The sequence below is a fragment of the Pan troglodytes genome, chromosome 4, assembly GCF_028858775.2.
Source record: "Pan troglodytes isolate AG18354 chromosome 4, NHGRI_mPanTro3-v2.0_pri, whole genome shotgun sequence".
Taxonomy (NCBI): Eukaryota; Metazoa; Chordata; class Mammalia; order Primates; family Hominidae; genus Pan; species Pan troglodytes.
This window is the reverse complement of record NC_072402.2, coordinates 167,892,001-167,952,948: the sequence shown is the minus strand read 5'-3', so window position 1 is coordinate 167,952,948 and position 60,948 is coordinate 167,892,001. Positions and strand designations below refer to the sequence as shown.

The window sequence follows — 60,948 nt, the reverse complement described above, 5'->3', positions numbered from 1 at the left end:
GTGAGGCAGGTGCATTACCGTGACGGCGGGGCTCCTCAGAGTGTGTATAAGAAGAAAACTGTGCATGGCCAAAGCTACGCTTGAAAACCCTCAGGAAGGCACCACCTCAAGGACCAACATAGCATCACTTAGTAAAGGCAACAGCCTTGGAACAGATGACTCTGTGTGTGTGTGTGTGTGTGTGTGTGTGTGTAGCATTAGATGAAGTAGTAACTTGTGTTTAGAGGTTGCCTTATTGCACAAATATAGTTGCTTTTATACACTGGACTCACCGTCTGCCAATAAGTTGTTCAGTTATGAGAAATGAACAATGTCTGAAACTAAGAAAACAGCAGATTCTCACCTCCTATCTCCAGGGAATGTGCTCTTTGGCTAGAATATATGGCAGAATCAATAGTGAATAAAATATATTGTGGAAACAATAGTGAATGGAATATATGACACTACCAATAGCAATTGTTAAGTTTTTTTTCTTTTTAATTTTTCTTTTTAGGTTTGTCTAGTTGAATGCATCTAAGTTTTATGTGCATATGAAGAATCACTGTTTTCCTATTATACAGATTTGGAAACTGAGATTCCCAGCTTTTAACTCCTTGCCTAAGGTTGCATAGCACAGAAATAGTCACATCAGAAACTGAGCCCTGTCTGCACAGTGTAGCACCTTGTTCAGCCCTGGGTGCCTGACTCACTCACTCCTTGAGGACCCTCTCATGACAACTGTAAAGAGGCAGCTGAAAGAATCCCAGTCTTTGATGGTGGGAGGGGAAGGTGGTTGGAAAGCATTAAAAAAACATGCTCCAGCAGTTCACTGATGTTGGAAATTGTCTGTATTTCAGGTCAACCGTCAGGATAGATTTTGGTCTGCAAAGCCCCAGCTGAGCAAGAATGCAGTGTAGACATATGGGTGCCCAGAGTTTAAAGGAAAAATACTCTGACTCACATTGGAGTTTAAGACCCCTTCATTGCCTCTCCTACTGGGTTGGGGTGACTGGAGCCAGTGGGGAATTACCAACCCTGTGGCTCTCTCTGCATCTCAAGCCCCCAGAGCTGGGCTTCCTTGTTTACTTATTTAGAGCCCAGCAGAGGAAGTGGTAAAGGAAACTAGCTGAGTCGTTTTCTGAGAAGAGACCATATTTGTTCGCAGAGGAAGCCGTTGCTTTCTGGGATCTGGCTACGGCAGAAAAGACATCGGCTCCAACAAGGGTGTTCCACAGGGTAGCTGGGAGTTGGAAGAGCCAAGAACGCCTCCGAGCTCTGGATTTGAGCCTCTCTGCCCATGGGTGCAGCATCCATGCTCAGCTTGTGAGCTTCTTCCCGGGAGAGCAGCCATGGCACTGAGGAATGTGCCCTTTCGCTCAGAGGTCCTGGGCTGGGACCCCGACAGCCTTGCTGACTATTTCAAGAAGGTGAGCCTTGCTCTTTTGTGAATGGTCATGATGCTAGTGCCCTTGGTGGGCTGAGCTGAGGCTTGACGATGGAATTGGGGCAGAATGTTGGAGGTGTATAAGATAGCAATGGAACCCTATGGCAACTTTACTGGTTGAGTGAGCGCCATATAGACCGCTGAGTTTTCCTGGCCATGAGTTCCGGAGAGAAGGATGGGAGCAGGAGCCCTCAAATGAGTATATGCCTATTATGTGCTAGGGTTTGAATTCGGTGTCTCACAGGCACTGTCCCATTTAGCGCTCCCTACTATGTTGTGAGGTCAGCATTGTTATCCCCTTGACTCAGCTGCAAAATCAGCTCAGGGAAGTGAAATGGTCCGAAGCCCTAGGGACTACATGTGATAGAGGCAAGACTCAAGCCACACCTATCTGGTTTTAAAGTCCATGCTCTGAGATGCAGAGAACTGTTGTAACTGCTAATGAGATCAACGCTACTTACTAGAAAGGGGAGACGTGGCGTCCTGGAGGCAGGAGAAAGAATAGGCAGGGTGGGAGGGCTGGATAGAGGACTATGATGAGCAGTGCCAGACACAGCATTTGGGCTTTCACTGCTCACGACCCTGAGGGGGGTCCTCAAGCTCCCGCCTGGGGCAGTCCCCTTGGAGCTTTATGAGAGTCTTGTGAAGCAGGACAGAAAACTGATGTGAGCCCCAATTTATAGCTATGAAAACTGAGGCCCCTAGAGGAAAAGAGGCTTGTGGCAGTGCTGGGACCAGAGCGTTGCTGTCTTATCTTCTGGACTTAGAGGAAAGGTTGAAGGATCCCTGTGCTTGGTCATTGGCAGAAGGGGACAACGCATCTGCTTGGGCAGATCTCAAGCCACATGACTTAGTTATAGTCCCTCTACCCTGACCATGTGGTAAGATGACTTGTGCGAGACGGTTAAGCTTCTAACACCCTCATCCCTGCAGGCTGGCATCGGATTCTGTTGATATTCCAGACTGTCATAAAGATGAGATTGTAAAGCTAAGATGGTAGAAGTCATCTAATTCAGCTTCGTGTTTTTCCTGGGGAAATTGAGATTCAAGAGGGTAGACGAGGTTCCCTAGGACGTATAGCCAAACCTGGGGTCTATGCATTTCCGAGGCATTTATAGTCACAGGTGTTCTCCCCCAACCTGACGAAGAAAATGAGAACATGTTGAACTAGGTGTGGTATGGTAGGGGTACAGTTCACAGATCCTGTTTTTTGCCATATTTTGTGCTTTCATTTCTGTTATTTTCCTTCTGCAAGGTCACAATAAACTTAGATTTCAGCAAATATTGTTGCACAACTGGTTTTTTGAAGGATGTTTCTAAATATCTTGCTCAAATATAGACCAAATAAGATAGGGCAACAAGGTAAAATTTGCCAAGAGGGAATAAAGTGGCATGTTACCTTGATAAAGGAAAAAGAAAGGAATTGAGAATTATGAAGAGAAAGACTTGGGACGGGCTGAGAGGCACAGATAGGCCTAACATTCAGGTGTGACCAGGAGAATTATACAATCCAATTGAGAAACAGAGAATTGATCCCTAAAACTCCCATCAGTACAGGGAGATGGACCACGGGTCAGGGATGGTACAGGAAGACCTCACTGCCTGAGCTGGGGGAAGGGAGAGTTTTCTTCCTGGAGATCTCAGACCCCAGGACAAATCTACAGCACCCAGGCAGGTTCCTTCTTCTGCCATAAATGGACTGAGGGAAGAAACTAGGAGACTGAGGCAAATCTGTGATCCTGAAAGTTCTAGTCCCTCCACAGACTTGGATAGAAACCCTTCAGATTCTGAGTACCTCAGCCCCCTGAAAGAAACTACCAAATGAATGGACCGCAGAGTCATTTGGGAATGGATCTTAGCTGTCAAACATGACATGTAAAGAATTGATCTGCAGATGCAAACTCTACCCAAGTAGTGGGGTCAGGCCTCCCTTGGAGACACCTCCCGACTCAGCTCTGAGGTTGGACACACTTTGCCCTGGCTCTGCCACCTGCTAGCTTGGCGACTTTCCTGTAGTTGCTTTGCCTCTCTGTGCCTCAACTTCCTCATCAGTGAAATAGAGATATGAACAGTAACTAACCCAATAGGTTGGTTGTGAGGATTAAAGCAAATGATGTGTGCAAGGCACTCAGCAGACAAATGGATCCTAATGCGTGTTCCATCTGCCCTTTTTCCTTCTCTATTAACTGGCTCCTAGCTGTGGACACCCATGCAGACCGGTGGGACTTTGTGTCTTCTTGTCTCTGACATGGGTACCTCGTCCTGTGTCTGGAATATAAGCTCCTGAGGACAGAGACCATGTTACATATTTGTTCAATCTCTCCAATTCCTTTTGACTTGCAGGAGAACATCCTTGGGTCGTGCAGTGGAGAGGCACTGGCTCAGAGCTGTGTGTCCTAATCCCAGGTGGGGTCCCAGCTGGTATCCCAGCTCACTGTGTGACCTTAGACCAGCCTCTTTCCCTCTAGAGGCCTGTCTTCCTTACTACAAATCCAGGTAACTTTTCTGGACCAGTGCCTACCAAAGCTGGATGCCATAGGAATCGTCTAGGGTGCTCCTTAAAAATACAGATTTGAGGTCCACAAGCCCAGATCTTGCTGGAGCAGAATCAAATGCCTGGGTCCCAGTCTGCAGGACTCTCTGCTGATCTAGACACAAAGTTAGCACTCTTCAAAATCATCTGGTTTATCTCATAATGATAACAGTGAGAATGATGAATTAAAGGCAGTTGACTCTTCCAAGAACCACTTACCCCCCACTGCCTGTAGATAAAGGGGATACCAGGGCTCCATAGATGGGACGTGCTTTCAATATCAACTTCTAAGTCAGCTTTCTGAGTGTGATAATCATCCCACCCTTCCAAGCTAAGATTTCATAACAATTGTATTTATTCTTTGGATTTGCTAGCTATAAGATAAAAATATGGCTTAAAATGTGCTCCAAAAGAAGGCTGCCACAAACCATGAGGCCCACCCTTGTGAGAAGAACCTAGGATCCTCAAGGAGAAACATTTAACCTTAAATGCTCCACCCCAAAGCAGCAAGCTGAGAGATACTTCAAATGTGAACGTTTATGCTGTTGAGGACAAGTTGAAACTAGCACCTCATATGATTGCTGATTGGTCTAGGAAAATAACCAAGATCTTAAAAATGCTCGTTCCTATGGATCCTATATAACTCGGTTCTGAGATTCTGACTTAAACAATTTATCTCAAACAGGGAGAAAAAAGTTCGCAAAATAGTATCCATGATGGTCTCTATTTTGATTGGGATGAGGTACTGCAAACAAATGAAGCTGCATTTTCATTTGCTCATTTTACTTACTGTATATAAGTTATGCTGTTATTAAAAGGGGAATATTTCTGAAAGAGACATTAAAGCCTGTTCTGAAACTTGTCACCTAAAACCCATGGAACCTCATGCAAGTTACTTGCTGTCTGTGCCTCTCATTCCCCATCTGCAAAATGTGAGGGTTAAATGATTGAAGACTAGTTTAACTACTTGGTACACTGCCTGCCACACAGAAAGCTTTCGATAATTGTTCGCCGTTTTTATTATCATTATTGAAACAGCAGCTTGGTAAATAATCTAAATGTTCAGCAATAAGGGCATGATTAAATAATGTTGTGGTCATTAAAATAATGTTTAAATTGAGTTTGCATAACACTAGGCAGTGTTTATATTATCCCTTTAGGTAATTTAAGAGAAAAAAGTCAGGATAATGAGATTGAATATAAATCATAACCTCAATTATGTTTAGAAACATGCTAGGAAGAAAGCATGGAAAGAAACACCGAGGTCGTCTCTGGGCATCGAGACAATGGATGGTATTTCTTTTCTTCTTTTAGCTCTCCTTCCTGAGGAGCATAGGGCAGAGCTCTGCATGCCTTGAAGGCAGTCTTTCTGTAAGGGTTGGCCCCGAAGCCTTAGAGCAAGGCAATTTCTCCATTTCAGGCAGTCCCAAGGGGGTAGTGAAAGCGAGGCTGAGGTGGGGACTGGGCCCTCTGTTAGCCAAGGGAGGGCAGTGGGGAGCCTGGCTAGCCACAAGTACCGCAAAGTGCTAAGTTTCTGGGGCAGGCAAGGGAGAGGAACCAATGGTAAGAGACTGCCCGTCACTAACAACACCTTCCCCTTCTCTTTGCAGCTCAACTATAAGGACTGTGAGAAGGCAGTGAAGAAGTACCACATCGATGGGGCTCGCTTCTTGGTAAGCTCTGGCTAGTCCAACACACTGAAACCAAGACTGTTCGGCACTTTTCCCCATGGCTGCAGGGCCAGCTGGCCTACCCTTTCCCTGGGGACACCCGAGGACCCCTTTGCTTTTTCCAGAAATTTGGTAGGGCCCCCTCTCTCACTACCTTTCAGGAGCCTATCATCCAGAACCCCTCTCTGATCTTCCACTTACACCTTAAGGAGGAATCCAAGTATAGTAAAAAAATAATCTGGAAAATCTATTTAAATGCCATCCATCCTTTGAGAAGCCCAAGGGGAAGAAGGACCATATGGGTGAACAGAAGCTTCTCACCTCCAATCTCTCACTCTGGAGCACATACTCATGAGTGGAATAAAGGATGGCATCACCCTCATTGTTTCAATTACTTCCTTCTTTCTCACTACCAAATTCATAAAGCTGATTTTGTATCAAGCACACATGTGATATGGCTGTCTCCACTGTATTATACTTCAAAAAGCTTGAAGTCTAAGACCAAGGTGCAGGTATGTATTAAAGACTAAGCCATTAAAGGGAAAAGGATGCAGCTCTAATGGTGGAGACAGAGGTGCTAGGTTGTGGTCGGGGAGGTGGTTTGAGCATTTTCCCTGAAATGACACCTTTGCCCATGGGTTAAGAAAGACCCTGACTGCACCAATCCATCCTTTCTGGGAACTTTGCTTTACTCTTTGAAAATAAGACTTCAAGGGTCTCATGGGGGTAGATGTTCCTAATTTAAATTCAGAGTGAATAGAGTAAGCTAAGTTGTGTCTCCCTGTAAGACATTGTCAGTAAGGGAACTTGACCATGAGACTTCAGGCCAGTTGGATGAGACCAGAGAGATCACAAGCTCCAGCTTGCCCCCAGAGAACACCAATCCATTTCTTATATTACATCTCTGCTACCAACATCTTCTTGAATTCCTTCAGTGATGGTGAGCTCACCACCACCCACAGTCATCTGCCCCTTTCTAGGCAGCTCTCAAGTCTTGTGCTGAAACTAACCTGTGCTCCTATTGGTCTGAGTTTTGTTTCCAGGTGCCATGTAAGACATGTTTATTCACTGTCCACCTAAATCATTCATTCATTCGCCTATTCGTTCACTTGACAAGCAGTTTCCCGAACTGCTTTTACATACTGGAGAGCATTATAGGTGGTGGGGATAGAGAAATGGCTAAGATGTGATTTCTGCCTTCTAGAAACTTGTTTTATAGCAGAAAGGTATGTTCAGAAAGGCTTCCAACTACCTCATTTGCAGATGAGGAAACACATGCAGAGCTGTGATGTGATTTGTTCTATGTCACATACCTACTAATCGAACTAAGGCATACACTTAATTTAGTCTGATACCATTTGACTTTTTAACAGTATTATTTATTTGTATTGAGATTTGAGTCAGTAGAATTCCTGGAGTTTTAGTGCCATTCTTGCAAATTACTGCTAAACCCAAATATTTCATTCTGGTGCTATTAGCACTGAGAACAGAGACTTATCACAGTTGAATGGAGAGGGAGGAAGACATCTTTGAGGATGGTGCCTACGACGCCCTGTTGCCTGGGTCACCCTGGGCAAGTACTTGCCCTCTCTGAGCCTGCCTTGCTTCCTACCCTGTTGACTGAGCACATTGGACTGGGTCATAGTGGGTGATGGCCCCTCCAGGCTCTGTAATTCCCCACAACAGTCCTGGTGCGAGTGTCAGGCCTGGTAGAACAGGGTTGTTTGAGAGATGGTATCTAGGCAGCTATGTTTCCTCTGCTCCAATCAGTCCTCTATCAGTCCTTCAGACAATGTGGCTCATTCTGTTCATTGTATGAAGAGGAGGAAGTGCAAAGTAGGGTGATAGGAACCAGAAGAAAAGAAGAAGAATCCAGTGCCTGTCCCTGCAACTGGGGGATGTAAAGGCAGCTTCTGCTGAAACCCACCCTCCACCCCTAGTGCACTGGGTACAATTTGGGACGCTTGATCTAAGCTCTAATTACTAATCTATCACCCTTTCCAGCTCTGTAATATCCAGGGCCACTCTGCTATTGAAGGCAAAAGTGAAAGGCCCTAGTTATTTTTCCTTCCTTCCTTCCTTTCTTCCTTCCTTCCTTCCTTCCTGCCTTCTTTCCTTCCTTTCTTCCTTCCTCTCTTCCCTTGTCCTCCCCTCTCCCCTTCCCTCTTTTCCCTTCCCTTTCCTTCCCTGTCTTCTTACTTCTCCCTCTCTTTCTTTTCTTCCTTCCTTCCCTCTCTCCATCTTTCTTTCTTTCTTTCTTTCTTTCTTTCTTTCTTTCTTTCTTTCTTTCTTTCTTATTTCTCTCTCTTCTTTCTTTACTTCTTTGCCATTTTTGTTTTCCACTGAAAAGGTTAGATCCTTATCTGGTAGAAGCTATGCTTCTAGAAGTTATAAAAAGAAGAGAAAAGGAGTTTGAGACTTGTGTCAGTTGGGAAGGCATGTGACCCCATGTTGCAGAAACCTGACCACAGTGGCCTAACCAAATAAAGGTCAGTCTGTTTCAAGTAATAAATGTATAGGCGGGTGCCAGGGGATGGTGAAAGAAGACATCAAGAACCCAGGCTTCATCTAACCGATGGAAAAAGCCTGTGGCTTCTGTCCTAACAGTTGTCAGTTGGCTACTTCACCTTTAGGCATCATATCTCCATGGCAGGCAGGGAGACGGGGAGAAAGGCAAAGAGGAGAAGGTGTATGGTGAATGGTAAATGCATGCTCCCTTTTTTCCAGGAAAGTAGTAACTTTTCCAGAAGCTCCATCCAGCAGACTTTGGTTATATCTTACTGTCCACAGCAGAGTCATGTGACCTCCACCATCTGCAAGGGAGCCTGGAGAGTTAAATATTTTGAACAAGCACATTTACTGCCCTGAATGAAACCCAGGACCTGTCAGTAGGAAAACAAAGAGAGAGTGGGTATTGGGTAGGCAAGCAGCCATGTCTGCCACATTGCCTCTCCCACCAGGACCCAGTTTGTGGCTTTCCTCTTTCTGTACCTCTCTTCTCAACACCCACAGCATATAATCATACTCCCACAAAGCCATAAATCTTAACTCCAAAATCATCATGCAAATAACCCAGAGTTTACTGGAGGCTTTTGGAAAAGGTGGAGGAGGGGGTTACATCACATAGCAAAACTCTCCAAAAATTCTGTTTCAACATCTCTCATCTTTCCTCACAGTTCTTGTCTTCCTCTTTCCTAACACCCTGCTCCTCTATGTCTCCAGCCAGGCTCATGTCCACCTCCTCCTCCACAATCTTCCTGAAATTCCCTCGGCTTATGCCCTCCTCTCAGCAGAGCAGAAGCTGGTGGCCAGCTGCTCAGTGCTCAGCCGCCACCCCGCTGGCAGCCCTTAGGAAGGCTTCAACTCCTCACACCACACTCAAAACATGAGTCTTGGTACCTCCCTGAGTGGGAGTAGTTCAGAAGCAGGGAGATGCTGCTCAGTGATGAAAAAAAAAAAAGAGAGAAAGAAAAGAAAAGAAAAGACAGGAAAGGAAAGGAAAGAAAGAAAGAAGGAAGGAAAGAAAGAAAGAAAGAAAAAAAGAAAGAAAGAAAAAAAAAAAAAAGGAGTAGTTAAGAAGCTTAACCAAAAGCCCGATGCCCTCAGGACTTCTGGCTGACTCCCTTCACCAGCCCCAACCCTGCCGCAGGTGGTCTGATCAGCGTCCAGATCAGAAACCATGCCTATGAGCTGGATCAGATGGATCCAGTGAACACATTGCTAAGATGCCCTAGCCCCAGCCTCTGTGCCAGCTGATCTCAAAGAAGAGTGCCCAGATCTTTCCAGTGGTCAGAAAACCTGACAGGCAGCTCCCAGAACGGAAAAGAAGCAAAAACACTAAACTCTAAGACTCACCCAGACCCCTGCTGCTTCCCCACCAGGGGTAGTAATTCCTCATCTTACTCCTCCATTTCTCAGTCACACACTGCGCCAGGCACTGTGCCAAAACACATTACATACATCATCCCACTCAGTCCTCACAATCCTGATAGGTGGGTATCATTATTATTATTATGGTCCCCATTTTACAGATAAGGAAACTGAGGCTCAGAGAGGCAAAGTGCATGCCCTAAATGACACAGCTGCTAAGTGAATGAACCAAAATTCAAACCCAGCCCATCTGATTCCAGAGCTCCCACCCTAACTACCCAGCCCTCTGGCCTTAACTAGAATGGTGGTGGAGCCCTTTGTTGGCTCATCATTGGTTCTATGGAAAGCATGCCCAGTCTCTTTTCTGTTCCCAATTCTGACATGCTCTCCTCTCCTCCTCCCTTCCAGATGCCTCCTTTCACCTTTCCCCCCATAATCCTCTCCAACATAGGCCACAGGGGCCGTCAAAAGGATCAGACATGGTAGGATGGAGGTTTGCAGGAAGAAAATAGACTGTGGATGTCACAGAGTGGAATTCCAGCCCCAGCTCATCCCCCACAAGTGGAAATCCCCTTGATATCCCTGATCCTCGGCTTTCTCTCTTTCAAAATGGGAATGCTGGTAACTCCTGCATCACAGAGTTGATGTGAGGATTCACTAAAGCATTAAGAGGCGGAGGCCCAGAGTTAGTTCTTGACAAATGTGAGTTTCTTTCTCCCCTCCCTTCTCAGTTCCCTCAAGAAAGCCTTTTCATGGCATCCCCATATCTTGAGAATTCTACCAACAACCCTGGTGAAAGAGGTTCTCCGGGGTGTGATGTTGGTGAAAGAGGCACAGACTCCTCCAGGCTGGCTTCTCTGCAGCTGACCTTGTGGAGACTGAGAGGGCCTGAGGTCTGGGGTGTAGGGAAGAGGTCACAACATGGCCAAATGCAGCCCACACAACGAGTCGTTTGGTTTCACAGATTTAGCTCTCACAGTGTTTAAGTCAAAATTATTTGCCAACATTTGGAACTCAGAGCATTTCACATAAAACCCAGACTTAAGGATTCCCTTTGTAAAAGCAGATCCAGCAACAGCAGGCCCGCAGGCTTTTAGACAAAACATCTAGAGGCTGCCTACTTGGGGAGGGTGGGTGGGCAGGGCGGTTTCTCCTCTGTTTGCCACAGTCCCCACCACTCCCTATATTGTTTCACATATCACTCTTCCCCTCCTGCTCAGAGCCCTTTCTGTGGGTTGTAACCTGCCTGCCATATGTGTCTTCATTTCAGAACCTGACAGAAAATGACATCCAGAAGTTCCCCAAGCTCCGGGTGCCGTAAGTACTCCTCCAACTCTATGGGTGATCTGGGAGCAGAGGTGGGAATGGGGAGTAGTGTGAGTGGGGGCTGGGTCAGTTCTATGTCATTGTCGGCTTGAAATAAGAAAGCAAGCAGGAAGGATGAGGGCAAGGGCAGGATGTGGGGAACAGAAGTTACATGAAGAGCTGGAAAACAGAAGTCACAGATCCAGCCCAGCTGGTGACCTGGATGCTCTTGCCAAAAACAAGCCCAACTCTGGCCAATGTTTTCATTTCCTCTCTTCTCATGGGGTGCTTGGGCCTGTGAAAATAGCATCAGTGTCAAGGTTTCATCATGGCATCACCACTGACTCAGTGATGGCTTAAGTTTTCTTGACCTCCATTTCTCACACAGTAAAATGAGAGCCAAATCAGATGACAGCAATGGATATAATTATGTGTTGATACTGAGTGCTTGGGAATGTCTGACAGGGGTGTTATGTTGAGAAGAATCCCGAGGAAAGGGAGCTGTGATTGATTATTCATGTCTGCCATAGGTGCTGAAAGGGGAAGTTGCAGTATGCATGTCATGCCATGTATTTTTCATCCCTCTAGTAAAGGTCTCACACACTCAAATACCTACAGGAGCCAGGCAGGTGCTATAAATGTGTAAAATTGGTCAGGTTGAAAACACAAAGCCCCGTTGTTTTGTTTTGTTTTGTTTTATCATCATTGGACAAAACAGTAGTAAATATTCTGTATGAAGAAATAGTTCTCCATTATAAGAAAAATAATAGCAAGGTTATCATATGACGAAAAAAGTAGCCATCGCAAAGCCTCATTGTTGGTGAAACAATAGAGAATGGTGGGGATTGTGGCAAATCAGATATCATATGTTCCATTCAAAGAGTGCAGCAGCTCCTCAGCTCCAGCTAATGTGGACCCAACAATGCCCTATCTTCAAATTTATCAAGAATAACTAGAAATATGGGTTTCATGTGCTATATCTCCATTTTTAAACATTGGCTCAAATGTTTTAAATATTGTGAATGCCACAGTAAACACACCTAAGGGCTACATATAGTCTGTGTGTTACCAGTTTGAGTTCTCTTCTCTGGACATTCTATAAGGACCCTTCTCTTACTCTAAGGGTCTCAGAGCTCATCATAATCAAAGGGAAGTAGGCCAAAGGAGTAGGAGGTGGGGAGATCTCATGAATAGGTAGGAATGCTGGCAGCTCAATTAAGGAGAATATTTTTAGCATGACTATAGGGTTTCCCTTGTCCGGAAGGGGTAGGGAAAAGAGAGGAATAAGGATTTGCCTTTGGTGCTGTCTATCTCCAGGGACACGTGTTGTTGAAGATGGCTTGATCTTTCTAAGGATATCCTCTAACCACATGTGGCTACTTCAATTTGAATTAAATTTAAAATTCATTCCCCTGAGACACTAGCCACATTTTAATAGCTACGTATAGCTGGTGACTACTATGCTGGAGAGTGCAGATATAGAACATTTCTATGATTGCAGAAATGTGATGTTGTAGAGATAAACCATAGTTCTTTGCAAAAGAGGGAACTTTACACACAGGTGTCAGAATTGGTGGCTGGTGGGCCAGTCTCAGACTGCAGGTATGTTAAATTTGGTGACCACTGTGCTTTGAAATCAGGAAAACTTCCACAAAATCCAGCCTCTTTAGAAACAAGTGAAAGATGTGGCAATTGAGGGCTTATATTCTACTGTGGCAATAGTCAGCCGGATCTGATGTCTGCTGCCCTGTTTAGTTGGGATTTGTGCTCCCCAGTTCACCAGGGTCCCACCATTCCCTGAGGGATCGTCCTAAGGTACGTCAACCATTTATATCATATCATGGGAACTTTGGCTTTCGAACAAGATGAAGTAATAGGGATCAGATTTACTTTCCCAACTGAAATAACCAAATAACCAGGCAAAATATATGAAAGAGCAATTATCAAGACATTGAGCATCAGACACCGAGGGATGGAAAACAAAGGCAGTGAAGCCTATGGTTGCTTGCTGCTTTGAGAATCTCCAGGCCTTGGCACAGGGAGCAGGGAGCACAGTGCTGGGTCTGGTGGACGACTTGAGTTGAGGAGGCAGCGGAGAGTCCAGGAGCCTAGAGTTCACTCAACGCGTGTCAGAGAGGAGAGAGCTGCATAGAGAGAGCATTCTGGAGAGCTTCAGAGGGGCCCCTCTTTAGCAAAGCACAGATCAGTCCATGCATGAAAGGAGAGACTACCTGTAGGTGGCAAAAGAACTACCCAACAGTATTGGAGGAAAGAGTAGCCACTCACAGGGCTGGAAATGGTGTCTGTTTCTACCAGCCTGGCTGGAAAACATAGTCATTGGGTAGAGTGCCTAGAAGAATCTTGCCTTAGTGGTGGGGAATAATTAGCCCTAATCTAAAAATTGTTCAGGTCCTGGCTAGAAACCTTAAAAGAAAGACCCAAAAGAAACAAACTGCTTCTAAGTAACTTAACTGCATCTCAGAACAAAACTTAAACCTATTTATAGGAATGCAAAAATATTCACTACCCAACAAAATAAAATTTATGATATTAGGCATCTAATCAGAGACTAACAGGCACACAAATGAGCAGGAAAATATAACCCACAACAAAGAGAAAAACTAAAACATCAAAACTGACCCATAACTGACACAGAGATTAGAATTAGCAGACAAGGAGAATGTTGAGTGTATTTCATGTGTTCTAAAAGTTAAATTTGGGCATAAGAAATTAAAAAAAAGACCCAAACAGAACTTCTAGAAATGTAAACTATAAAATCTGAGATTAGAAATACACTGCTTGGGATTAACAGCAGATTAGATATTGCAAAAGAAAATAGTAGTAGACATGAAGATACAGTGATAGAAATTGTCCAAATTGAAACACACAGAGAAAAAAAACTAAAACAAAACACTGAAAAGAGCATCAAGGGGCCGGGCACGGTGGCTCACGCCTGTAATCCCAGCACTTTGGGAGGCTGAGGTGGGCGGATCACCTGAGTTCAGGATTTTGAGACCAGCCTGGCCAATATGACAAAACCCCATCTCTACTAAAAATACAAAAATTTGCCAGGCTTGGTGGCGGGCGACTGTAGTTCCAGCTACTGAAGAGGCTGAGGCAGGAGAATCACTTGAACCCGGGAGGTGGAGGCTGCAGTGAGCTGAGATGGCACCACTGTACTCCAGCCTGGGTGACAGAGCAAGACTCCATCTCAAAAAAAAAAAAAAAGCATCACGGAACTTTGGGACAATTTCAAAGAACCAAATATATATCTAAAGTCCCCAAAGGAGAGGAAAGAATGTGTATGTGAGTGAGGAAGGAGAGACAGAAATAAAACACTTGAAGACATAATGGCTAAAAATTTTTCAAACTGGATGAAAATTATAAACCCACAGATCCAAGAGGCTCAACAAAACCCAAATCTAAGAAACAGGAAGAAAACTAGCTCTGAGACACATCACAATCAAATTGCTCAAAACCAATGATAAAAAGAAAATCTTAAAAGCAGTCAGAAAAAAAAAAGACATATTACATACAGAGGAACAAATGCAAGGATCACAGCAGCTTTCTCGAAAGTAAAATAGCAAAAGAAAAATATTGTCAACCTAGAGTTCAATACTAGGCAAAAATATCTTTCAAAAATGAAGACGAAATAAAGACTTTTTCAGACACACAAAATCTGAACTGTACTGCCACAGGTGCTTTTTAAAAGTCCTTCAAGTGGAAAGGGATGTGTACATAGGAATGAAGGGTGCCAGAAATGGTAACTACTTAGGTCTGTGTATGTACGTGGCCCTTGAGGGCATTTGAGTTTGCATCTTGTGGTCCCTATACAAGATTAATATTTCAATAATACTTTATTCATTTAATGAACTGCTGTTAGATAACTACAATGTGTCAGGCCTTTGTTAAAATTATTCAGGCTGCAAAGACATGGGACAGAATCCTCATCCTCAGGACACTCACATTCTAAAGGGAGGTCAGACAGACAAGCAAAGCAATTACACTACAATTACAACAGTGCAATGGTACATGCATGCACAAGTTCAAGCGCTCGTAGGAAGGCAGGAGTAATTTTCCCCACGGTATTCAGGGCAGACAAGGGAGGAAAGGACCCTAAGTTAAATCTTGAAATAGGAAGGATGGATTGTAGGACATTCTAGAAATGGGAACATATTACAGAGGCACCACCCAGTGTGCCTGGTGGAGCGGCAGCGGGGCAGAGCAGCTGGGGCATATACCTGGGGGAGTGGAAAGCAAAGAGGCTGAAGTGAGTGGTTGTGGGGTGTGTCCCTCAATTTATAAAGGTCCCGTGAGCCATTCTCAGGAGCCAGAGAGTGTTAGTGAAGTGAGCATCAAGGTAAATTTGTGTCTTATCTCTGTCCAGGGCATGTAAGTGATGATTTGGAGGACAGCCCAGCTGGGGACATGGGACTGAGTTAGTTGGTGGTGACCAAGATCCTGCCAGTGAGCTAGGAGCCTCCCCTAGGGCTGTAGCTATGAAGATGGGGGGATGGAAGAGATTTAATCAGAACAGTGGAAGGACAGAGATAAAGAAGGCACTTTCAGCTTGGAAGATCCTTTTTCATCTTAAGGCTAAGCTCAACTGATGTCTTCTGGCTTTTTTGAGAGCCTGGAGAAAGTGGTAGGGGTGGGAAATGGTTTCTGGTTAGTGTGAACGGGAGAATTATCAACACATTGCAAATGGGCTGGGGTGGGATCTTTCTTTAGCTCTCTGGAAACTAAAACAAAAGCTTGGCCTGCGATGTAATCCCCTCCTCCAATGTGTTTGAATGTGCACCCTAGAAAGACTGTGAAGCCTGCCCATAGAACATGAAGGGTTAATATGGAGAATGATGGAGAAAATATCAAGGGAAGGTCCAGGCTGCCCTGATGAGGTGACTTAGAGACTCACTGTCCCTCTTGGCAGAAATATATAACAAGGACCAATTCCAGCTCTACTTCCAATGAGATGTGTGACCTGGGACACAGCCCTAGACCACCCTCAGCTTCCTAAACTATAAAAGGAAGGAATGGGTTAGAGAGACTCTACAAGCTCACCAATTTTAAGTGCTACTATTTGGGGTATAAATAGGCAGACAGGAGAGCTTAGTGAGAAAAAGCGCAGGCTCTGAGGTCAGATGCTTGAGACCCAATCCTTCCATTCACAGGCTGTGAGACTTGAGGGCAAGCTAGCTCAGCTCTCCGAGCCTCAGCTTCCTTATCTGTATAATGCTAATAATGATAGACCCTACCTCAGAGGGTTAATGGGAAAATTAGGGGAAATAATGGGAAAATAACAATATGCACTGAATAAGTGTTGGCTATTCTTGCTTTATGTAAAATCCCAATTAGAACAATTTTAGCTTTTTAACTATTCTATCTTTCTGGAGAGGAGGAATTAAAGAATAGAGAGGACGTAGGGTTTTGGAGTGAGGGAGATCCAGGCTCTAAAGCTGACTTTGCCTCCCACCAGCTGTAGGACCTTGGGGAAGTCATTTAGGCAATCAGAGCCTCAGCTTCCTTGTCTGTAGAAGGGAAAAGAGCTAACTTTTCAGGAGTGGGGAATATTAAAGGAGGCAGCACACAGAAATTGCCTGGTGCTGTCCTGGATACTTACAGGTGTTCAATACTTTATTCATTCCATCTCTTGTACATAAGTTTATTTGTCTTGATCATTACCCCAAAGGCCTTTGGAAAAGAAATTGTGTTCATGTACAGAAAACCAAAACAATATTACATTCTTCTGAATGTCTCTATTTCCTTCCCTGAAGTTTACGATATAAGTATTAAATAGATTTTTAAGAAGGTAAGTTGTGGTAAGGAAGGCTCTCTCAGCCTGAAAATACAGTCACTCTCTCAGGACATGGTTGATCCCAAGACACCTGCAACATTGTAAAGGTGGAGGATTTTTAAAGAAAAAAAATGAAGGCTCCCTTTATAGGGCCTAGGTTGGCCCTCATGGTACAGCTGACAATGGTCTGGTTAAATCGACAGAATACACGAATACACGTTCAAATCTGCTGGTGCCTATTTGAAGTTCATTAAAGGATGGGATGTTATAAGTTTTATATTTAAATCCACAGTGTAACTTTACGGAGAAGAGAGTGACGGGGTGGGTGGTGCAGGCAGCAATTAGGTATTGGATGATGCTCTTTCTGCTGGTTCTCCCTGTAGCCATTACCAGTGGTGCAATTAGGCTGGGAAAACCTAAGACTCAAGCTGAGAAGTAATGCAGAAATATTTGTCTGTCTTCCTGTAAGGCTGTGAGTCTAATGGCAGAAACAACGTACTGAGGCATCTCCTTTGTACCTATTTCTCCACCTGAGACAGAGAAGACAGGAAAGGTGTGGAGGAAGGGACGCAGAGGCGAAAGGAACATTCTCATGCCTGTTAAAGAATGTGGCCACTCAAACGCCTGTAATCCCAGCACTTTGGGAGGCCAAGGCGGGCGGATCACAAGGTCAGGAGATCGAGACCGTCCTGGCTAACACAGTGAAACGCTGTTTCTACTAAAAATACAAAACAATTAGCCGAGTGTGGTGGCAGGCACCTGTAGTCCCAGCTACTCGGGAGGCTGAGGCAGGAGAATGGCGTGAACCCGGGAGGCAGAACTTGCAGTGAGCCAAGATCGTGGCACTGCACTCCAGCCTGGGGGACAGAGCAAGACTCCGTCTCAAAAAAAAAAAAAAAGAAGTATGGCCAGACCTCAGCAAAACCAAAACAGGGCCTCTCTCCAACATGGTCCTCCCCTGTCCCATTCAGTGGCTAATTGCCGTCCAGGGACCCAGCTCTCGTCAGTCCTCAAGGGACCTGCCACAGGAAAGGTGACTCCCTTGGCTGTTCCTTCTTCTCTTCCAGTGCAAGCCCACAGCACTCGACGTGAAGCCTCCTCTCCCCATAAATGCTGGTCACGTGCCTTTAGACAGATGCCTCCCTCAGAACCTTGCCTATTATTATTATTATTATTTTTTGAGATGGAGTTTCACTCTTGTTGCCCAGACTGGAGTGCAGTGGCGCAATCTTGGCTCACTGCAACCTCCGCCTCCTGGGTTCAAGCGATTCTCCTGCCTCGGCCTCCCGAGTAGCTGGGATTACAGGCATCACCATGCCTGGCTAATTTTTGTATTGTTAGCAGAGATGGGGTTTTGCCATGTTGGCCAGGCTGGTCTCGAACTCCTGACCTCAAGTGAACCACCTGCCTCAGCCTCCCAAAGTGCTGGGATTACAGGCATGAGCCACCACACCTGGCCAGCCCTGCCTTTTTTATTTGTAAAAATGAGAATAATTATACTTGTCTACCAGGAAAATGGTCGTGAGGCACCAGGAAAAACACTCCATGTAAAACTACAGGGGTAGGGGACATGGGTGACAAGTAAGGAGAACACTGTGTCCTCAAATTATTATGTCCTACTCTTACACTCTCGACCGAGGCCTCAGGTGATGGTGAAAGGCTCCTTCCTGAGTCTTAAAACATCTGGCTGACCCCGGCTTCTCAGGTGACAAGGATAGAATTTAGAAGGTTTGGCTCTTGGTTCAAGGGGGCTGGTCTTTAAAGACGGAAAGAACACTTTGTTCCTTGGAAGGAGGATTGGAATGCAGAGCGAGAGCAGGGCTGGGAGTGGGAATGTGTGCAGGGAGGAGGGGTGGGGAGGAGAAGGAGAGTTCCAGGGTCCCACTGAGAGAACAGGGCAGGGGGAGAGGCATCTGCCCTACCCAGGACCGGGGAGCCTTGTCCCAGGAGGGACCAGCAGGCAGTCTGAAATCTGAGCCCAGGGAATAAGGCTCCCACTGTGGGAGGGCTTTGGTCAGAAGTTGGCCAAAGCTCTTACTATGTGAGCTGTGGCAAGAATGCGCTCTACATCATAAGCCAGTATACAGCTACACGTGCCACAGTAGAGGAAACAAAGATGGAATTTTCACAGGACAATGCCTATTCTTACTGCATGCTTTGTGCACTGATATTTTCTATTCTATACCCCTTCCCTTCCCCACTCTCTCTCTCCCTCCTTTTCCACCTGCCTGGCAGCCTTCTTTTCTTGTATAGTTTCTTTCCTCTTGTGTCATCAGCAAAGTTGATTTCTAGACCCACTAGTGGGGCTTCCTTCACTGTTGTTCAAGTGTGGGGGAGAATTAAAGGGCTATATCAGAGGCCAGCTAAGGCCCCGCACACCCCAACTCTCCTGTTTCACTCCCTTCATAATCACAAATTTCCTTCTCCTGCCTTTCCTTCTCCTCCTTTTTTAAAACAAGCAAACAAACAAACAATTTCATTAGTGTCAAGAATAACAGGATTTATTTCACAAGCTTTTTGGATCATAATAAAAATCACCTGGGGGCCGGTTGATGTCACTGAGCCTCAGGCTTCTCCTCGGAGAGTCTGTTCAGGTAGGTCTAGGCTGGGCCTGGTGATCAGTGTTTGCAACAGGTACAACTAAGTAATCATGATGATCAGGCCCATCAGGGATTCCCTAATCAGGTTTAACCCCTGTATTGTGCTGATAAGGAATCTGGGGCCAAGTGAGGGCAGCTGCCTTGTCTGAGATCACACAGTGGGCGCCACCCTTGGGGCCAGACATTGTAGTTAGACTGTCTGTGCCTGCAGGCCCTGTACCTTGTACATTACCAGGAGAGACCTTAGACTGAGAAGATGAAGACTGGCCCCCACCATGCTGTAAGTTAGGGATGCAGCTGGGCTGGAACCTAGGTCATTGTAGAATGCTGCCTTCCTACAAGGGGCTGGCTTCCTGGGGGGAGGTTCAGCCCATTTCCAGGGCCAGCTAGTTCCTTAAACAAAGGCAAGCAGAGAGGACTGCTGTCTGTGGCTGCCCAGCCCCCATCACTTCTTGCTCTGGTCCTGAGCGAGGCCTGGGGTTTATGGGGTGAAGGGAGAATGAGTCACCTCCCTCCACTCACTGTCACTTGGTCCTCTGGGGTAGGGTGTAATTTGAAGGTTTGCACCTAGCAATAGCCATAGCAACCACCTCCCTGCTATGCCCACCATCACTGTTGCACCGTCCACCAGACCCTGGCAGTGGTCCCACAGGCTTGGAAGGTGCTTTCTCTAGCCCATTAAAGCAGGAGGACCCTGGGAGCCCACACTTTGCTGCAAGCCAACTGCCAGGACCTGTTCTGCCCCCACTCAGCTCTTTGCTGCTCCTCTGCTGAGGCCTGCGGTTTGACATTTCCTTCCTCACCCAATTCGAGCCCCGGCAGCCTCCAGCCTGGCTGCTAGAGATACTGGTGAGAGGCAACACCGCAGAGAGCAGGAGGTTCTTTCAAGATCCAAAGCAGCCTTGTGAGCTGGTCAGAGCCCTGTCAAACTCTGTAGGAGGAGGGCGTTGAGGTGAGCCTCAGTCCCACCTCGCTCAAGTCATTACTGAAATGTCACCTCCTCAGTGAGTCCTGATCATTTTAAATGGCAACCGCATCCCACCCCTGCACTCCCATCCCCCTCCCCAGCCTCCCACCCCTGCACTCCCATCCCCCCAGCCCCCCACCCCTGCACTCCCATCCCCCCCAGCCCCCCACCCCTGCACTCCCATCCCCCTCCCCAGCCCCCCACCCCTGCACTCCCATCCCCCTCGCCAGCACCCCACCCCTGCACTCCCACCCCCCCCAGCCCCCCACCCCTGCACTCCCATCCCCCTCCCCAGCCCCCCACCCCTGCACTCCCATCCCCCCAGCCCCCCACCCCTGCACTCCCATCCCCCTCGCCAGCACCCCACCCCTGCACTCCCATCCCCCCAGCCCCCCACCCCTGCACTCCCATCCCCCTCACCAGCCCCCCACCCCTGCACTCCCATCCCCCTCCCCAGCCCCCAACTCTGCATGTGCATGGTGCATATGCAACACATTTCACCTCCTTAAAGTTTCCTCTCCACTAGCAGGGATCTTTGTCTGTTTTGCTCATTGAGGCACCTTGAGCACTTCTAAGTTCCCAGCACTTAGAAGGCCCTCAGTGCACATTGTTGAATAAACAGGTGACAGAATGGGAGTGGCTGCTGTAGCCAGCACCACCTGACACGGCCAGGACACAGGACACTAACGGGGCTCCCTTGCCAGCTCTGTAGGAGTCCTTTTATCCCACATGCCCATCGTCTTCTTGAAACAACCACTTAAGGGAACCAAAAAGAACCATGTCACAAGCATTCTGACGGCATGGTCAGGAGGCAACTAGGAAGCCCCCGCTGCTGCCCTTAAAGCCTCTCTCTCTCTGCCCAGTCACAAAAGCCTGGAGTTGTCAACAATATTATTACAGAGAGTAAACCTTTCCCTCCCCTTTCTCCTTCTCTTTCCTCTTAAGTACCAGTGTGTTTATCAAAATTTGTTTATCCTATTGCTCTAATGAGGTAGGAGGTTGGATACCATTTCTTTCTTTCTTTCTTTTTTTTTTTTGAGACGAAGTTTTGCTCCTGTCCCCAGGCTGGAGTGCAGTGGCGTGATCTCAGCTCACTGCAACCTCTGACTCCCAGGTTCAAGCGGTTCTCCTGCCTCAGCCTCCTGAGTAGCTGGGATTACAGGCGTGCACCATGCCTGACTAATTTTTGTAGTTTTAGTAGAGACGGGGTTTCGCCATGTTGGCCAGGCTGGTCTCGAACTCCTGACCTCAGTGATCTGCTCACCTCAGCCTCCTGAAGTGCTAGGATTATAGGCGTGAGCCACCGCGCCCAGCCTGGAGCCCATATCTTGGGAGAAATGAAGGAGTTGAGGGGCAGGGGAGGTGATGGAGAAATCGAGAAATGGTGGCTGCTAAGGACTTCCTTTGCTAACTTAGCAAGTTTATTTTAGGCTAAACTTGTTACTTTGAGATGGTCATTAAGCAGAAGAAATAGAGATCATGAGCCGTTCTCATAGGCAGGCCAGGGACTCAACAGTATCTGCCTCCAGAGAGCTTGCAGCAGAAAGGGAACTGACACAGGGGTGTGTGCGTTGAAAGGGCACTGGCTTGGAAATTAGAAAGGCTAGCTTGTGGTGCTGGTGTGAGTTGTGGGAAAAGGGGTGGCCTTTACCACTAACTACTATGTGGCTTCAAGCTACTCCCTTTTTTTTTTTTTTTTTTAAGATGGAGTCTCCCTCTGTCACCAGGCTGGAGTGCAGTGGTGTGATCTCGGCTCACTGCAACCTCCGCCTCCCAGGTTCAAGTGATTCTCCTGCCTCAGTCTCCCAAGTAGCTGGGACCACAGGCACGTGCCACCATGCCCAGCTTTTTTTTGTATTTTTAGTAGAGACGAGACGGGGTTTCACCATGTTGGCCAGGATGGTCTCGATCTCTTGACTTCATGATCCGCCATCTGCCATCTCCTCTGTAAAATGAAATTGGACTGATAATCTGAGGTTCCTTCCAGTTGCCCCAAATCTCGAGGAAACACTAAGCCTATTGACTACTAAGGGTCTCGCTGGTCTCATCAGTGGGTACTAAGTGGGGCTGGAGTCTCGAGTTCTGGATATCTGAGAGACTGGAATGGATGCTCGTTGCTAGGGCATGCTGGAGATATGGTTCTGTCGGCAAAGCCCTCCTGCCCCAGCTCCCCCAGCTCCATCCTGGGATTTGGGGATTTGCTAGTTCTGACATGAAGGAACCCAGGGACTAAGAGTATCTTCAAGTGTCTTGGTCAAAGCTGGCCTCAAGGGCATGAGTGATTCAGGGAGTCTGTCATTCTGCAACCCCTGCCTTTATAGAGAATACCTCCCCAAACTTTTATAAGAATCCGCATCACCAAGTGGGAGTCCGGGAGGGGAAGATGGAAGGAGAAGGCAGGCCACAGAACAGCCCACTAGAGGTTGTGATAAGAAATCTCCAAGGAGCAGCTGATTCCTGTGGGTCTAGATGATGGTCTGAAGATTCTTAGGAACAAGACAGCACTGCCAGGTCATGCAAAAGCCAGGGGACCTCAGCCCCAGGAACAGTAAGACAACAAAATACACAGCTATCATATCCAGATCCTAAGGCTCCTGATTTTTGGAGGGAAAGCCAGGTGTGAGCTGACAAGTCTTTAAGGGGGAGCTCTGAGCTGGACTTGGAAGGCTCAGCCAGACACAGATCAGCAAGGAGGAGAGAGGGCTTCCTGGGCAGGAGGAAGGTCTGGCCCGGGGAATAAGATGGCAAGTTCTGGGAGGAAGTGAAGAGCAGAGGGTCCCTGCAGAGGTGACAAAGAGGAGGCTGGCCAAAGTTGGCCCTGGTGCCCCAAGTTTCTATAGACCAGGGGATATCAAGGGTCAGGGGGAAGGTTGAGACTGAGAGATGGTTTTGTCTCTTCATCTGTCTCTTTATCTTGCAGGATTCTCAGTAAGTTAAGTCAGGAAATCAACAAGAACGAAGAGAGGAGGAGCATCTTCACACGCAAGTGAGTGGGGCTGGTGTAAGGAAACGCAAGATTTTTCAGTTCCGAGTTGAACCTTAAAAGGGAGGCACAGAACTGTTTTTGCCCTACTTTTTGATCTGCATTTGTCCCCTGAATCCCAGGGGTCTGGAAGATGGTGTCCAACGAGGGGAAGGGGTTCCCTCCCCTGCCCTGCATCCTGTCCCTGGGTCTGGGACATCAGGGGAACTTCCTCTACAGCATCAGACAGTCATGAGCTTCCAGTCATGCCACTGATGTGGCTTGGTGATTTCCAGAATTTTCAGGGTATCCTAGCCCCAGTTGCTGAGCAGCAAGGATACAAACCTCTCTTGAGCAGTGAGACATGCCCTCCACTGGGGACTCCCTCTCGCTGGACCAGGTTGAGGAAAGAGGGAGATCCCCTTAAATCGATAAGACCATTAATGCAGTGCTATTTGCCTTTGCAGACCCCAAGTCCCGCGGTTTCCTGAAGAGACAGGTAAAGCTCTCAGGGCTCAGAGGTGATTGCTTTAGGAGGTGATAGGTATTTCAGTTTTCTTGCCTTTCTGGTTCCCGGGGCTCCTTGAGTTCATTCAGGTGACCTTACTGACTTGTCTGTCAGCCAGTTCTTACCCAGAAAAGGGTTTGGGTCTAGATGGAGGGGAGGAGATCTTGCTCTGCAGGCCACCTGGCTTAGGGCCCCTGTTCTGCTGGGACCATCTTCAGAGACACACTGAGGAGCTCTGGGAGCTCTGTAGAGGAAAACAGAGGGACCCCACCTCTGAGTGAGCACCTGAGCTTAGCTAGTCCCCCTGCATCTGAGTTTTTAAAGCAGCTTTTCTTTTTTCTTTTTTCTTTTTTTTTTTTTGAGACAGAGTCTCGCTCTGTCGCCCAGGCTGGAGTGCAGTGGCGCGATCTCGGCTCACTGCAAGCTCCGCCTCCCGGGTTCACGCCATTCTCCTGCCTCAGCCTCCCGAGTAGCTGGGACTACAGGCGCCCGCCACCATGCCCAGCTACTTTTTTTTGTATTTTTAGTAGAGACGGGGTTTCACCATGTCAGCCAGGATGGTCTCGATCTCCTGACCTTGTGATCTGCCCGCCTTGGCCTCCCAAAGTGCTAGGATTACAGTAAAGCAGCTTTTCAACTGTTCAATTGCACATAGTGTTGCAATGCAGATTCCTGGGGCCCGGCCTGTCCCACTGAGTCAGAAGCAGTAGGCATAGGCCCCCAGGTATCTACAGGTCTTAAAGCACTTCCTAAGTCACTGTTACACACGAGAAAGGTTGAGAACCATCGCCACCCCCTGGTTCTCTGGTAGAATGAGCACCTTGGGCAGGGTCGCTGGAGCTGACAGTAAGTGGCTAAACCCGCAGGGGTGTGGGAGGTAGGTGGAGGCCAGGGAAGGGGCATTGGTGAGGGAAAGCATCAGATGGGGAAGCTGCTTTGACTTTCCTTCAAGTGGTGGCTTTCTTCAGTGCTGATGGTGGTGTCATTTCCTTCCACAGAAAGCCACGAAGAGGACAATGGGGGCTGGTCGTCCTTTGTGAGTATGGTGTGGGCTGTTCTTGCACCTTTACAGCAGTGTCCAGGGCAGCTTTGTGATAAGGAGCCAGGATGGAGCCAAGTGAAGCGGGGCTCTAACATGATGCCAGCACACCCACCCAGGGCCCAGAAAAGGTGCTCTGCATAGGGCCAGACAGGAAATAGTTTTGGCTTTGGGAGCCATGCACTCTCTGTCTCAGCTACTCAACTCTGCTACTGGAGCACAAAAGCAGCCACAGACAATGAGCAAACAAACAGGCTTGGCTTTGCGCCCATAAACCTTCATTTACAAACACAGAGGGTGGGCTGCACGTGGCCCTAGGCTGTACTTTGCTGACTGCACTTCACCCACTGTTACCACCCCCCACCCACTACCCCCCCGTCTCCAAAAATGGACACTCCTAGAAATCTACTCTCAAGTAGCTTTTCTCATGGACTTAAGTCCCCATCGGTGACACGGAGGGAAAAGAACTTCAGAACCGACTGTTAGCCCTGAAAAGACCTCAAAGAGGGTGCAATCCAGTTGATTTTTACATTGAAAGGTCACAGTTCCCCCTCTGAGAGTCTGACGGATTATACAACCCCTCCCCAGGAACCTGTATACACAGTCACCACCCATGAAGCAGTCTCAGGCTAAGAACTCTATTATGGACCGTAGCCCAATCTGTTCATTTTACAGATGAGGCAACTGAGTCCACAGGAGAGCAGAACGTGACGTGCGTAGAACACAAAGTTAGTTAGAGGCAGACCTAGGACCCAGGTAACCAGACCCTCAGTCACGTGGGCCTTCTGGTAAGAGGCCACCTCTAGTGCCTTCAGAAGGCAGAAACAAACTGTCCCTTGACCTATTGGGATCCTGGTAAAAGAAAGTATTTAATTTGAAAAAAAAACAAAAAAAAGATTTAGCTAAGTTTATGCTTTCTACCTGAAAATGAAGGAATTTGAAAGATTTCTTTGGTACAAAGGGGAAATAGCCCAGAGTTTCTGCTGGAATGTTTCTGTTTACTCACAGAGGCAGAATCCTTGCCATGCAGCCTCTCTTGTGCTGTGCCTGAGGCTAGTCTTTGATCCTCTCTGTAAACTGAGGGCTTCCATTCACTAGTGGCTATAGAGCTTGGCAGCTGCATTATGTGCCCAGCTCTTTGCAAGGGCATACTGGGAAATGAGTGGAGATAAAGGACCCAATCATAAGCATTTTACAGTATGGATACCCCATTTTAAAAAGGTAAACTGAGGCACAATGCAATTTTTTTTTTTTTTTAAGGAGTTTATTTGAGCAAACAGTGATTCATGAATCAGGCAGCACCAAACCAGAAGGAGGCTTTGCTGAAGAAGGATGAGGGACAAGCATTTATAAAGTGAATGTAGATGTAATACAAAGAAAATATTTGGACTGGGTGCGGTGGCTTACACTTGTAATCCCAACACTTTGGGAGGCCAAAGCGGGCGGATCACAAGATCAAGAGATCGAGACCATCCTGGTCAACATGGTGAAACCCCATCTCTACTAAAAAATACAAAAATTAGCTGGGCGTGGTGGCGCGTGCCTGTAGTCCCAGCTACTTGGGAGGCTGAGGCAGGAGAATTGCTTGAACCCGGGAGGCGGAGGTTGCAGTAAGCCGAGATTGCACCACTGCACTACTCCAGCCTGGTGACAGAGCGAGACTCCATCTCAAAAAAAAAAAAAAGAAAAAGAAAATATTTGATGGGTTACAGTTATAACCGATCTCATTTAGTCTATCTTGCTGGAAAGCTCCTAGTTATATAATTATAAGTTGGCTGGCTACTTCTGATTGGTTGGGCTTAAGTTCTGTTTTTCTTTAATACAGGCATTTACAAGAAATAGCTCAAGTTAACTTTTGCTTATGCTGCAAATCAAGTAAGGTTTAGGTCACTGATGAGGCCCAACTGGTTTTGTCTGCTCAGGGATTCTTCAGGCCTGCTCTCCATTTTAATTTACTTTAACACACATATGGCAGAATATAATTAGCAACAACACCATGCATACAAATTTAGGAGCCAAATGATTGGGAGAAAATAATTGTTCTAGAAGCAGAGAGGAAAATTCTGTCATTTGAGAAAGGTTGATGGGGTAAAGAGCTGGTGTAAAGTCAGGAATGACGGGCCTAGGGTAGACAGGGTGAGGGAAGGGTCAGCAGCCTGGAGGGAGGCCACGTGCCTGCGGACCTCCATGCTGAGGCTCTTGATCTGAAGCAGCATTACTCTGGGGCTCTGGCCACCTGCTCCTAAAGTTATAAGAACCCTGACAGGGCAGGACAAAGTCTTTTTTTGGAGTTGGGAAGGCACCCAATGCTCACTTTGCCCCTCTGTTGTTGATGTTTTTAATATTCCTCAAGTCAAAAACAAACACAGGACTCTCTCAACAGAACAACGTAAAGACAGTCTGCCTGAGGCCACCCAAAGCTGTCAGGATTTCTAGGACACTGGAACATTTCTTTCCTCAAAAAGTGGCCACTTCCCATTGCTTTTTCCCACACTGCCCTTGAGTGTTGAGGTCTGGGCTCATTGACTCACTCCCTGGACTTTGGCATGACCGTGATGAGCGCTCATCACTGCTGCTGATGGTGCCACCTTTGCTTGGGAGGTCATTCTGATGCTCGTTCACCTTCATGGACTGCTTCAAAGGCAAGCATCCAGCACCTCGGGCTTACTTTCCCTGAGACCCAGGAAGAAGCAAAAATAAAATACAATAAAAAATCTAAAATTTAGAGATTCTTTCCAAGAGAGCAGCTTCAAACTCAGTGTCAGATTTCATGAATAATGGATGTGTTGATACACTCAACTTTCAGCAAAAAGAACAGCACAGCCTCTGACGGTCCCCTCCTAGACACAACTTAATCTGCCTTCCACTTAACAGGCTTTGTTTATCTGTTTTTCCCATTAGCTGGGCCTTCAACGCTGCACCAGGTTATAATGAGAGGACATTTTTTGAGCACAGGCACCCTTGAACAGAAATGGCAATTAACTAGTATCATCACAAATGCTCCAGGCCTTTAGTCTTTCTCTTGGTGATGCCTGGAGCAAAAAATGTGTTTACTCAAGACAGAGCCTATTCCGGTACCCTCTATTCCAGCATCCTTCCCCTTTCTTCTCTGTCTGTTGTGCAGAAAGGTGTTGTGTAAAAAGGTGGTCCGAAGACCTTCACCAAGGTCTCAAGTCCATGACTTGCTGCCCCTGTGGTACGGTGCTCCCTGACCTCAGATTCCTCATCTGTAAAATGGGAGTAACCATCTTCAGGCTGCCTGGCCCCGGGTTATACTGTTGTGAGGCTTGGCCGGGAGAGAGTAGGCACAGGCACATCGAGGGCCACAGAGCCTCTACAAACTGCACTGTCCCTATCACTGTGTGGGCAGGAAGAAGACGATTATGAAAGTCCCAATGATGACCAGGATGGCGAGGATGATGGAGACTATGAGTCCCCCAATGAGGAGGAAGAGGCACCCGTGGAAGATGACGCGGATTATGAGCCGCCACCCTCCAATGACGAGGAAGCTCTGCAGAACTCCATCCTGCCTGCCAAGCCTTTCCCCAACTCCAACTCCATGTACATCGGTAAGGGCCCGTTTCCGGATTTTCTGGCCCGAGCAGCCCAAAGCCAAGCTCGCCACTGCTGCATGGAAGGCTGATGCCCCAGCTTCCCCATGTAGCAGAAAGCTCTGGGTCTCGATATCTGCTCAGCTTCTTAACAGCTATGTGGCTTTGTACAAGTAACTCTGCCTCTCTGGGCCTCAATTTCCTCATCTGTGAAATAGGATAATAAATGTACAGACCACATAGGTTTGCTGTGAGGACTACTAAGACTGCAACCAATGCTTGCCTATGGTGGCTGATATCAGCATTGAACTACCACCTAAGGCTATTTGGCAGTTTCAACTCATTCTGCAGTTTACTCAGGTACTCCAAGAGTACTTTCCTGTTCCTCCCCATCTTTTGACCAAATTATAGTTACATGGCATTATTATGCTAGAATAAACATGAAGATGTTGAGTAGGGTTTGACTATAACTTTAAAAAATATTAGATGGTGTTTACGATTTTTATTGTCTATCTGTCCTTTTAGCCCACTTCTCTCTCCATTCATTCAACAAACATTGTTGATCTGCTGGGAGCCCAGGCCCCATTCTCAGTGCTTAGAAATGATCAGGAAAGAAGACATAGCCCCTGCCTCCTGGGGCTTACATTCTAGTAGTGGTGTTGACAGAAAATAAACAAATATATTCTTAAATAATATACTTTCAGAGAGTACGCTGAAAATTGAAGGTCAGTACCACAAAAAACGAATACCATTTAATCCTTTATGCGGTATAACCCATTTCCATTTTAAAGCCCTTTCACAAAATGCTGTCTCAATATCTCATGGTGGTTTTTAAACATCTGTGTAATAAGGACAACCATGATCAAGTCTGTTTGATATACAGGGAAGTGGAGGTCCGGAAAAGCAATGGATGAGTCAGTTGTTGAGTGCCTTGTGTGTGCCAGTCATTAAGATACAGAGTGAATAAGACAGCCCTCGCCAAGGGACTGACAGTCTGGCAGGTGACGCACCCTCCAACAAATGAGCCATGAGGTTACTTGGTGAAACCGTGATACAGAGGCAGGAAGACAAGCACAGATGAGGCTGGAGCGTTTGCCTGAGGGTGTATCTTTAAGCTGTGATATTAAACCAAGGTTAAAGGATAAATACAAGTTGGCCAAGTGGAAATGGATGTGGTAAGGGAAGAACATTTGAAGCATTAGAAATGGCTGTGCAAAGGCCCTGAGGCTCAAAGGAGCATGGCCTATTAGAGAAGCTGAGAGATGGCCAGTGCGGGTGGAGCAGGGTGGAATTAGATCAGGCTGGGCCTTGCTCCTACCCTCTTCCCTGTGGAAGAGCTGCACCTCCCCAAGGCTGGGACTAGAGTCAGGCAAGAGAGGCACCCAGGGCACAAAGCGTAAGGAGGCCCTACCCACTCACCCCTCTTGCTTGATGGTCTTGTCCTAGCCTTTCCCTGTCAAAGGGGTAGGAAATTGCCAGCCTGTCAACCTGGCCTAGGGACACTTCCCTGGAGATGTGGATAATGTGAGTTTCTGCCCAGATAATGTGAGTTTCTGCTCAAGGCAAATCTAGCTTCCACTTAAGAGTCTGTGGTCTGGTAACAGAAGTTGGTGACCAGCTCCTCCCTTTATGGGAAGAGATGAGCAAAATGAGGAAGTGTCAGGGAGGAGGTAGCCCAGGACACCGGAGAGGGGAAGGAAGGGCAGACAGAACAAGATCCCTATGGCAGTGAGGGCTGACTTCACCCTGCACAGGCAGCTGGGTGTGCCTGTGAGATTTTTGGCATGTGTGTGTGTCTGTGTGCACTCGTGTCTCTGTGTATGCAGGTGTGTGCATATATATGCATGTGTGTGCATGCATGTGTGCACATGTGTATATCTGTGTGTCTGCATACAGAGGTATGCATATGTTTACTTCTTACAAAATTGTCTGAAAATCCTCCCTTCCAGTTCTGGCTGAGCTGGTTACAAAGAGGCCTTTCTTGATTGGCAAAATCTCTGATAAATACCTATTCCTGTGAAATGCAAAGAAAGCTGAGCCTGTGTATAAGGAGAGTGACACAAACTAGGACAGAAAAAATGGGCAGGGAGGGGTGGGTGAGATCCAGGCTGGGTCTCCCCGTGGCTGGGGCTCGTGTGGGCCTGGGGGTCAAGGATCATGCACCCCCGGTGCCCCGAGCTGCATATCTGTTCCTGGAGACCCCTGAGCTTGGCCGACACTCCCCTTTCACTTTAATAACCTTGTGTTTCCACAGACCGGCCCCCCTCTGGGAAAACCCCCCAGCAGCCTCCTGTGCCCCCCCAGAGACCGATGGCCGCCCTCCCGCCCCCACCAGCCGGCCGGAATCACTCGGTAGGCCTCCTCCCGTTCTTTTACAGTACTTGGTGTCCACTGCAGTTATTTCCTCCGCCAGAGAGAAAAATAAAACTATAAACATCTTTATCTCATTCTAATTTTGTAAGAAAAGATTATAATCTTTTCCCTCGGCTGGGGAAAGGCAAACCCAAGCATTCACACGTGTTTCTTTTTTGGGGTAAAATACTGGTGGTTTTTATTTACTTCCCACTATTTGAGAGAAGTGAAAACTGTAAAATAAACCCAAAGAGAACCGAATTAAGTCCGTGGCACCTACTGGTGTTGCCTGGGTACCGAGCCTTCCTCTCTCCTGCAAAAAGACTTGCGCCACCTTCTGGCCGGCACCTGAAATTCCAAGGACAGGAGCCTTCAGACCGGAGGAGACAGAGGTAGCAAACCCCGTTTTCTCCCTCTTCGAGCATACAGCCCGGTCCTTATGAATCTGATAAGTTCGCAGAGTGACCCTGAGAAGCTCAGACTAAGGACTTGATAGTTAGGAATGTGTTCCCTTCACAAGTTTATCTACAGATGTATATTGCTTTTGAGATTTGAAGACCTTCTTTTGAGATGCAGGATTCACTTATTTAATCAGCAAATATTGTCTGAGCAGCTACTATGTGCCAAGCAGAGTTCTAGGCGTTGGAGATAAAGTGTGAACAAGATAAATAAGGTCCCTGCTTTCATAAAACTCAACTAAGGCTAGTTATCAGACGGTAGACAGATGTCTGAAAGAGATCATTTGAGTAGTTATGTGTGGTTCGGGGGACGGAAGACCAGGTAACATGACGGTATGGGGGGGGGGGGAGGTGACAAGGACCTGGGACAGAATGAGCCAGTTGTGGGAAGAGCCGGGAGAAGAACGTTCTAGGCAGAGGGAAACAAGTGTAGGGATGCCAAAGAGGGCATAACCTTGAGATTTTCCAGGAACTGCAAGAAGATTCTATGGTAGGGACCCCATGAGTACTGAGAAGGGATCACAGGAAAGAGTTGAGAGGGCAGACATGGGCCAGCTCAGGCAGGGCCTCGCAGGACATTAACGAGTTTCAATTTTGTTTCTAATGTGATAGGAGCCACTGGAAGTCTTAGCAGGAAAGTGACATGCTCACTCTGCTGCCTGCAGAAAACAGCTTGCGTGGCAGAGTCTAGAACAGGGAGCTCAGATAGGAGGCTACTGCGGTAGTTCAGTGAAGAAATGGACATGGATGTTTGTAGGCAGAACATGAAGATGAGGAAAAGTGAGCAGATCCAGACAGGTTTTGGGAGTGCAGGCTCTTGCTGATGTATTGGAAGTGCTTCCTAACGTTTGGATCTTTATGCAGCCACTGCCCCCACCCCAGACCAACCACGAAGAACCCAGCAGAAGCAGAAACCACAAAACGGCAAAGCGTGAGTACAAGGGCTGCTCTCTCTTGCCCTGTTCCCACCAGGCACTCCCCTAGCCCCGCCCAACCCCCAGCCGACTGCTTTCTTCTTTTAATTGATGTCAGCCTTTTCCCCTTCCAGTCCCTGCTCCTTCAATAGACAGAAGCACGAAACCTCCCCTAGATCGTTCATTAGCTCCGTTTGATAGAGAACCCTTCACACTAGGTGGGTATGATTCACATTTAATGCATAGTAATAATGATAAGCTGTTATAAAGTGCTTCCTGCATACGTTTCACATGTACCATCTCATTTAACTATGGCCACAATACTAGGAAGTGGAGACTAGTAGAATCATCCTCATTTTACAGATAAGGAAACGGAGACACAAAGAGGTACCTTCCCAAGATCACACAGCTACCAAGTGATGGGAGTAGAGACCAAAACCCATATCAGCCTCATTAGAAAGCTCCTGCTTGCAGCTTCTGGGGGCTGTGCTGCTTCTCTATGTGATGTGGATGATCTGTGTATACAAATCCCATTGTCCTTCAGCCAAGAGGCTTTAGGGTACAGAGAGAGGACCTGAATTGAGACAAAAGGGTTGGGGGAGCTGTTGTCTGCTGCCTTGCCTGCTACTTAATAGCTCACAGACCACAGGGATGTTAGTTTTTCAGAGCTCAATCTCCTAATCTGTAAGGTGGATGTTCTGTACATAGAAAATGCTTTATAAATCCCTAAGGTGCTATTCAAATGTCAGGGATGTTTTTGTTTTAGGTATGCAATTGACCAAACATTGGGTATACCACAGTGCTTTTTCTTCACAATTTACGCAGAATATTCTTGGATTGCAGTTACCTTCACGTGGAGCTATTTTCAATTCAATTCTTAGCTACCATTTATTGAGCAACTGCTATGGGGCAAGTGCTCTACCTACCACAAATACACCTACAGTATCTCTAATCCTCACACCAACTCAACAAAGGAGGTGCATTTTTAACCTCACTTCTCAGATGATAAAATTAAGGGTCAAAGAAGTTGAATAATTTGCCTAAATTTGCTTAAATTCGAACAGTTGTCTTTCTGACTTCTAAATGGGGGCTCTTTTCCACCATATCAGGCTGCAGTTGAGGACCCTGGGTTTTAACTTGCTGTGAACTACTTGAGTCTGAGTAAGGAACTCTGCAACTGAACGGAAAGGAGCCCAGAATCCCAGCTGCCCCCACCCCTTTCTTGGCTATGCTCTGAGCAAGGCATTTAGCTTTCTGTGGCCTCAATCCCTTTTTGTCTGTCAGCAAAATGACTTTCAGTTCTTGGATATGAGGCTGCTGCTCGCTGCTCTTTCCCCGAACTACATCACAGCTCTGCTGTGTCATGCAAAGCTGTGCTGGCTGGTTTGGCTTGGAATTGTCTGCTGTAGAGAGCTGTATAATTACATGGAAATGAAGATAGATTTGACTTCAGATTCCAACCCTGCTCACTACCATGAGCTGAGACATCAGAAAAGTGGAACACTGACATCAAATCCTTCACAATCACCTCCTGACACAAAAGTTATTCTTTTAAAATATTCTTTTTTTCTATATTTAAAAGCATTTTTAAATGACACACTTTTCTGACAATTTCTGTTTTACCCTTGAATTAGTCCCTTTTCTGTGATGTTTTGGAAGGATTACTGTCTTCTTAAAATGTTTACACCCCACATGAGACTTTTAACATGCTCAGAGAATATGCAAAAATTGGCAAATTTTGCCGGGCATGGTGGCTCATGCCTGTAATCCCAGCACTTTGGGAGGCTGAGGCGGGCAGATCACAACGTCAGGAGATGGAGACCATCCTGGCTAACACGGTGAAACCCCGTCTCTATTAAAAATACAAAAAATTAACCAGGCATGGTGGTGGGCACCTGCAGTCCCAGCTACTCAGGAGGCTGAGGCAGGAGAATGGCGTGAACCTGGGAGGCAGAGCTTGCAGTGAGCCGAGATCGTGCCACTGCACTCCAGCCTGGGCGACAGAGCGAGACTCTGTCTCAAAAAAAAAAAAATTGGCAAATTTTGAAATACTTATTCAGGCCAAAGAATATAAATTTAAGTTTCCTGGGTGCCCCTCTAAAGTAGAGGTTCCACCCCAAACCAAACTTTTATAAGCATCTTTTATACCGTCAAAACTCTCCCCATTACCAGCAAGCTCCTTTTTATTTTTATTTTTTTATTTTTAGTTTTTTTTGAGTCAGGGTCTCACTCTGTTGCCTAGGCTGGAGTGCAGTGACAGCATCATAGCTCATTACGGCTTCAAACTCCTCGGGTCAAGCAATCCTTCTTCTCCAGCCTCCCAAGGGGCTGAGGTTACAGGTGCATGTCCCCATGCCTGGCTAATTTTAAATATTCTGTAGAGACTGGGGTTTCCCTGTGTTCACCAGGCTGATCTTGAACTCCTGGCCTCAAGTGATTCTCCTGTCTTGGCCTCCCAACAGGCATGAGCCACCGCACTCAGTGTCAGTAAGCTCTTCACAGTGAGGCAATATTTTTATCATGGGCCTGGCATGTACTTGGTCCTTAAAGAATAAATCACGTTGTGAAAATACAACTCCAGGGAGATAATATCACCATTCGCCATAGGGCATTAACTGTGCCTGGGTGTGGAAGGAAGGGAAAGAAAGGCGAGTTAACTAACAATTGTCAGCCCACATGGACCATATCAAAGTCAAAATAAAAACGCAGAGGCAAATCTCTAAATTTGTTTTATTTAGGAAGAAAGAATTGCGATTTGGGGCAATTGGTCTTCAGGGTCTTCAGTATGTCTGAGGAACAAGAAGAAGATTGGAGGTTTTATAAAAAAAGAGAAGTGTTACATATCGCTCATTGAGGAAGTTCATCGGTTCTGGGGGCTGGCAAGTTTTGATTGGTGAGCAATGGCAGAGGGCAAAATTAATCTTTGAGTTGCAGCTGATTATTTCAGCAACTACTAGACGAAACTGGTTTCAGGTTACAGCAGGCAGTTTCAGCAGCCAACCTCGCATAGAATCACATTTCTGGAGCAATGTTATGTGTCCTGAGTGCTTTTCCCTCTGGCTTCTCGACTCTGTTTTCCTTGGAGGTGATAAAACTCCCAATTTGTATGATCAACTTTCACAATCAAGTGCCTGATCCTGCATACAAATTGTCACCCAATTCTTATGGCAAACCTATAGAGTTTTAATCTATAATCTTCATTTTAGAGATGATAACATTGGAACTCAAAAACCTTCAATAACTTGTTCTTGGTCATGTAGGATTTGCTTCTAGACCTGGTTGAATTTTGTTGGTAATACTTTCATCACATTGAAGACAAAGGGCATATTTATTCTAGGGGACTTTAGATAGAATACAAATTAAATTACTTTGAATAACTTTGTGATGCACAATTATCAAGTACACCTGGCATTTCTTCAGGGAGCCTGAATATCATCTGTTCTAGAAGAAAAGCAAAACAAACAAACAATACTAACAAAAAACAAGCAGACAAAAAAGATTTGCAGCATACCAGGAGAATCTCCTGAAATGCTCTCCCCAAGTGAAAAGTTTTTTCAGAAGCTAAGTGGAGTGCTTCATTTAATATCAAGTATTTCACAGAATTGGATAAAAGTTACCCTCTCCGTGGCAAGTGGATTTATTTCACATATAAAAATAAAACTTAGGCTGCAGAAGAAATACTTTGGCCAATTAAAGAGGCATAAAATCCCAAGGAAACATTAATCCTTTTGATCATCAGTTATATAAAAGAAAATGTGATTTTATTTAAAAAAAGCACAGAATCCACAACACTACTTGTATGTACACAAAGCTGTGTGACCTTCAAATTAAATGGTCAAGCCATTTAATTTCTCTGAGCTTATAAAATTTGGTGGTCTCTAACGGACCCTTCCTAGTCTGAAGTTTCTGATTCTTTAATGCTTAAACCCCATCAACCCCCAAAAGGGTTCAGACTCATAGTTTCATCAAACTGTGTTTTTAAACCTCATGCTTATGAAGTTCTGAACTCATAGCCCATCTGCTCTCTGTCATTTACAGGAAAGAAACCACCATTTTCTGACAAGGTAAGCTGTGAACTTGTTTTTTGGTTGTGTTTGTTTGTTTCACATCTTGTCCTTATTCTTTGAAAAGTGCTTGGACACTCATACATTTTTCCTCCTGTCTTGCAGCCCTCGATTCCAGCGGGAAGGTAAGACTGTTGCATCTACATGAGGGTACATGGGACGTTCTGTAGAACTCTGCCTCGGCAAAGTTTGTTTCTCACACATCCTTTTCCTGAACTCCACAGGCCACTCGGGGAGCATTTACCCAAGATTCAAAAGCCTCCTTTACCACCGACCACGGAAAGACATGAAAGGAGCAGCCCCCTGCCAGGGAAAAAGCCACCTGTGCCAAAGTAATTGTCTGGTGTTGTTTGAGCTTGTCACTCAGAGTGGCCGGCGGACAGGCTGCCCTGTGCTGACTCTGCAGTGGGAACCGAGGCTCCTCGGTGCTCCCGGGCAGGGTGGGCCTTTTTTTGCTGTGGCTTGAGGGATGTTCAGGCTTCACAGGTTGGCTATGAAGGATCAGGGTCTCTTTGAAGGAAATGGACTCTACTCAGAAATGAGTAGAGTGACATCTAATCAAGAGTAAGGGGTGACTGCTGTTTTTAGAGATTCCAGTCAAATATTTCATTGAGTTTTCCAACCTCGTTATAGCAAAGCCTTCACAGTGCATAGGAACTGTACTCACCATTTTATTTTTCAATACAGGTAGCAGAGAGGAAATGGTTGGGGGAGGTTTTTCAGGTCACCACAAGTGTCTTCCTTACTGCTCAACCACATTTGATAATTGCAGAATACTGAGCTCTGCCTTAGTATTTTTAACTTTGCTGTGAAGTAGTTTTCAGCCTATTTACCAAATGGCGCGCATGTACCTGGGGTTAAGGCCAACCTTGCTACTTGCAAAGAATACAACCAAAGCTTCCATCTCATTTGTGAATCAGGGGTCATAACTATCGCCCTTGCTTGGCTGTTGTGAGGATTAAATTAGGACCAGGGCTAAAGTGTGCCAAAAAACCTCCTCAGTAATGGAGTTTTATAACATTTTAGTGTAATGTTTTTAAAAAATCAAAATAAATGCAGCAAACTCATAAGGAACAAAATTGCAAAATTTTAAATAAACACAGAATGAGATGATGATGTGTGAAGCGTCTGACACACAGGAGGTGTTCAACAAATTGTCCAGCTCTTCCCCTTCTCCCCAGAGAGGACATTATATGGCCCAGGCAGTGCAGATGCCTGTCGCAGCCCTAAGGCAGCTGTCCCCAAGTCCGTTTGACTAGCTCATTCATCTGGGCAAAGTGTACCAAGCCCCCTTTGGAATAGTCCCAAAGCAGCAACATTTTCTAATTGTCTTCTCTTTACACCAAGGTGGGCCCTGAGAGGGCTGTTTTAAAACAAGAGCAAGGGAGAATATTACCTAAAATGTTTTCATTTCTTGGGAAAAACAACAGCTCAGTAAAATTTAATAGCTACTAAAGAGTTAGTTTGCTGACTAAACCACATATATGTGTGTGTGTGTGTGTGTATATATACATATAGTGTGTGTGTACATATACATATAGAGTATATATATACACACAGTGTATATATATATGTACACACTGTATATATATATATACACACAGTGTATATATATACACAGTGTGTATATGTATATATATATACAGTGTGTATATATATATACAGAGTGTATGTATATATATATATACACACACATAATTATTTGCTTCATTAGTTACGCAGAACAAAGGTTTGCCTAGCTCAGCTTGCAATGATGGCAGAACATGGAGTAACCAGATCTCCCTTCCACCCCCTCTCCCCTGCTCTGTGGGGGTCTGTTGCTTCCCATCTTCCCTAGGCTCAGTGGGTTCGATTTCTCATTATTCAATGAAGCAAAACTGTATTCTAGGGCTGGCTCTTTGAAACTCTTCATGCTCAGTTCTTTTTATTTGCCCTAATTCATTTCAGGCATGGATGGGGACCAGACAGAAGAGAGAATGTAAGTACAAAATGTCAGTTTGTAAGTGCTGGATACAGGGAAAAGAAGCGCAGGCTCTTAGGAGGTTGGGACTCCATCCACCTTGGCCTTGGCCCAGCACCTGGAGCAGGTCCTGCACCCAGGGGTCTCGTCTCTTAAGGGCTGGTGCCTCTGTCTTTGGGCCTTTGTCATTGTCTGGAGCCCATCATGCTGTGTTGTTTGGCTCATGTCCCTCTAAGAGCTCCCAGAGTGGCCAGCTTAATTGCAGCCCCATTACCAGGGGCTGGTAATTACAGGGCACAAGGAGAAAAAGAGGATAAAGTAAGGGAAGGCCAGAAGTTTGGACCATGCCTAAATTTCCAAGGCTACTGTTTTCCTTTTCAATACTTCCACAACCTGAAAAAGAGGGGAAATAGCATTTCTTGAATGCTTACCATATGCACATTGCCATGCTAGTTAACTATGACCAGTTGTCCCTGTTTGCGAGGGATGCTGTCAGTTTTAGCACTGAAAAGTCCCCTGTCCCAAGAACTATCTCCATCCCAGGAAAACCAGGATAGTTGAGTATTTCTCGCTTTACATATGAGTATAATGAACCCATAAGGAAACATCTTTTCTCTTTTACGGAGAGGAAATTGAGGCTCAGAAGGAATAAGGTACTCTTTGCAAATTGCATGCTTATAAAGAGCCAGATCTGAACCCAGATCTGCTGAGTTTCTCTACACCATAAGCCCTCTGAAGGCCATCAGACCCCTGCTGTCATTCAAGGGCTCAGCCCAAAAGCGCCTGCTATTTTTGCAGCTCTGTGCTAGATGCTGTGCTTGTTCCGATGAAGTGCTGAGATCTTATGGAGGCAGGCACACTCACAACCCCTCATGCCAGACAGCATGCAATCACGGGATGCTCTGTGGGGCTGAGGGAAGAAAGTGTGCCATGTGGCTCAAGGAGCCAGCAGTGACTTCCTAGAGGAGGTGAGATTTATGCAGGCCATTGAATGATAGGGAGGACACAGAATAGAGTCATTCTTAAAGAAAGCCCATGGGAATTCCCCTCAGGAGTGTCCTGAGCAGGTGGATACCAGTGCCCACGGAGGCTGCAGGGACAGTGAGAACAGTGGCTTGGCTGCAGAGATAGGAACAAGGCAGAGGTAAGGCTGGACAGTGAGGATAACATCACATTCCAGGTTCTCTGTCTCTGGGAGGATTGACACTTGTGCTCATGAGAATCTGGGAGTTGTATTTTCTGGAACCAGATGGAATATACTTGCAAAAGTATTGAAGAGTGATTTTGTCGTGTGGGGTTTGTGAGCCCATGTGTGTTTATTTATGCAGCTCTTTGCTGGGACTCCCAGTTGGCCAACTGGGATGAATGATTTTGACTGTGGCCTTTTTCGCCTTCTCTCAGTGTGTGATAGGATTGATGATGGCAAACTTTTATTAAAGAGCACTTAACATAAGCCAGGCACAAGTAGTAGCTAATTTAATCCTTCTAACAACACTTTGAGAAAGATGCTGTTTCATCATTACAGATCTGGCCTAACTAAACAAGTTCAAGCTGGCCCTTTTGGTCTACTAGTTGGTGGCAACATCATTTTTTCTCTTTGAACCTCATTTCTTATCTGAGTGGAAGAGAAAATAGCCCCTCCCTTGTCTAATTTCCCAAGGTTGCTCTGAAGATAAAAATGGCGAGGGTTGTAGATGAACCTTGTAAGCCACCGTATAAATATGGTCTTATTGATCTTAAGAAGAGTGGCCATTGCAAAAGAGAGCCAAAAAGAAGACTGAGCTTTGGTCAGACATATTTGGGGTTGAATCCATCTCTGCAACTCCTGGCAAGCTAAGGAAGCTTCCTCAGCATCATGCTTTTGTAAAATGAGGATGTTAAATTTTTGGAGGGTCACTAGGGGAACTGAATGAAATCTTGAGTATGAATCTTTTGGACACATTGTAGATATTGTCAATATTATTATATCTTTGGGCCCTTTTAGGCACCTCAGAATCTATTTCATGCTGAGTATATGAGGAGAGTCTCATACTGGAATGCCCTTAGATGACTGTTTGTATTAAGAAATTGTAAAACACTTAGCAACTTCTATTATTCTCCACAGTATATTTATTATGAGGATGTATAACTGCCAGAGAAAGAAACAGATACTTATTTGATTTATTTGATTGAGAAATGCAGTTTTTATTTTAAGAATTGTATTTTGATGATAGCTTAATATCTTTTTTTTTCTTCCCTTTCCCAGGATGAAGATGATGGTATGTTCGGAAACACATTCTTACAGCTTATAACTCATTCTTTCATTTTCCTGCTCAGGCATTCAAGTGGAATTGTTTAGCACAGAAACCCCGTAGAATCAATTATAAGTCTTAAATTAGTATTAAGTAGACTTATGTCAATTGGCATACCACATAACTATAGTAAAATGGATTACTTGGTTAGATTACCGAAGAAGACTAAATTCATGTGTAACAGTGCAGATTATTTAATCATATCACAAAATGTAAAATTGCATGCATGGTTTGATGGAAACATTTCTCACATTTATGTCTTCTAACACATGTGGGTAAAGAATCAGTAACTGCCAATGAATGAGATAGCATACAATTTTGACTTTCATAAAACAAAACTTGTAAATCATTTCTGAAATTTATAAGGTTTCCAGCTGACAATTTTCTGCCAAGTTAATGTTTCAAAAATGAAAAACAAAATCAATGTGTATTTTTGGAGTATCATCTAGATCTGCACCCCTTTGTAAATGGATTCTATGGTGGTTAAGTCATCTAGAAACACCCTGGGAGCAAGGTTCCATCCTACTACTTCCTAATTACATCTGATCTGCTGGATTTTTGTGTCCCCTTTATACTGGCTGTTTCTAACTAGGGGGCGGTTATAGAATGTTTCTTAGTGACAGCTGGGGCCTGCCAATCTTATTCATTGTTTTCTACTTCTGCACAGTGCATCAAAGACCTTTGCCCCAGCCAGCACTACTTCCTATGAGCTCCAACACTTTCCCTTCAAGATCTACTAAGCCAAGTCCCATGAACTCTCTCCCATCCTCTCACATGCCTGGAGCATTCTCAGAAAGGTTTGTAGCTCTATCATGAAATTCTAGCTTAATATAATGTTTAGGTCCATCTAGTACTGAAGTAATGCCAGGCAGATTGAGAAAGAAGGGAATGACAGGTAGATAGTAGGCTCTGAACATTTTGGGTCTTAAGACATAAAACCAAACTGAGCATTAAGAACGATATGTTAATCCACCAGTGTCCTCTGAGTCTCTGCTTGAGGTGAGAGGGGTGAGGAATTGACTTCCTCCTTGATCCCTCCAGATAGAATGGGCCTTTTGGTAGAAAACAAAGAATATTTTCACTTTATGAGTTCAAACAAACAACAATAATTAAGAAACCCAGTTAGTCTAAGTACTTGAAGTTCATCCGCATCTTGGTTGGGGAGACTGAGAAAATGCGCCTCGTGCTTGGCTGATGCTAGGAATTCATTGCAATCTCTGTCCCCCTGTTTTCTCAGTAGCAGCTGTGTTTCTCAGGGCTGGTATGAGGCCGCCCAGGGGCAGATGCATGAACAGGAGAAAGGCCCAGTCATTATCCCCAAACAAGCCCACGGGCAGCCTGTGGTGTCCCCCAAGTCCTCCAGCCCTGTAGGCTTACCTTCTCCCTTAATATTCAAGGAGAGAAGCCAAGATCCTTCCCTAATATTGTAGAAAACTCAACCACCCACAAGACTCATCTACCCCCACCAACTCCTAGCAGGATTCTCACAATGTTTCCTCTGCCCTGGGACCCTCTGGCCCTGAGTTTCTGCTGCTTTTCTCCCTCTTCCCGCTGGCATCTGCTGCCCTTGTCTGCTGACCCTCCTGCTGCTTTCCTCCACGCTAGCCCCAACTCCATCCTTCATTTGCACAAAATCCCACTCACACAAGGTTGCTGTGCAGAGCAGACTTTTCCCAAAGGTTTGGACTGATGGGTGCAGGAGTTGCTGCTCAGTGTGGAGGGAACAGACAGCATTTCAGGGCCCTCTGGGCCCGCCTCCCCACCCCAGCCCTGCAAATGCTATCACCCTCTGCTGCAGAGCCCACCTAACATGCACTTCCCTTCTCACCTGGCTTACTCTCTCCTTGCAGACCCTAAGCCCTGGGGATTCACTGCTCACCAAAGACAAGCCCATTAATATAATTTCCTAGCAAAAGGGAAGTCTTCTGAGAAGAGGACTTCTGTATTCTCCCAACTCAAAGAGCTCAAGTTGCAGCCAATTTTTAAAGTAACTGTTAAGTGCCCTTTACACAGTTGAATGTTGTTGCTGTTCTGCTTTATAAAGCTTGTTAGACTTTGGCATGGTCCACAGCGGAATGTAGTTCCATTCCCTGTGTTCTGTGTTCTGTCCCTGTGCCCAGGCCCCATGGTTTTGGGGGCAGCAGGGAAAGTGATACCAAATCAAGAAGCATTTGCAGCCTGGCTTCCCTAACCCAGCTCCCCTGTCTGGCCCCATCACCCCAATCCAAATAAATTTTGTTCTTTTTCTGTCTCCTCAGTAACAGCAGTTTTCCACAGAGTGCCTCCCTGCCGCCATACTTCTCTCAAGGTTTGTACTCTGGGCTTTTGTGACGTGCTTCAGCCATCATGCCTTTATGACTGGATCCCTAACCTGTCCCAAAAGCTTTCGACAAGGGTTTTATTGTTTCCTAAAAGCATCTGATTTCCTCATTCAACATTTAATTCCGTGTCTGCAGTGTGCCAAGGGCTGTCGGAATGATAGGATAGTCCCTAAAACACAACACACGCACACACACGTATACATATACATGCCCATACACACATGCACATATACATGCACACACACACATGCATACACATGTACACATATATACACGTGCACACAGGTATACACATATACACACATACACAATACATGCACACACATGCACATGCATACACACATACACACATGGACACACCTACACACACTTCACCAGGAAGCCAGCCCTCATCCCCAATCTTCCTGTGCAGAACTAGTCCTCCGGCTCTGGTTTCCCTACGGAATCCTCAGAATCCTGTTTGCCTTTCTCTGCAGTTTTAGATTTCCATGATCAATCTGTCCATGGTTGTGAGTTGGGGAGCATGTTCAAAATACAAACTAAGAGATCTTAACCTCACAGATTCTGATTCAGTAAGTCCGGAGTGAAGTCAGGGACCTGTGTTTTTAATAATACCACCTCTGGACGTCCATGATTAGTATTCGCTTAGAGTGTTCTGCAACTTGAACGTGCATACAGATCACCTGGGAATTGTGTTAACATGCAGATTCTAATTCAGGAGGTCTGGGGTGAGGCCTGAGTTTCTGAATTTCTAACATATTCCATGCGATGCTGTGACTGCTGGTTCATGAACCACTTTGAAAGGCACCGGGGCAGGACTAATTTGTGTTTTTTATCCTTAAAGACTTGCAAGTGACAGGCACTTGGTAGGCACTTTAAAAATGCTTGTCGAATGAGCATCAAATGACTGGGGAAAGTTACCCAACTCTAGTAAGTAGCATTCCAGGAAACTGGCTTAGCATTGCCAGATTTTCCAATATTTTCTCAAGAAAAGTGAAATTATTTAATTTTTGAATGTTGACTTAAATTTTTTAAAAAATGCTGTGAAGAACAACAACAAAAAAGCCACTTTTTTTGCAGTCATGTTCCACGTGCAGTGTGTGCACGGGCCAGTGTGTGTTCAGTAGAAAACTATGTTAGTAAATGTGAGTTGATAGCCTGAGAATCAACATTTTTTCCAAGAACACATCTAGGGTATTCAGTTGGATGCATCATTCCATAGAGGGGCGAGATCCCACTGCCGACGCCAGTGGCACCCAATAAGTTTTCAATGTTTTCTAAGCATTTGAGGTTATGGTGGTGTCCACGTTCACCACATGGTTTTCACAGTTTCTCGCCCAACCCCTAATTTTCCACAATCCCCAAAATTCACTGTGTTTTGCAAACACATATTTGTGTTACCTCCTTGCCTCTGTAGCCATCTGAGTCCCAGACACATCACAGCATTATTTTCCAAAGCAAGTTCCACAGATCTCCAGTTTTATGAGTCTGTGATGGGGCTTATTAATGCAAATAGTTAATTATTTTTGGAACATTAGCTTGATCCAAATTGATCTCTTTTCCCCTAAGACTGCCAGGACACCTGGTCCTCGGTCTTCTCTACTGGTTCTACTGGTTGTTCCAACATCAGAAGGGTAAAGTTTGTGCTGTGCATTGTCCAAAAACCTGTCATGACTCCCTTGAGAGTCTAGATATTAAGGGTGGTAGGTGACTGCAATAAAAAAGTGTATGTGCTTCTCTGTTGTGACTTAGAACTCTATGATGCTGGCCTGCAGGTGCAGAGGCAGAAAGAGAATCATTTCTTAACTGTAGAACGGCCATGCAATGCGCGCCTTGGTTCTGTTACTCTCCTGTATTGTTAGGTTTCATTCATTCAACAAGCATTATGAAAGTGCAAGTGTTGGACTGCAAAAAAATGGGGATGGGGAAGATCTGTCTAGGCACTGGGAACTTGGAGAAGGAAGGCACTGGCAGCTCAGGGCCAGCTTGTTTAGAAATAGGGAAGGAGCATCTTAAACAATCCTGTTGATGTGGCTCAGGAGACTTGTTTAAAAACAGGGAAGGACCATCATAAATAATCTTGATGATGCGGCTCAGGAGGCTTTAGCCCTTCCAGGTGACTCTCCTCTCCTCAGTGGTGTAACAAGGTAGACGTAGTGACAATCCGTGGTGTAGAACCACCGGAAGTACTTGCTAACATGCAGATTTCTGAGCCCCAGGTGCTCGCAAGTCGCCCAGGGATTCTGACTCATGCACAGTAGCATTTGGTAACCACAGGTTTAAGTTTTGGCTTTGCCACTGATAGCACATGATTTGCTTAGCCTCTGAGCCTGTATTTCCCCATATGAAAATGAAGACAATACCTACCTTATAATGTTGCTGTGAGGATTAAAAAAAATGTACACACGACACCTTACTCAAGATCTGGACAGAGTTGTGCTGAATAAATATTTGTTGAAGGTATGAATGAATGATGGATAAATAATTAAAAGAACATTTGACTCACAGAATTTTTCTGTTTTTAACCACAGCCTGGCACATAGAAAATACCCTGGGCAACTGCAATAAACACAACTAAACCTTTCCTGAGATTAGGAAACATTCTCCTAAAGTTTCAAGGAACTGTAAATGGGAAAAAAGAGTTTTAGAGAAGATGAGGCACAAGCACTGGGTAATTAATAGGTGCCCAATAAAAACTTCCTGATCTGTAGTGCCTTCTATGTGAGTTGAACAGTCTACCTGTTTAGTTAGAACAGCGGGTAGCAAACTTTGATTCTAAAAGCTAGCAATATTCTCAAGGTAATTTTGTCTTCTCTTGGGTCACTTACATTTCTTTTTGTGGAAACATTAAGAACATAATTATCTTCATTATTGCATTGTCCCTACATCAGCTGTTGGGAATCCATTCTGCCTATGATGATATTATAAGAATCTATCAAAAATTTGTCTCTTGAGCATTCATTTTGACGTTCACATTCATTAAAACAATTGCAAATTTTTTTATAAAGGGATCTAGTCACTTTATATTATGTAACATGCACATTTAGAAAAATCACTCAAAGTCGAGGTTCTCTTCTCAAAGTTTTACTGGCATGATTACAGAATAATGCCTGAGCAGCCCCCATGGTTTCAAACAGATGAAAATTATTTTTGAAGACCTGGTTTCTTAAAATGCCAACTATAGGACCAATTGCAAGGGTGTTTTTTAGGGGGAGCGGGGGGAATGTGTTTTGTTTTTTGATGGCAGCAAACAATAGCTTACAGTAAATTAACTTTCAGAATTCTATACTTTTGAAGGCCCTAGCAACAGACCACCTATCAGAGCCGAAGGCAGAAACTTCCCCTTGCCACTTCCAAACAAACCTCGGCCCCCATCCCCTGCGGAGGAAGAGGTAAGAGAGCATGTTTTTATTTTTGTTTGTTTGCCTTTTCCCTGGTAAAAGAATCGCCAGAAACTCCCATTGAATGTTCTTCTGTACTTTTATCTTCCCTTTGTTTTATTTTATTTATTTGAAAAAAAAGTTAAAGGAGAAGATCCAGATGAACAATATGTTCTTTTTCCTTGGCGTTCTTTCAGACTCTTTCAATGGCAAACATGTATTTTGCATTAAACAGCAAGAAAAATAATCCTGTTTTTTATGTTTATGGCCTTGATTCGTCACTTAACTGCTCAATAACCCATGTTTTTAATCAAGCAGGTTATTATGCTAAACTGAAGAAATTACTGGATCTGTATCTTTCCTGAAGAGGTTCCATACTGTAAGGAACTCTTATTCACAGGCATTTTTGCAACCAATGTCATGATAAAAAGCAGTTCGCACAAAATATCTTCTATTTAGCCTCAGCTAAATGACTCTGAATGCAAATTAAGAAAACAAATGTTTCAGACCTCCTGGAACTGAGGTGGTGATTTATGGAAATGATTACTCAGAGGCTTTTCTTTTCACTTACATCTGTAACTGTAAAATTTATTCAGTTTCTAAAAATTTACATTTTCAGAATTCATTAAATGAAGAGTGGTACGTTTCTTATATTACCCGACCAGAGGCAGAAGCTGCTCTTAGAAAGATAAACCAGGTATTGTGCTATAGTTTATTTTAACATAGTTATAAATATTAATGGCAGAGAAGGGAACTGACCTGTCCTGAGTACCAATTACAGGCTAGGAATTCTGCTAGGTGCTGTTGCTTTCTGTAATACCTAGGAGACCCATTAGTGCCAGCTTCACAACTACCAGCACCCATAGCAGGGATTCCTAGGCGCGGGAATCATTAGGCTGGCAGAAGAATCTCAAGGCAGTCATTTGGTTGGCAGCATCTTAGGAGATTTTATTAATGAAAGAGTCTGTCTTGTCATAGGAATCACATGGTGTCAGAAGGAGACTCTTTCTCTCAAAGTTCCAACATCGTACCAGTTCTATCTTCCTCTTAACACAGACGTGCCATCCATGTTGATGTGAAAGGACCAATATTAAAGAGACGGCAGCAACTTTTTGCTTTTTGCCCTAGACGTTTCTAGCTAGTCCTTTAATATCATAAAGTCTTAAACATATTTCCCGTAGCCAGTGCCGAAACTTTACCTTAGATTTATTCATCAGAAACGGGAAAGCAAAAATCTTTCATCTTTCACATTTAAACTCCACACCAGTAGTTCTCAGTAGTAGTTGCACATCTAGATCACCCGGAGAACTTTTGAAAAATCCCGATTCCTGGGTCTCACCTTGAGATTCTAATTATTCTGGGGTGCTGTGTCAGCTCAGGGAGTCTTCAAAACTTCCCAGGTAATTCTAATTTGAAGCCAAGACTGTGAATCACTGGTCCACAAGTATGTTTGTTTAGCAGAGATGTTCTGACAGGCTCAATTAACTTGCAATAAAAGGAACAAAGGAAAGTCATTATTGCCAACTCATGGCTATTTAAAGCTATCCTGATTTGGTATGAGGAGAAGGGAGTAGTTTAAAGGAGTCCTTACCAATTAATTCTATTTTAATATTAGATCTTTACAGTATTAATATTATGTAGCAATAATTTATTGAATGGAAATTTAAAGTACAGGACAATCAGTAGTTTAGCAAATATCAGAGAAAAGAAAAGAGAACATCTGCATTCAATTTTGCTCAAGTGTCTGATGAAGGAAAGACTATCTAGAGATCACAGGGTTTTAAGAAGGGTGAATTTCATGGCATTTGGATGTTTTCTGACTTTGGATGTGGAAAAGAAAGGTTAGGGAATTAACTCACAGGAATACTAGGAAGATATATCTTGAGTTAACCAATAAAGTTTTTTATTTCTCCTGGCCTTTTATCCGCTCAACCACCCATTATTTATTACTGAACAAAAGATTCCGTTTTTATCAGGAGGCTTTAATGAGATTGACTTGGAAATTTCTTTGATACAATCTCTGTTGCCTTTCTTAATAGCAAAATAACTCATGACACATGGGATATGTAGCTGTTTGGAGAACTGAATGTTCGTTGAATGACAGGTTTTGCACTCAAGAAGCTGCAAAGTGCAACTGACATGTTTGTCAGATCCCTAGAGGCTTGTCTACTACTCTTACAAGCAACAAAAATATTGACTTTTACTGCTCCCATAATAACAGGAATTTGTCTTTTTAGGATGGCACATTTCTGGTTAGAGACAGCTCTAAAAAAACAACCACCAATCCATATGTCCTCATGGTGTTGTACAAAGATAAAGTTTACAACATCCAGATCCGTTATCAGAAGGAAAGTCAAGTTTACTTGTTGGGAACTGGACTCCGAGGGAAAGAGGTAAGGATTTCAAATTTCGACATTTTCCCAAAGTCTTTATTTATGCCGCTCTGCATGCCTTCATGGAGCGATCTTTGGGAGTCCATGCTGTATGGCAAATTTAGGATTAAATCACATGAGTGAAGCCCTTCATTTATTGGAAGAGAAATAAAGCAAAATCTTTACAATGGTTACTTCTGCCATAGGATTCTTTCTTGTATATCTTTTATTTCAAATAATCACATGTATAATTTTCAAAATCAAGAAAAAGTATGTTAACTTAAAAAAATCTATTTAGATGGTGTCAAAGGCAAGTTCCCACTATTATTCACCTCTGTGGCATAATTTTAACGTAGGCTGCATTTTAAGTTGACACCACCTGGAAAAGGGGAAAAATTAGAATATTTGCTGGGGTGATTATTCAAATACTTGGCTCATTTCTTAACAAAATGGAGGTTTGGCCCTGTGAGGATGGCCAGATCGCCAAAGAAATTCTTCTCTGTTAGGCCAAGGTTTAGATTCTCATGCCAGTCACTTTTTGAGTGATAATCAGAACTGATGGAAAGAAACCCTCAGGGCTAGTTTTTTGCAAAGGAAACTAACAACTGAAGGTAATGCCCTAAACATACTCTAAGTTCAAAGTTCCAAGAGGAGGACCAGCTGAATCAAACATGTCCAGAATGAGAAACAGCTTACCCATAACTTCCGCTTCACATACTTCTGTTATGATAATGTTAATGAATAGAAAAAAAATGCATGCTTGTGATCAAATGTTTGAATCGCTGGTTGGCAGTGGATAGAGCTGCACAGACCCTATAGGAGCAGAGGTATTTGCCCTTCAAGATTTACCTTGGTCCAGTGTGGAAACACACAAGTGCAGACCAACCACCCATTGGAGCTCCCATGGAGGGAGGCACCTAGCAGATTAGTCTTAAAGGAAGTGAATTATCCTGTTAGGGTTCCTAGGTGAGTTGTGACCCACGTCTAGAAAAACGAGTTAGGCTTTTCCCTCTCCAGCAAGCAATCAAGGCTGGGGTGATCCAGGCTATGGCTGCAAATACTTGGTTGCTGAGCCTTTATGAGTGTGAAGGTGGCAGTGAGGACACAACAGAGAGATCATGAAGGAACTCCTGTGCCATGCTGCAGATCCCACCTCTAGACACCATGAACCGTGTCTGACCTCCTAAGTCCTTATGTTTCCTAACACTATTAATGACTGGGGGTGAAATAGAGATGCAGAAACCAAAACCAAAACCAAAAACAGAGCACCCTGAGGCAAGAATATTGTAATAGTGACTATTTAAATGACCCCTTCATGTGAAGTTAAAAATATATGCATTTCAAATTACATATATATATATATATATATATATATACACACGCACGCACATATTTTATCTTTTTTTTTTTTTTTTTTTTTTTTTTTTTTTTTTTTGAGATGGAGTTTCCTTCTTGTCACCCAGGCTGGAGTGCGGCAATGGCGCAATCTCGGCTCACTGCAACCTCTGCCTCCCAGGTTCAAGCAATTCTCCTGCCTCAGCCTCCCAAGCAGCTGGGATTACAGGCGCATACCAGCAAGCCCAGCTAATATTTTTCTATTTTCTAGCAGAGACAGGGTTTCACCATGTTGGTCAAGCTGGTCTCAAACTCCTGACCTCAGGTGATCCACCGGCCTTGGCCTCCCAAAGTGCTGGGATTACAGGCGTGAATCACCGCACCCGGCCCATATTTTATCTTTATCTATGGTTTGTTGGATGTTTATGAGGAATTTTTTCAAAGTTCTATAGCAGAAATCATTAAACTAATTGCCACATTTACATTTTTTCCTCCCACAATCCTCATCACTTGAAGAGGCAGGATATATTATGCAGATAAAAAAACTGAAGGTGAAGTTCCTGCTTTTCATTCCAATGTTGACTCATCTCCCTATCTTGACTCTTTCAGGACTTTCTGTCTGTGTCAGATATTATTGACTACTTCAGGAAAATGCCACTTCTGCTCATTGATGGGAAAAACCGAGGTTCCAGATACCAGTGCACATTAACGCATGCTGCAGGGTACCCATAGCAAGTTATAACCGAGCAAATGAACCGTCCTCCTGCCTCTGTTGCCAACACGAGATCAATCAGCCTTGGTCAACGGACAAACACTTAGGACTGAACAGAACCCCTCCCCATGAACACAAGGGTTTTATCCTTTCCTTTAAAAACAGTGTTTGAAATGAAGACTGTCAAGTATCCCATAATTTATTTATTCTTCTTCAATGTTTGTAAAGTGCATGAGTCATGTTCAACTTGAAGTCTAGTAGTGCACTGTAATAATTCATTTTTTAAAAGATTTTTTTTTAATGCCCATTTCAAAATACAGTAGTTTACACAGCTACAGAAACAATTTGGGGCAAGTTTTAAAACACTGAAACAGTAATAGTTATTGGTATCACATAAAACTGATTTGTTTTTTACAGCCAAACCTCTGTCAGTCAGAGGCATTCATTAGTTTTATACACGTAATTTGAAAATCACTAAACCTCATTTTCTCAGCAGCAATAATTTAAGAGGCTTCAAAAATATAATTTCACTCTTACTTATTTGGTATTTTTTCCTGGGGGGATTTTTATGTAATTTTTTATGAAAAGATAAATGCATGTTGAGACAACTTCTGGGATTAAAATAGTCTTTTGCTTTACTTTTTTGGTTTCCTAAAACAACTTTGTTGGCTTTTAGTCCATACTGTTATATTTTTGTCTTAAAAAAAATTTAAACTACAAATACCAAAAGAAAACATTTTAAATTTAGGGATGAGACTTTGGTGTATCGTGGGTCTAGGTTTAATGAACACATCTGGGGTTAAGTTGGCATTTCTTCTCGTCTCCACACCCACACCAACCATCACAGCCCCCCACCAGCCTTCTCCCAACCCCAAAAGCATTGTCCAGGGATATAGATTTTACCAAAGGCTTCCTGGGAAGACGAGGGAGCAACACTTTAGATTAAATGTGATCAGACTTTCCTATTAGATATGGCTCTTCTCTTGTTATCCCCCTGACAGCTCTGCCATAAAGTCCCTTCTCCTCATCCTTCCCAAACAGGCTGTATAAGTGCTTTGAGGTAATTAAACTCTTTCCTCCAGTTTACAAATATCACTTAACAAAAAATATAGGCATTCAGCCAGATTAAAAAGCTGGTATTCAGCCAAATAGTGACAATCAGTTGTTCTTCAAGTTTTTCCCTTTGGGACCTTGGTTGTTATTGCACAACTTTTATTAGCAACAATTTTTGGTGTCTCTGCTTAATCTACAAGTTTTCAAAATGGAAAAGAGTATCTTGCATCTTCATTTTCATGAGCTAATAAAAGGGGTATTGGAAGGAATCTAAGAAGTCACCATTTAAAAACTGATGATATGTTAAAATAAGGAGTATGCAGAATGTAGAGACTTTTAACTGATGATAAAAATGGTGTTTCACAAAATCTCATCCTTAACAACCAGAAGTTCTCAGTTTAGGGTCCAAAACTTGGGAGTTTAAGGCTGAAAACCCTGCATTCATTTACATGTCTACACAACGGGCTATTCAGCAAGTATTTACTTAGTGGCTCTTCTGTGTTAAACAAGTGAGCTAGGTACAAGGTAGTAAGGATAGCATACACCATAGGTTCTAGTATCGAGTAAGCTCCACTTGTCTTGCTTCGCCGTATTCTATCTTTACAATTCAAAAATATCTAAAATGAAGGACCTGATAGATTTCAAAGCAACTATTTGGTAGCGAATCATGTTTATAAAACAAACCAAAGCTCATTTTAAGTCTCTTAGTGGAAAGTGCCATCAGGATTAAGATGTTCTATTCCATGGCTATGACTGAAATCAATGTTGGGAAGCTAATGTTTTCATGACTAGCATTCTCTCTCTGTTCAAGCATTGACAACTCCTTTTGGCTGGGCCTTGCCTCTTTTGGCCACAGACCTTCTATATGACCCCAGGTGCATCAGTCACAGTTGCTCAGAACCCTGCTCAGTGATAAACATCTTACTAAAGCTGGGTCAATCAGGGTCACTCTCTGGAATGTTAAACATGAAGCCTGAGACAAGATCTCTCTTTTATCTGGGGTCCCCAAAGGCAATGCTGTACACTTGGAGCTGCCTGCTGCCCTGCAACTACTCCCATTTACCAATTATCTGGAAGAACCAGTCTACAATAGAAGACAACGAGGCCAACACACAAAAACACAGTAAAAGCATGGACAAATTAGTGGGATCCCTGAAATCTATTCCAACTATGTGCTTCCAAGTCACATGACTCAATAAATGCTTCAGCTGGTTGAGTTGTGCTTGGCGTTCACTACCAGGAGAGTTCTGATTAATATAAACTCATGCCATCAATTAATAATTTAGTAGCTCTCTTTCACCCTGAGCCAAATTCAAGCATAAGCTAAAGGATAAGCAGTGACCCATGGCCAATTTCCTATGTCATACGCTTGCCATTAGTGACGTAAGTTAAGCCATTCTTCAAAACATTAAACAGCGTTCAAGAACATGAACTGCTTGTTTACACTATTTTTATTTTGTTTTAAATTATATATATATACAAATTAGTAAACTCAACTCTCCCAAATATTTGTTAGTTCAACAATAAAACAGAAACTCATAACAAATAAGAAATCAGATAGAAAAACTGTTAGAAACAAGGGATACATCTGATATTTTAGACTCTTCAAAGAGGGGGTTGTTTCTTTCTCCTTCTGCTAAGTTCTCAGTCTTGATGGGATGATTAAAATGTAGGATAAGGTCACAAAGCAATAACTGGGAGAGCTCTGTGCAAAACAAAACAGGAGATACTATATTGTAGCACATATGTCATAAAAAACTATTATTGCTTTAAGTAGCTATTTCTTCCTAATTCCTAATTTCCAAGTGATTAGTGATCAAACCACAACTTAAGTGTGTCCCATTCTGACTTAAAATAAGATTTATGTATTACAAAATAAGCATGACATGAAAACTTACTAAAAGGGTGCTCTTTAGCCCAACTTCTCGGCTATTATCACTAAACTGCAACTTGATTTATACAAATTTGATTTATATGGTTTTAACTTATTTTTATCTATGTTATACATGCATATAGTACCAAGAATCAGATAAGTCTAAGGCATATTACAAAAAACTGCAGTTCCAATCTCCCAGAGGCAACCACTTTAATTTTTTAATTTTTTTTATAGCTCACTTTGTTTTTGTTGCTTTGGTCGTTTCAGTGTGTCTGTTTTGAGTATTTTTATTGTGGGGAGGGGTGCGGTGGTGTTTACCTCTGTAACTTTAAATTTTTTGAGATTTGATTTTTTTTTTTTTTCAATTTTCAGTGTTACCTGCCTCTGACACAGAAGATTAAGATACAGCTCTTTCACACACCCTCTTCTCTCCCAATATACTTCAGGAAAAATTTTTGCTTAGCTCAATTATCTAATGTTTAAATGTTAATTATACAAATATTCTTCACAGCTGAGTCTTGTCATATGACATTTTCCTTCCTGCACACAACCCACCAGAGTTAATAATTGGGTTTTTTCATTGCTGCATTATCAGAAATATATCCTAAATGGCCCCCAATTGAGTAAATTTGCTCTTGGGTTATTCAACACCTTAGCTATTCTATTGTTAAACGTCTCTCCTCTCCTGGAGCCTTCTGATTTGCTCCAATCTGAACTGATTGCTTACTAGCACTGCTGTACAGCTGGTATCTTGGGAACTCCCTTCCCTAATATCCTAGAGACTCCTTTTATCCCTCCATTCTGTGGAGTGCCCTTTTCCCCAAATTCCTGTGTCTTTCTCTTTTTGATCTGTTCCCTTGTTTGGTGACATATAGGCTCAGTAACTTCCAGAGGGAATAAAATTATATGTCTGAAAATTTCTCTACACTAATCCTTAATTAGGTTGACTAGCTATAGAAATCTAGGTTGGAAATCATATTTTTTTCAGATTTCCAAAGGCACTGCTGCATTGTCTTCTAGGTTCCAGTGAAGCTGGAGTCATATGAGAACTTTCATATGATTGTTTTGTTTTCAGAAGCTTTACAGATCTTTTTGTTCTCTCAGTAGACTGAAATTTCACAACATTCTGCCTTGGTATGAGCCTATTTTCATGCACTGTGGTGGACTCTTTCATTGTAGAAACTCATGCCCTTCAACTCTAGAAAGTTTTCTTTATTTCTTTAATGAATTGCCCTTCATTCCTTGTGTATGTTCTCTCTTTCTAACACTCTTATTTGTTGGATGTTGGACTTCCTTCACTTCCTAATCCTTTTCCTCCCCATCACCAACACTTTCCATCTCTGTTGTTTTGTTTACACTCTAGAGGAATTTCTTCATTTTACCTTTCAACCCTTCTATCGAGTTTTTCATGTCTATTGTCACACTTTTAATTTCCAAGAGCTCCTTCTTGTTCTCTGAATATTTTTTATAGTATGTAGTTCCTTTTTCATGGATACAGTATCTTCTCTTCTCTCTGAATATTAATAATTTCTTGAAGTTTTCATCTCCCCTCATTATTTCTGTTTCTTCCTCATTGAATCTGTTGATTTTTTCTCTGCTTTTTAATATTAGATTTGTCCCTCAAATATCTGTTGTGCCTTAGTTGCCCATATTTAAGACTGTGACACTAAAAAGACAATTGGAAGTTCTGCACCTGTGGTACTCAATAATGTGGGGTGTTCTGGCTGGGTTATTTTGTTGGGAGAACCTCTGCTATTAGTATCTTTAGATCTTTTATCTTAGGCTGGTCAGATTCCTGAGAGAAAAATCTACTTGGTGGGTATAAATCTGGCTGCCAGTATTTTGGTAGCCCAGTGAAGAAAAAAAACTGGGGGTCTTGTAATTTGGTAAGTAAACTTTGTTTCAGTGTCCTTCTTTACAGTATACTACTTTCCCTCAACCTATGACTAGTGGTTCCAGGGCAAATATCCTTGTTTTAACCTCAAGTCTTTTGTCACAGTGAAGGGTTAGCTGCCCAGCTATGCAGAGGGCAGAAGAGACCTCAGGGATCTACAATTCTTATATATTTAACTAGTCCTCCTATTATCCATATTTCACCCCTACTTCCAGAAGATCCTGGTGCCACCATGAATTGAGTCGTAGGGGCTATTTTTGGCTTTACCCAGCCAGCTTAGGGTTCAGATTTTTGGGCTTTGGGGTTCAGACTTGTCTATTTGCTTCTCCATTTGCCTTTTGTTTTGTTATCTCTTCTTGGAATCTCTTTACTTGTGGATTTTTGTCTCTTTAAAAATCACTTAAATTTAAATCTCAGGTGTACCACTGACTAGTTGCTTGACCTTGAAAAAGTTAAATCTCTCTATTTACACATCTGTAAATGCCAATGGCAATAGTTCCTACCTCATAGGATTATGATGAAGAGAGTTCATTTATGCAGAGCTCTTAGAAGAGTCCTGGAGTATGGTAAATTCTGTAAAGGGTGGCTGCTGACATTACTATTTACGGGAGGAAGTGAGGGTGCACAGAGTGTTCATTTAATCCTCTACATCTACCAGAAGTCCATCTTCCTAGCGTAGCTCTACAGGTCCCTCAGAGTCTAACTGCCTGACCTACCCATACAATGTCTCAAGAAAACATCTATCATATAGTTATTACATTTTAGTTTATGAAAGAATATTCTCCAAACTAGAACAATTAGATAATCAAGTCTGGGGGGAATCTAAAGCTTCTTAACTGTTTTAAATGAGTTCAAGCATCCAGAACCATTTATTCATTTAATAAATATTTTTTAAGAATCGAATCAATCAAGGCACGGTGTTAAGTACTAGAAATACCCATAAGGAGCTTACAGTTGAGCAGGGATAAGAAAAGTAAGGAAATATGCAATTATAAAATAGTATAACAGGTGATAGCAAAAGGCAGAAAGGATAACATGCTGGCTCAAAAAAAGTTTTCCATTGTAAGAGACCTTGACTACTAGCAGTTAACCTGGTGTGTTGGAGGTAGCGTATAGCAATGGGATTTCAGACAGACAAGTATGTGTTGAAACAGATACAGAAAAGCACTTGTGGAGATATGCAAATAGTTCAGTACAGCTGGAGCACAGAACATGCAGGAAGAACAGAGTAAGAGACTAGAGAGGAAAGGAGGGGAATGATCTGAGCAGGTCATATAGTCCATTCTAAGATGTTTAGACTTTATCCTGAGGACAATGGTGAGCCAATGAGGGTTTTCTGCAGATGTGCATTTTAGAAGGAGAATCTTCACTGTGGTGTTGAAGCTGGTTTTGAGAAATGATGAATTAAAGGTAGTCAGATTTCTTAATATGTATTGTAAATTTGTGAAATATGTAGCATAAAGCACTTTCCAAACTTATTTGGCCATAAGAACATGGACTCTGTTCTACTGTACACCATCTATTAACATCGCTTGAAACAGCAGGGTTCACAGATCAAAGTCCAGGAAATGCTGTCCTAGGGAGAACACATGGAAAAAGCATATTAGGCACTCACTATTTGGTGCCTAACGAACGGCCATGCCCTCTTCTTCTTGGAGTCACAGCTTGATTTTGTTTGAGGTGTTCCTTTCCCCAGCTCCTGTAGTAAGTTCTGACTGGTTCAAACTGGTCTTGGCAGTCCCAGTCCCCTTAGCTGTGGCTGCTGTAAGCATCAGCATGTGATGCAAATCTGGCCAATGAAAGGGAACTGTGCTGGAGGGATCTGGGAGGAGACTTATAAAAAGAGACTGTCTATATACGAGCACCTCTGAAGGTAATGATCATGAGGAGTAATAAAGAGAGTGAACATGACAGAGCAGAAAGATGGAAAGAGCCTGGTCCCTGACAAAATCTTTAAACCTCTGAATTAACTTTAGGGCTCTGCTACTTTGGATCTTCTTGTTTTTCCTTATTGTATAAGTTGTTTTTTTTTTGTTACTTACAGATGTAGGCCTCATAACTGACACAGGTTATCTTTAAATACCCAAGAGTTGTTTTAAAAAGAATAACTACATATTCAGTGTAGTTTTCATGGTCAGAAATAGGACTCTTAGGTGAAAGCAATAGGGGAACAGATTTCAGCTAGCTGGTGAGAAGGAATTGTTTAAAATAGAATGGATTGACTAGTGAGACAGGAAGTTCCCCAGCATAAGAAATGTTTGGTCAGGGATAGATTATCCCTAGAAATATTCAATCACAGAAATTTTCTTGGGATAAAATAACTGAATATGTCTGTGAGGTGAGCGACTAAACATCATGACCTATAAGGTCTAATCCTACTATATGAATCTGTTTAAAATGAAGAAGCTTTAAGTCACAGAATCTAATTTATACTTTTTAATTTGGAATGGACCTTAGGGGCTTAGTAAGAATTTATAAAGACAATGAATTTTGCTGAATGTGACATAGTCTTGAATGGTGTGTTGAAGGGAAGGAAGGGAAGTAAAATTTACAGAGGTTAGACAACCTGATAAGCTTATTAGTGTCAGGGATGGGAATTCAGGTCTGCTAACTCCAAAGTCGAACATAATTCATCTTTAGAGATCTAGTTCACTTCCACTGAAAACATTTGTTAAGAAATAGAGAAATCCTAATTAGTGGGCAAAATTTACTTATACCCCAGCAGACACACAAATTGGCTCTATCATTTATTTTATAACAATGACATGCAAACATTTTAGTGATTCAATACTTACCTTTTATCTTCTTCAACTCCGAAGAAATTGTGTTAATATTTTTAATTACTTTGTCCACATTTAGCTTATGATCAGTAACACGCTTCTTACCCATCTGATTTTAAAAGAAAAACAGAAACAATGTATAAATCAGTATTTATGTGTACTTTTAAAATACTTACATTTTCAGTATTTCTATAAATCTGTTATTTCAGAAATAATTATGAAACAATCTTTATAAATGGTTAGAATTCTAACATCAAAAGGCATTAATGTGTTACGTAATATTTTTCCAACTAAAAACTCCAACTGGAATTCATAGGATGAGGTTCCTTCCTCAATCAAACCATATCCACAAGATAGGGCTTACAATGGAAATGAAGACGTCCCCTTTTCAGAAAGCCTCAGCCCTTATAAACTACCTTACAATTTAGCGTTTGTGTTAAGATCTTCTCTAATTTTGTTTATGTAAGTCCATGTCTTTTTCTAACTTATTCTTGAATAACAGGGCCCACATATGATTTAAGTACACAGTGAAACTCAAAAAAGAATTTTATTCTAATTCATTAAGAGGATAATTCAATTATAATCCACTAAGAGTATGGCAAATGGCTGGTTTGGTTTTGGGAGTTAGAGTAACAGACATTTTAATTTTGGTTAACTGAAATGTATAAATCAACGCATTCCTATGTTATACAGTACCTGTATTTAACCAATTGTGTCAGATACAAATATACAGAGAGGTGGTTCACTAGAAACTAGTCTTAAGCTGTTCAGTCTCTCAAAATGACTTGAAAAACTCCATCTCAATTAGCATACACAACTCCAGCAGTGTGAAAGGTGGGCAGTCATGGGTCAAGCTGCTTGTCCAAAATAATGAAAACAAACTAACCTTTAAGTCAATCCTTGCCTCTACCTTTTCCTGAGCAGGGAGAATTTCTGCAATTTCTCTCATTTCAGAGCCACTGTAAAAAAACTAATTTTGTTTCCCAGACATTAATAAAATGCGCTTTGCATCTACCCCCAAGACCCCATTCTCCAGGATGTCAGCTGCCTTCCTTGGGCATGCCAAACCAAGAGTCAAGTTGCAGGGAAAAAGAAAGATGATATTTTAACAAGGGGTGGAGTGGTGGAATTAAAGAACTTCAAAAACAAGGAAAAAGTTTTTTAAAAATAGTAAAGTAGAAACTAAATGATTTTAGAGCCCAAGACAGTGGCCTCTTTCCACTCTGGTTCTCCTAGGCCCTCGAGCACCCAGCGGGTGGGTGGGGTGAGGGCACACTGGGGTGCTATATAACAATGTAGCTGGGACTGGACTGGAGGCAGGACAGGTCTGGGTCAAGCTCTCCCCAGGGAGCTCGGCCAGGCCACTACCCAGAAAGGAGAGGCTGCTCCAACAGCAATTCACCGGGAGTGGGGAAGCGGAGACCAGACTGTAGGGGCCATAGGAATGGGGGGTCAGAAGCCAGGATGTCGCTGACTCAAGGCCTGATACCACTAGAGCGCCATCTCCGGGACACAGGACGCCGCCCAGGCCCTCAGCCCGCAGCCCTGCAGAGCCATCGTTAGCACCGCAGGTTCTACTCTGAAAGCCCAGCCTCCTCCTTGGCCCAACTGACACCTGGGAGGAGCCCCAGATCTTTAGGGCCCTCAGCGACCCAACTGCCCATGAAGACCTCCCCAGATCTTTGGGGCCATGAGCGGCCCAACCACCCGCTCAACAGCTAAAGATGGAGCCTGAGGCATCTGGAAGTTTCCACAGTCCTCGCCCTCCCAGACAGGATTTGGAATGAACCTTTGGGGCTTACTAAGTTTCTTGCCAAGTGGACAGGATTAGGGTAAATGTAAAATGCCCTCAGTGACCCCGGCCTACGGACAGCCACCAGCCGCCAGGCCCACCCAGCCAACCGTCCCCTTCTCGGCCCAACCGACACCCAGGGAGAGGCTCCGAGGCCAGCCTGGCCCACTGCCGCGCGGGATGTGAGGCCCCGAGGCCAGTCTGGCCCACCGCCCACCCGTTGGGTGGTGGAAGGTGGAGCCTCGGGCAGCCTGGAAATTTCAGCGGTCTTCACCCTCCCAAACCAGATTAGGATCCTTCAAGACCGAGCAGCCGTCACTACCCACCTGGCCAACCGTCACCGAGGTTCTGACAGGAGCAGGGAGCCGACGCTGAAGGCGAAGCCGCGCCCCCTGATTGGCCAGCTTCTCCGCCTGCGGCATCCTGGGAGTTGTAGTCCCAGGCAAGGCCCCTACGGAGAAGGTTCTGGATGCCGGGTTACAACTGACTCGCGCGGCCACGTTGGCGGAAAAAGCACTGACATTCCTTACCCCCAGTGTGCCAGGCTTTTGCAACCCTTATCTGCATTTGAGTCGCACAGGATAGCGGTAGCGTTAAGTGCAGACTCTGGAATGAAGCCACTTGGGTTTGAATCCTATTCTATCACCTGCTTAGTTGTATAGATGCAGATAAGCGATTAACCATTCAGAGTGCAGATGTCCTCACCTATCGTATGGAACGATAATAACTGCCTTCCAGTGTTAGTTTGAGGGTTAAGTGAGATAATTCATCAGAGGTGCTTGGCAGATACCAAGTGCTCCATAACTGTTAGCTATTATTTTTCCTATAACATTTTATAGGAATGATAATAGTAAAGAGTAGCATGAATAAAGAGATGAGTTGAGACATGGAAAGTGGTTTTTGGCCAAGCTGAGAAGCTGGGATTCACGCCGTCTTTTGCTTGACTCCAGAGGAATCTCTGCCACTGCAACCTTTGAGGCAGGCCCAAAGATTTTTCTTGGTGCCCTGAGAAATTGAGGAGTTTAGGCCTTCAGCACAAGGTGCTATACAACAAGTCTTTGCGTCTATGCCTCCCCTATAGTACACACCAGCCTCTTGAACCATCACCTTCCTGAAAGCCCACATCACAATTGTTGGGTATTTTATATCCAATTTCCTTCACTTTAACACTG

General features: G+C 44.1%; 2 protein-coding genes across 9 annotated transcripts; one reads left to right on the top strand and one right to left on the bottom strand.

Annotated features, from left to right (window-relative positions):
• Window positions 1-836: 836 nt before the first annotated feature.
• Window positions 837-51,019, top strand: LCP2 (lymphocyte cytosolic protein 2). Of its 3 annotated transcripts, XM_001150122.8 has the most exons (21): window positions 837-1,406; window positions 5,567-5,629; window positions 10,767-10,813; window positions 23,083-23,148; window positions 23,592-23,623; window positions 24,631-24,668; window positions 28,042-28,240; window positions 30,477-30,574; window positions 31,897-31,963; window positions 32,081-32,164; window positions 35,985-36,010; window positions 36,116-36,135; window positions 36,235-36,342; window positions 37,958-37,988; window positions 40,216-40,228; window positions 40,929-41,058; window positions 42,520-42,569; window positions 45,880-45,974; window positions 46,582-46,659; window positions 48,200-48,355; window positions 50,279-51,019. In XM_001150122.8, the coding sequence occupies exons 1-21, from the start codon at window positions 1,329-1,331 to the stop codon at window positions 50,399-50,401; spliced, it is 1,602 nt and encodes a 533-aa protein (XP_001150122.1). In that variant the 5' UTR covers window positions 837-1,328; the 3' UTR covers window positions 50,402-51,019. The 3 variants fall into 3 exon arrangements, with proteins under 3 accessions (XP_001150122.1, XP_016809655.1, XP_016809654.1); XM_016954166.3 differs by lacking the exon at window positions 32,081-32,164; XM_016954165.3 differs by lacking the exon at window positions 46,582-46,659.
• Window positions 51,020-52,867: 1,848 nt separating this feature from the next.
• C5H5orf58 (chromosome 5 C5orf58 homolog) lies at window positions 52,868-60,205 on the bottom strand. Of its 6 annotated transcripts, none has more exons than XM_001141996.6 (4): window positions 60,103-60,205; window positions 58,871-58,954; window positions 58,000-58,093; window positions 52,868-53,139 (listed from the first exon to the last, which is right to left on the bottom strand). In XM_001141996.6, exons 1-4 carry the CDS (start codon window positions 60,196-60,198, stop codon window positions 52,988-52,990), a joined length of 426 nt encoding a protein of 141 aa, XP_001141996.2. In that variant the 5' UTR covers window positions 60,199-60,205; the 3' UTR covers window positions 52,868-52,987. The 6 variants fall into 6 exon arrangements, with proteins under 6 accessions (XP_001141996.2, XP_016809664.1, XP_063667735.1 ...); XM_016954175.3 differs by having other exon boundaries at window positions 58,871-58,943; window positions 60,103-60,178; XM_063811665.1 differs by having other exon boundaries at window positions 59,994-60,104.
• Window positions 60,206-60,948: the final 743 nt, after the last annotated feature.

Excerpts from the sequence above, each read along its gene's own strand:
- LCP2 (XM_001150122.8), top strand. The coding sequence starts at position 1,329 with ATGGCACTGAGGAATGTGCCCTTTCGCTCAGAGGTCCTGGGCTGGGAC. Across the intron at positions 24,669-28,041 it reads ATGGGGGCTGGTCGTCCTTT|GAAGAAGACGATTATGAAAG; the intron begins GTGAGTATGGTG and ends CTGTGTGGGCAG. Across the intron at positions 31,964-32,080 it reads AAACCACAAAACGGCAAAGC|TCCCTGCTCCTTCAATAGAC; the intron begins GTGAGTACAAGG and ends TTCCCCTTCCAG.
- C5H5orf58 (XM_001141996.6), bottom strand. The coding sequence starts at position 60,198 with ATGCCGCAGGCGGAGAAGCTGGCCAATCAGGGGGCGCGGCTTCGCCTT. Across the intron at positions 58,094-58,870 it reads AGGCAAGGATTGACTTAAAG|ATGGGTAAGAAGCGTGTTAC; the intron begins GTTAGTTTGTTT and ends TTTTAAAATCAG. Across the intron at positions 53,140-57,999 it reads GGAGTTGAAGAAGATAAAAG|AGCTCTCCCAGTTATTGCTT; the intron begins GTAAGTATTGAA and ends TGTTTTGCACAG.